The sequence below is a fragment of the Canis lupus genome, chromosome 6, assembly GCF_003254725.2.
Source record: "Canis lupus dingo isolate Sandy chromosome 6, ASM325472v2, whole genome shotgun sequence".
In the NCBI taxonomy this organism is placed as follows: domain Eukaryota; kingdom Metazoa; phylum Chordata; class Mammalia; order Carnivora; family Canidae; genus Canis; species Canis lupus.
This window is the reverse complement of record NC_064248.1, coordinates 64,646,557-64,718,645: the sequence shown is the minus strand read 5'-3', so window position 1 is coordinate 64,718,645 and position 72,089 is coordinate 64,646,557. Positions and strand designations below refer to the sequence as shown.

Here is a 72,089-nt window from a genome sequence, read left to right as displayed (position 1 = left end):
GGAAAATAATATTTAGTAGGTTGGATTTTTTGTTGTTGTTTTACTAATTATGAGCTCAGTGGCAGTTTATTCTGCAGTAAATCTGCTGGTGTGAGATTAAACCTGTTATTGAACAGAGTTTTGAATCTACTGCAAGGCACTCATCACTGCTGGAGAGTGAACATTGCTGTTATCTCATTTAAAAGTTGGCCAGCAAAGCAGCCCATTTGTTTAAAATGCAATTAAGCTGGTGTCTTGAAGAGAAATTAGCAAGGAGTACTTCATTTTGGAGGCATAAGAGGTCTGTTCGTAGACACATTAATCCTGCGATTTGGGACATCATTGCAATTTGGGACTCTTCCGAAAGGCTGTTCGGAACACACAGGCACAAAAAGGGAGAGCCGGGTGGGGAGCGGGGTCAGTGCTGCTCTTGATCAAAAGGAATCACGTACGAGTGTTCGCATCCTAACCCCCCAGCACAGCCTTGCATTTTATGTGCGCCAATTGAAGAAATTAAAAAAAAAAAAAAAAAAAGCCAGTCTAATGAATGTTGCTGCTGAACTGAATAAAAAAGGTCAGTCATTTTTCACATAAATGTATGTATGATGCAACCTGTTTTTAGAAGAAATATATAGTAATTTCACTGCTGGATAATTGTTTTAAAAATGCTTAGTATTGAGTCTGTTTTAATTTCACGTTGCAATGATTACCAGAAAACAATGGAAGCGGATTTGTCATGAAATTTCCCAGAGAATCAGTTACATGAAGCAGAAAACTTTTTTTTTTTTGAAGCAGTACACTTTCAGAGTTCTTTTGTGATGTGTGCTGCTAATTCTAGAAAAAAAAAATAATATTTTTCATGCTATTCCCCAATACAGTATGATACAAAAACAAAGACTTCAGTTTGCAAAAAGCAAAAGAACTTTACAGTGTTGTACTTATTTCTTCAGGTAGTAACAATAATAAACTATAGCATGAGATTAAAAAATAAAGCAGAGGTTTGAGGTAATTACTTAAATGCGTCAAGCAAAAAAACAATCTAAATTATGGTAATCGTTCACAGTAATAACAGATTTTTGTGGGTGTCTGTAATATCAGGTGTTTATTATCCTCATTTCTGTAGGACTTTTCCTAAAGTGACTGGCATGTAGGGTATTTGTGTGCTATAAAAATTAAACGGGTGCCTGTGCTCCCAGCCACCCATCTTTATTTTGGTCTATATTCCCAAAGGTAGTGGAATAAGCAGCTCATTTTAATGTTTCAATCAATCCTGTGCGCTGGAGTAGCATATGCAGTGAAATTTCAGCTCTGCGAGCTCTCTCGGTTGACTCAGAGAGAGAGAGAGGGGGAGAGAGAGAGAGAGAGAGAGTTGCAGATTAACTGTGTAAGAGCCAGAGTTGTTTCTAAAATCAGTTTTGCCACAAATCATTCTAGAATATACCGAGCTCTTGCCCATCATCTTCAGCACAATAGACTAACTCAATTTCACCACTTCTCAGGAGTCACCCCGGTCTAGAAACATCAGGTGTTAGGTTGTACAGAAACCCGCAGAGACCAGGACTTGTGGTTTCAAGGGCGCTGGGTGGAAGTGCCCCAGGCAAATTTAATAACATCCTATTCAAGATGCCGACATCCTAACCACTTCAACAATATTTTATTCAAATTATCAGCTAACCTGTCTAAGCTCCTTGAAGGCAGGAGTGGGCTGCATTCGTCTCTGTCAACCTACTAACCACGGTGCCTGCATCATTTTGAACATAATAAATAACTGATTTTCTCCCCCTCGCTTTAAAAATGTGGGCTGCTCAAAAAGCAAACAAATCAAAACAAAAACCGCAAAGAAGTGGGCTGCTCTTTTTTTTTGCTTCCAATTCTAATTAATGACACCGGTCATCTCTGATCTTCTCCAAATTTTTTGCTGTTGTATCTCTTCCTTTGTTGTGATTATTTTTGTTGTTGGTTTCTTTTGACCCTGCCCAAAATGCCAACCTCTAGGAACTGTCAGCAGCACTTGTTTTCTCTGCTGCTCACTAGCAATAGGGAATCACCTCTCTTTTCTCAGCTTGTTACAGTAGAAACTGGAGTTTTGCTTCTCTATGAGTTTTTCTTAATTTAAGCTACATTTAAGTCTAAATAAACTTTCTGCAAAAAAAAAAAAAACTTTCTGCAATATTTAACATTTTTTTTATTTCTTAATTTTTATTTCTTCGATTATGTGTGTTTGGACTTTTCCTTTTTTAAAAAAAATTTTAAAACAACTACTAAGTTAACAACCAGTAGAATTTCATGGCTTGTAAATATCCTTTTCTTAGTTTTTGTATATTTTCTACTAGGACCTTGATGTGTTTCCTAATTGTTCATGATGTTCATGTCTTAAGAATTTAAGATCAAGGATACACACTGTGTGTCATAGTTCTTGAAAATATTTTGTTCAGCTTGCTTTTTCCCATTTAATTCAGTTTGGATTTAGAAGTTCAAAGTCTCAAATTGTGATATAGTTATATCTATATATCTTTCCCTTTGCTATTTCCTTGCACATTAAGAAATCAGAAAAATATTCACAAATATTATCTTCTAGTTCTTCATGGTTGGGATTTTTATATTAACTCTTTGTTCCACTTGGAATATATTTTCATAAATGGCTGGAGAATCTGAATGGATTTTTATCCAAATAACCAACCAATTGCCCCAACTCTGTTTATTGTATAATCTTTTCCTCTCCCCACAGATTTGTTATGCTTCCTTTATCATTCATGGTCTGTTACTGGGCTACTTGCCAGTCACCTAGGAACCATATTTTTTTAAAAAGACAGTATAGTGATGATGAGATACAGAAAAAATAAGGAGGCATATGCCTTAGCCTTAGAATATCTAGAGTTTGCTCTGAGACTTTGACCTGCCTCAAATATTCCATATAGTTTTTTGCATGGTTTTTAAAAATCAGCATCTCCTTGGCTGCATACTTAATATAACAAAGCCCTGCCACTCTGTGCAGTAATGCTTCATTAAGAGAGTAAGTTAGAGAACAATCAGGAAATGGAAAGTATGTTGAAAAAAAAATCTATAAGTTACAAGGCAGGCTTTTAAGCCCATACTTACACTTTGGGAATGTTTGTTATCAAAATATAATTGGCTTGCATTCCACAAAGCGGGAAAATATATCTGCAATACATTATCTGACAAAGACTTGTATTTAAAAATCAATGAGATAAAAATAGACAACTTAATAGAAAAATGGGAAAAGATTTGAATGTACACTTCAATAAAGAAGATATACAAGTGGCTAATGAGTATATGACAAGGCGCTCGATCTCACTAGTCATTAGAGAAATGCATATTAAGACATCAACGAGATACACTATCTCCGTCAGAAGGGCTAAAAATAAAATGAATACCAAGTATATTTTTGGTGAGGATATTAAGAAACTGCAACTCTTGTATCCAGCTGGGGAATGCAAATTAGTATAACCACTTAGATAACTGTATGGTAATATCTACTAAAGCTGAACAAAAGCATATCCTATGACCCAGAAATTATACTACTAGGTATACACCCACAATAAATGCATTTTTATGATCACCAAAAGACATGTACTAGAATATTCATAGCTCTTCATAATAGCCTTACACTGGAAACAGCCCAAATGTCCATCAGCGGTGGAATGATAAAAATATATTCAGAGAACGAGATACTATATAGCAATGTTTCTGAAAATTAGTGTGTATCAGAATCTCTGGAGGGTTTGTTAAAATACAGAAGGCTGTGCCCCACCCAGTTTTTGATTCAGCAGGTCAAGGCTCAAGAATTTGCTCGGAAATTTGCATTTCTAACAAGTTCTATGATGCTGATATGCTGACGATCTGGGGACACATTTTGAGAATCACTGTGACCAGTAATGAGAGTGAACAATCTACAGCTACCACAACAATATGCATGAGTCTCAAGAATCTGATATCAAGCACAAAGAGTCAAGGAAAAACAGACAAAACCAGTGGTGTCTGGTGTCATAAGTCAGGAGAGTGGTTACATTTGGAGGGGGTCAATCATAGTAATAAGAAGATCAGATGGGTCATTCAGAGGGACTGACTCTCATATTTTTCTTGTTCTAAATGTTTAATAAATAGATAAATGTTTAATAAATAGATAAATAGATCTTTTATATATAATATAATATATTATATATAAATATATATATATATATAATTCAATAGAGGTCGATAAAAACTAACTTTGAAATCTAAAAATCCAAACACAACACACCTGTGTTCCAGTTAAATCAAACAATCATGATGTTGATGAATTCTAGCCCAAAGTATGTGTTTGTGTAATTAAATGTCAGATATTTAAATCTCAACCAAGGATTTCCGACTATGAATGAAAGTGTAGCAGCCCTGCACTAATGCCTGCCTGCTTCTGTTCCAGGTCTGCTTAGGTGGAAACCTTTCCAAGTGTCCCTTACACGACAGCCCACTGATGAGGTGCAGGATCCACTCTGTGGCTCTCAAGTAGCTTACCCCCTGGCTTCCTGAGCCACTGCCAGTTGCCTTAGCAGCTTTCAAAAGGAAAGGAGGAATAGAGAGAAGGACAGAAGGAAGCAAGGAAATGGAGGAAAAAGAAGGAAATATTCCAGAAGTGGAGAGAAAGAAAAATGCCTTCCGGCTGAGGCAGGAAGACAGAAAGACCCTTCCTCAGGAAGAAGTGAACACAGAGCTCCATCTTAACAAGAGAAGGGACATGGTTTATTGCTCTAGATGCCTTTTTCTTCATGGGTATGCCTTCATCTCACCCCAAACTAGACTCTGAAGACGGTAAAAAGGCCTCTAGGAGTTTATTACCCTTTCTACCTGGCTGCTACTATTGTTTTCCTCCCAGGGTCATTCCTCTTCAAAGCCAGGTTAACAAGACAAAAGTACATCTTTTACAAGGTTAAAGTTGCTTTCACTGGGGGGGGAAAAAAAAAAGAAAAGAAAAGAAAAGAAAACCTTCCATAAAGACTCTAAATTCTCTCCATCCACTTTCCCCAGTGCTCAGTATTTTTCACCCACCTGAAGGTTAACTGCCTCTGGCTCCTGAGACCTCCTCCAGTCATTTCCCCTCAGCCCCAGTCACTGCAGGGCCCCTTGCATTTGTTTTTTCAAAGGTGGCCTTAGCAGAGGTGGCTGGTACAAGAGGCTAATTCCCTGGATGTTGATATGTTAATGTCTTGTTCCAAAACATTGGGAAAAAATTAAAAGTATAAGGAGAAAATGGCGGGGAGAGGTAAAGCAAGGACTATGGGTGCCTCCCTTTTCTGTTCATGTTTTTGACATTTACGTGTAAGCTAGTGGAGGCATTTATCAGCCTTTTATGTAGGAACATTGGCTGTTGCACAGCCCAAATGTGCTCTTCTCTAAACTACTGAAAGGGAGGGAGTAGAAGGAAAGTATAGATGAAATACTCATTGCAATTGTGTAGTTTGCCTGCCAATGCTTGGAAATCCAGAGACCAGCCTTATGAATGACAGGTGTAAACTATGAGAGAGAATGAATGTTTTTTGAGTGCAGAGCTATAAATTATTCAGTAAACAGACCTGTAGTCTTATACTGGATGCTATGGAGGTCTAGAGGGTTTGGAGGGGGGTTGACAAAGTCCAAAAAAAATAAGTGAAAGGCAAAATCTCTTCCCTCAGTGAGTTTACTGCCTAACAGTGAGCAATTAAGAAAATTAAAAAAAATAAAAAAAAATAAAAAATAAACAAGAGTCCCAAGATTAAGAGAAACAAAAGAGAAATACAGGAAAAATAAAAGTGTATCTATATTGAGAAAGACACCCATCTCAAAAACCTTGAGACCCCAAAGCTGCTGACTGGCTCAAGTCAACTTTGTTTGAAAATGACATTCTCCTATCTGTGAAATAATCTATGAAAACCCATTCTATTAACCGTCATTGTATTTTTCAGAGCCATTTCTTCCATACTCTTTCTCTAATTCTTCAAATATGTTGTTAACATTTTCAGAACTAAAACATATTGTCTGTCACTTTTTTATTATTAGAATCTCACCTCCCTCCACAAAGGAAACAAGTATATTGACTACAGAAGCGTGCAGAAAAATAAAAAGAAAATTGCTAAGCAAGAAAAATGGGGCAAAGGAAAATTAAGAGAAGGTCCATGCTTTACCTCTCCTTGCCATTTTCTCCTTATACTTTTAATTTTATCCCAATGTTTTGGAACAAGACATTAACATATCAACATCCAGGGAATTAGTCTCTTAATATAGAGTCAAGGAAAAAGTTAGTCACTGGAATAATACCATCAAGGGTTATAAGCTTAGCACTTTTTGTACTGAAAATTTGGTCTGTGCTTCCTAGGAGCCTGTTCAAAGAGAGAAGCACAATCTGCCCTTCACACGTCAGCTGTGTGTTCTTTTCAAAACAGAAGTTTAATCATGTCAAACTTTCTCAACATGCTTAAAATCTTCAATGATTTCCCATCTCCACTTGCACTTCTTTCCTGACCTCACAAAGGGGTCAAGTCCCTTATTCTATGCCCTAATGATATGATGGAACTCTTCTTCAGAGCACACAGTGCAGCTTCATTTCAACATTTTTTAATAGGCTAATATATTTTATGCATCTCTTGCTGATTAAAACTGTAAGTTCTGTGAGGCTAGGGACCATGTCTCCTTGTGTTCATTGGTGTGAGCCATATATCTGTCACAGTGTTTAGCATGTAGTAAAAATTCAGTTAGACTTTGTTTAAAAAAAACCCACCAACAACAAATGAGTGAGGGAGAGGCAAGCTTTTTTTCATACTGAAACCTGATTAAAATGTCCTTTTATAGAGCCTCATAAAAGAAAGTGTATGATATGGGAAACACTGCCCTCAACAACCTCATTAAAATTAAATGTAGGGTGAGAATATTTACCCATAAACATTCTTCGATGCCAAACTGCGTGATACCAAATCATAGTTTCGTATAGCAGTTCAATAACAATGCAAAATGATCCGAGGATGAATTTAGAACAGATTAAAGAAAGACTTCATATTCTTCAGCTCATTCATCACGGATACTTTTTACAACCAACCATAAATACAGAGCATCAAAGAGAACAAATACTTGGGAGTGTAGATATTCTTAAACTAACTGGCAGCAGAGCCATCCCTGAGAGAATCAGTAGAGCTGAGGTAAGCTTGACATTTGCTTATGAAAACTCAGGAGCCCAACCAAGACACAGTCTGAATAAGAGTTGGAGCTATAGTTACATAGATTGATAGATAGATAATAGATAATAGATAGATAGATAGATAGATAGATAGATAGATAGATAGATAAATAGATAGATGATAGACAGAGTTACATATATTGCTATCGTTAGTGGTAGATATTGGACATGCAATCATTCCATGACTGAAATCCTCCTCGCTCCCTCTCCAACTATCTTTTCTTTACCAACCTCTACTTAGGGAAACCTATAGTTCCTTGGGCTGAGTGAACTTAAGAGACTCTTGGTTTCTCTGGAAAGGTCTTTGTGCACATTCTTTTCTAAAAATATATCAGTTAAAATGCTTCAAGATTTATCTCCTGAAAATTAAAAGACATAAGCTTTCGTAAGAACTTCTATGGTGATCCAGATCTAAAGCTGCTGGCAATCACCAAAACTAAGTATAAAAATAAATGTATGGGATTAGATGTTAATCAGAAGAGTCGATGTTGGAGTGGATGTAATGGGTTGGCCAAGGAAGTTTTCTCTCAACTGGAAATGAAAACTTAGAGGGTCATCCATGGACCAAGAATGCCGAGCAAACAAACATCTTCAGGAAATGCACTAGAGGTAAAACAGTCTCTATTCTTTCAACTCGCTGGAAGGAGAGAAGGAAGCACAGTGACACCACAGAGCGGAATGAGTTTACTCTCAGACTAATGATAGATAGTGAGTCATGGAGATAATTATTTCTATTTGTTGGTCTGTTTTTCTGATTTATATTGTTTCTCCTTCCAAGAATGTTAGCAGATGGAGCAGGAAGGAGTGAGGAAGTGAGAGATGGGGCCAGAACTATCCTGTAAATTTGATTACTCTCTAAGAAAGACTACATAGAAGCATGTACACAGTAAGAATTTCCTGATTATGGCAATGGGGGAACATTTATTTAGGCTTTGACATGGCTTTTCTGCCAGCATAGTGTTTAAAAAAAGTAGTAAGCCCACGTCCTGGGCCTGGATCGTGGCCAAATCGTCACCTAGCGTGGGCTGCACTGCACATCAGACTTCAGGCAAGTCACTGTGAACAGTCTAGATGTCAGTGGAGGCGGCTGGGGAACGTCCGTCCGCCCCAATGTCATCCATACCTTTCACACAGCTTATTAGTTGGCTTAGTAGAAAACTGAAATGAATAGTATCTTATACCATTCCAGTCATTATTCTACTCATCTTTGAAACCAGACCAGGTCCTATGGTCTCGCTAGTTCAGGGACATCTAAATTCAGAGGCACTCACAGGACTTCCCAGATTTTTAGCTTCTGAGAATCTAAATCTGACACTTGGAAGACTATTAATTCTCTGGAAAGGAAGACTACAGTTCGCTAGTTTCCAAGAGTGTCTGTGATTAGAAATTCTCTGGAACGCAGCAGCAGGGAGCTAGCAGGGCAACAGGTGCAAGGGTGACAGTATCGAACACTAAGGCCCAGCGTTCTGGTGGCCGAGCGGAGGTGTTCCCATGGCTGAGTTTGGCACTGAGCCCGTGGGTGCCACAAGTGGTGTCCTTTCCATTCAAACCACACACAGGAGCACAGGGAGGGAGCCACGTACCCCATGGACAGCTTGGAAGGGTAATTTCTCCATTCTCAGACAACACCATAATTCTGGGAATTTTGTACAATCCGGGGAGGGAGGGGGGCGGAATAGGAAATCCCAGAATGAGTGATTTTAGAATTCTGGATGATACTGGTAACTCAGATTTTTCTTGTTGTCCAGTGTTGCAGAAATCTGTTACACAAGGAGGGCCTTGGGGACCCAAGGCATTTTCTTGAGCCTGGAAAAACCGCAGCCCAAATGTTTTCTTAGTAGGGTAATTAGAACTAGAATTAGTCCAGTTTATTGTACTCTCAGAAGAGTTAGAGGATGCATCCAGGACAAATGACTGCATGTTAGAGGAAAGAGAGAAAAAAAGAGAAGTCCACATGAAATTTAGCAGTAATGAATACAGTAGTTTAATTTTACTAAGGTATTTGTATTTTATTAATTATTTACTAAGCTGAGGGTTAGAATACACAGATCTTCCTCAATTTACGATGTGATCATGTCCCAATAAATCCATCATAAATTGAAAATATGTATATTTTAAAGATTTTCATTTATTTATTCATGAGAGACACACAGAGAGAGAGGCAGAAACATAGGCTGAGGGAGAAGCAGGCTGCCTGTGAGGACCCTGATTCGGGACTCGATCCCAGCACCCCAGGATCATGACCTGAGCCAAAGGCAGATGCTCAACCACTAAGCCACCCAGGCATCCCTGGTTGAAAATATTTTACATGAAAAATGTATTTAACACATCTCACCCGCCAAACATCACAGCTTAGCCTACCTCCCTTATGTGTGCTCAGAACACTTACATTAGCCTACAGTTGGGCAAAAGCATCGCACACAGGCCTACTTTATAATAAATAAAGTCTCAAATATCTCATGTAATTTGGTGAATGCTGTACTGAAAGTGAAAAACAGAAGAGTTGTATGGGTACAGAATGGTGTCAGCTCATCAGATTCTTTAGGCACATGGCTGACAGGGGGCTGCTGCTCGCTGCCGCCGCCCAGCATCACAAGACATCGCTAGCTTGGGAAAAGATCAAAATTCAAAATCTTGAGATATGATTTCTACTGAGTGCATATCATCACTTTGGCGCCATAGTCAAAAAATCGCAAGTCAAACTGTCGTTAAGTCAGGGACCATCTGTATATTATGAGATTTTAATAAAGTTGAACTCCCTGCCTTAAAACTCTTGAATCATTTCCCATTGCCTTGGGATAAAGAAAATAGCTTCCTAAGTGTTCTCCTTACCATGTCCCTTCTCTACTGCCCTCCACCCCTATCATCTTGCTCAACACAAAAACCAGAGTGAACTATTTAAAGGGAATTCAATCATGGTACTCCTTTACTCAGAACTTGCTTAAAGCTTCTTAAAGAATAAGTCTTACAGTGGCCTAGGAGATTCTACAAAATTGGACCCCACATACACACTATCTCTCTGATCTTGTCTCCTACTAGTCTCCTTTAAATTACTTGGGTTGTTCTGGCCATCTTGTTATTCTTTGAGCATTGCATTTATTTATGGTCTCACCTCTGGGCCTTTGCACTTGCTTTTCCCTTTGCCAGCTTTTCCTATAGATAGCCTCTTGATTTGCTGTCACGTATTTACTTTGAGTCCACCATCTTACAAGTAAGACCACCCCTTAGCACACTATCCAAATGGTCCCTGGACTTCAACCCTTTGTTGTCTTCTGCTTCACCATTCTTCACAATACTAACCACATCTGACATACTAGAAATGTACTTATTATTTGCGTCCCTCACAAGGGTATTTATTGTTCCTTGTTGTACGGAGAATACGTGGAACATTTCATTCCAGGTTCCTAGCAGGCCTTCAGGTGGTATTTGCTAAAAGAATCAATACAATTCACAACAGAAGCTACTATGTCACACAGGCAGAGATTGCTGTCTAAACCTCTGTCCTCACCTCACTGTTCTCAATTTCACCTATCCTGGCTTCCTTCAGGTTCTTGGAATAGACCGTTTCCTTTTTGACCTCAAGATTTCTGTCCATACTTTTCTCTATGCTTGGATGCTCTTCCTCAGTTCCTTTCCCTGACTGGTCCCTCCTTATTACCCCTTAGGACTGAGTCTAAATGTGACTTTGTCAGAGACCCTTTTCCTAATCAGCCCCATGTTATTCAATAAAACATCTTATTTGTGTCCTTCATGGAATTTAATACTCTTGCAATTTCCATCAGTGGATCATCTTGAGAATTTTTGTCTCAATGCTTACCTTTCCCACTTAACCAAAAATTCCCTAGAGGTTTACTTTGTTCATCAATGGATCTTCAAAAACTAGAAAATAGCTGGCACATAGTGGGCATTTGAAAAATATATATATTAAATGGATAACTAGAGGGAGTGTATTTTGACAGAAAATAACTTAAAATGAACTAATTCCTGTTTATATCCTAATCACTCATACTTGGGTAAAGTGGAGTTGGCTTTTCCTTCTACCTGTTAGCTGTGAGAATGGCCAGGCATCATCATGCGACGAATCACTGGGAACCAGATTCCTAAGTGAGAATATGCACATGCACATTTCACAGGAAAAGACAACAGAGTCAGATTCTTATTTTAGGGAAGTGTGGGGATTATTTCAATGTCTAGAGATTCTTTGCCATACCTACTAAACCTGAGAATTACTGAAGTTAAAATGGAAGAAACTATTCATGTGGATGGAATATCTATAAACAGTGCTGACCCTGAGGTCTCCTCACTGGGTGGCATTACTTTTGTGAATACGCCACGGTCCTTGACCTCACAGGCATGAAAACAGGATCCTGTAAGTAAACTCAAAAATAGACTCTTAGAGACAAACATATCACAACTAGATTAACTTGACACTAACAAGTGAATGAGAAAGCCAGATTATTAATTTACAAACAGGGAATATTACTTTCTAGTGACTAAGGTGCTTCTATTTCCTATTCAGGGTCACTGTCTAAGCCATATAGTGTCAGGTAAGATGAATTATCAAACCAAAGGACTGTTCAGTACTTGTAGAATCAGAACAAAGTGTGGTCAATGGTCTCAAGGATGGTTCATCCAGACCTTATGAGGTGTGGTGACCAGAGGCTCATGACCTCCCGCTCTCTGTTCTTGTATTGCCTGAATTGTGCAGGCAACCTACTACATGGCTGCTCCCATTAGATGATGTATGCTGACTGCAGATGTGACAATTTCACTAATTAAGTGATATTCTAGTATGTTCCCATGGAATTAGAAAACATTTTGCTAAGTGTTGTTTTCGAGTCATTTAATTCTCACAGGACAACCTTATTTCCCTTTTTTCTAAGCACTTGGGGAGGCCTCATTGCTCAATCCTGAAGGCTTGGGACTACATGGAAATAAATTACTCTTACCCCCTCCTAAGGCAGTGAAAATGTGTGTAACTCACTAGATATTACAGAGGTATTTCTAAAAGTTTCTGTTTTATATTAATGTCCTTCTGACTCTAATGGGAAAAAATGCTCAGAAGCCTCTGTATTCATTCTGAATAATGGCTGGAAGAGAATCCAGGTTACAGTCAGGAAGGCTGAGATATGGATTAGAGCTAAGAGTGTGTGGTGAACCTCTGAACACACATTCAGTTCCTTACATAAAAAAAGATTCAGTGTATTGCTCTCTTGAAATGGAAAAAGATGAGGGGATGAAGCATGAGTGTGTGTGACTGTGTGTGTGTGTGTGCATGTGCACATACGTGTGTGTGTGTGTGTGTGTGTATTGTGTGATCGCTTCCCTTCTGCTATGGGGGTCTCAAGGTGCTGCCCCCTTCTCCATTGCCATGCTGCCATTCTGGATGAAAATAAACCCCTGGTTCAACAGTATAGACCTTCCTAGCTGAGCCTGACTAGTAATAAATGTTAAGGCCTCTTTCAGTAGGTGGAGAAAAGGGAGTCCCTGCTCTGACAGATTTGGCCAAGGAAACAGCCTTCCTATATCCCCTGGTTTAGCTCTAGGCTATTCCTCTTTCACAGGAATGCTATCACAAATGGGCCGAGAAACACCACACAGAGGCTCGGTCTCTGCTCTTGCAAAGGGACAGTGGCAGAGCAGGGCATTTTAAAGCCTTTATGTGGTGCCTCCTGAGTCAGACTGAATAGCTCTCAGCTGAAATTGCCAATGGATAAAAGCTCTCTTTAGAAATGGCCCTTTGATGAAAAGTTTTGGAATTCTTAGGATTATAACCCTTCAGCCAAATCCCATTATGTTCTATTTCTTCCTTTGAACTACAGGGAACTACAGAGGTAAAGCCCTTCTAGAGAGAAGGGAGGGGAAGTTTGCTGTGAAGGAGACAGAAATGACTTAGTGTTTCTATCTTATATCTTTGCAAAAAAAAAAAAAAAGTTTCATTTTTTTTTCTTTTTTTTTCTTTTTTTTTTTTTTTTTTAAACAGAAGTGTCTGAAATGAAAGCAACCCTCAGGGGGAAAGTTCAGACGCCGCTGTGATTGAGAACTTGGCTATGATGGTAGCCTCTCCACGAAGCAGGTGTGGAAGACCCTATTGTCGTGCCATAAAAGCTTGGGCCAAGCTCTGAGTTACAAGACGAGGCAGTCAGCAATTAGATGGTGCTGGAGATGTCTCTTGTTGCTCCTCTCAAAGTAACCTTTGTTAATTTTTTTTTCAGTTGTGACTCCAGGCCCTTTCCTGTCCATTTTTTCCTTATTTACCATTTTATTAAGCATTTCCTTGTATTCCATCTTCAGAGAGTTTAATAGTCATTAATCGGGTAATTGTCACATTACTGCAAGGAAATTCACTACCAATGTCAACAGATGCCAGAAGAAGGAAATAGAGGCATGGAGAGGTTAAGTGAATTGCCCAAATTCACTTAAGTCGGTAACCAGAGCAGAGGGTGAACACTCTTAGCATGATTCCTTGTCTGTGGTGAATGGGTGGCCACTTTAATTTAAATTTTTACTTTGAGTGATTTTTTGGGGGAGGGCGGGGTCACATTTGTTATCCAGTTTTCCTCCATTTTCCAGATGAGTAAGAGTCTTATAGAGGTTTGTATAATGATCTCTGGAGCAGGTGCATTTCCAGTCATCACATTCAGAACAAGGCACTTTTTAGAAATTACTGCTAGAGAGTACTAGTATTACAGAAAAAATTGCAGACAGCTTCCGTAGTCATCTTTTATACCTCTCTGCATTGTCAAAAGATGCATACATATGCCAAACTCACTATCACAAGAAAAGTGCACACAGAAAATGCTTGTGCACACACATTTGAAAATCACACACACAACAATTCCTTCACCCTAGGCCACTTATGTCTTGACTTCAATTACACTGAGTTAATAGATTATGGGAAGATTCTGATATTAAGCTGAAGCACAAAGCTAGATATCTTAGTCCCCAAGCACAGCACTTTGTAATATTTTCAATAAATAACTGCAAAGAAAATTCATCTTCCAGATTTTTTTCTCAGCCCCCCTTTCTTCCCTTGGGAATCATGACATGAGTTCATATAAAGTAAGTGGTGGCTAATAAATAAATAACAGTTCTATAATACTTATAAATATTACCAATCAATGAAATCTTTTAAAGAAAAAAAAAAAAGTTAAGCTCTCCCATGATGCTTTGCCACTTTTAATTTAGGCAGAAAGAACGGACAAGGAATTATAATAGTTGCAAGATCTTTAGTAAACCAAAGTGGTACCATCTTGAGATCCTTTAAAGTTTCCAACTCTCCTGACTTACTGGTTCTTGGAATAACTCCTGTAAAAGATTAAATAAAGCATGCTTAAAATGAAATTTGGAATTAAACCTACTCAAGTAGGAGAAAAAATTAAAATAGAAAATAAATTTATTGTATTTTATCTAAAAATAAGTGTGAGCCAGGAACATGAGCCTGGGATAATGTGGTGGATAGGAACTAAATTAATCTAAGCTAGCCTCTGGAGATGGACTTTAAGAACTAAAGATAAAGTAGTGGCTTACCAGTAGGTGGAAGAGAGAAGTAGAGTGGACCAAGAAGAGGAAGCAGCATGTCTGAAGATCAAAAGAAAGAAAGAGTAACACAAAATGGAAGACATTCATTGTAGCTGGTCTACTAAGTGTAAGTAGAAGAGTGGAGAGACAGATACAAAAGGCAAGAAAGGGAAAAGGGAGGCAGGAGCCAGACTCATAACCACAAAGTGCTCTAGTCATGGTAAGTTCTTTGACTGGGATGTGTCTTGTTTTAACTCAGCAAACTGATTATACACATTTACTTTTCGATTTCTAAAAAAATTCAACTATTTCAATATACACATAGTAATTCAGGTGAATTCATTATATGTAATTTCATTTGTTCCACAAATATTTGTTGGCTTTGTGCTATGTGCTTGACACTGATTTAGACCCAAGAGATAAAGCAGTAAATGAGACCCAAAGATCTTTGTCTCATGTGTTTGCATGTATGATTGCGTTCATGTGTGCATTTGTTTGATGTTTGCCCAGACCATGGCTCTAAAATGTTACGCTGCACTATATTTACTGAGAACCCAACATTCAAATGAAATCACAAGGATATATTATTTACCCATCTCAATTGTACTATTATCCAAAAAACACACAAAAAAACAAAAAACAAAAACCCTAAACCACGGCAACTGGAATAATGATGCTCTTTAGGCAAGTGATTTGGGGAGAAATGAACAAGATAGACAAAGGAGACAAAGCAAGCGGAGTGATGAATGAGATGATATTAAAATTTCTGGCAGAGAACATAGGTCATGCTAAACACAGAAAGGAGAGATTCATTTTGGTACATAAAAATGTGGCATCTCCATTCATAGGAACTACTCCCTGCTTTTGCTCTATTACAAAGCTATTAACTTCTATTAAAATAAAAATTAAGTTCTCACACTGAAAGAAGCTTATGGAATTAATTATGATGATATGTGAAGGGAGAAGAGGGGGTGTTTCCATGGGGCTGCAAATGTATGAGAGAAGATGAATAGAATGGAAGAAACATCTCCATTTGGGGTTTGTAAAAGACTTTTCAGGAGGAATTATTCAGATATTTTAAAGATGGGGTAAGTTTGGTTTTTACATATAAAATAAGTTTCCTCCGGTAATTTCATGTAAATTATAAAAATAACCTTCCCACAATTCTTTAGGTGTTTCCAACAGGATACCCTCCCTACGGGGATTTGTGAGCTGGGTGTGGAAATTTTTCTGATGGAATGGTCCCAGAGGATCATGCTTCACAACGAAATGAAAATGAACCCTCTAAGTGGCTTTCAATCAAACAAGAAAAAATGAAGCAAAAATGTGTGACACAAAGTATTACAGATAGCACTCAGAGATTTCCAAAACGAACTCTAAACTCAAATCATCAAGGGCAACATATGAATACTGATTATAAGAATTTGTTTCCTTGATCCAGAGTCACACATTCACTGGCTGCTCCTTTACTTTTCTCCTTGTTTATTTGTTTGCCAGAAAGACAGATCAACTAATCATAAACAATGGAGGGAATGGCAGTTTAAAAGCAATAAAGTAAAAAAAAAAAATTCATGAAAAGAGGAATTGAAATCAAAAGATGAATGTTTATAATATAGTGCAGGGCAGGGGGTAATCCAGGCAGACTCAGTCAGACACAGGGCAATGAGAGTGACTTTATTAAAGTCTTCAAAAAGTCTTTGGGGCCTTAGACATAAAGAAGTCACCAGAGGCCTAAATGTGTTATATGTCATGACTCTAGAATGGAGTCTCGCACCGATAGGCTGTGGCTTATTAACACAGACATTGGCCCAATTGTCATGCTGTTTTGCTGAAGAGTATACAAAACTCTCATGTGACACACAAGGTATGAAAATGGTACTATAGTGATGTTCAAATCATGCCACATACACGTAATCTCTACTCCCAGTAACATTAATTTTGCAAGTACTTTTTAAAGATGAATTTAATTTTCATGACTTAATAAGAAACGTAAAACCTTAATAACACATAAGGATGTTCAAGCTTCTCATTGTATAGACTTCAAGTATGGGCAAAAATTACTCAAGGTTTTAGGATGGTCTCCAAACCTTAGAACAAACACCCCATGAGATCTTTAATGTCATTACAAAGCAAAAAAGTCTAAGTTTATAAGTTCTCATCTGAAACACCCTAACGCAGTGAAGTACGTGCTGGTTGATTTATCCCTTCTGGAAGAATAAAGGTTGCGTTGGACCCGGTGAGATTTTAACCTGTGATCCTAGAGAATCTTCCAGAGCTTCAAACCTCAAGTTTGATGTGTAACCTACTGGTTTAAAGGGACCTACATATTAGTACTGGAGAGTCTAACATAGTGGGTGGGTACATCAGACATGAGAAAGAGCAATTTAGTCAGCAAGACACCTATATTCCCTGCTCTAATCATAAAAAAAGATGATCTTTCCAAGAGTTACCACAAGGAGAATTTTGATACGCACTGAGTGAGAGCAATCATGTTGCTGGAATTTCCCTTTATGGAACTTCAGCCTCCATTTAGAAAAGAATCTCAATAATTTCTGAGAATGTAATGCCTTCTTTTATTAGTAAAATGTTTAAGATGTACATTATGCCCAAATTCTTGTGATGTTATTGTTGAATATACATCATTCTTGAGTGCAACGTACAATGAACTTATTTATCTTGATTTAATTAATATTCCTTGGAATCATACTTCATTATTACATGGATTCAGGCAGATAAATTACATTCCCTGAAATACAAAGCAGCATACTAAATGACACTTGATGAACTGCTACAGCATTGGGTCTTATTAAGGGGAACTCTTACAAATCACGTCCCACCTGTCACCACTCCACATACCTGTTTCACCAGGAGGCTAAAATCCAGCCAGAATAGACTTTCCTACTTGCTTCCTTTTCTGACTGCTGTTTCTGAGGCTTGCCTCTCTGAATATATTTTTCACATTTTTTGCTTATATGTTATTTTCTTCTGTGAAAGGTGGCAAGAGAGGGGAGGATGGGGTGGAAGGTATTTTCAGAAGGTGAAAAAATAAGATCAATTTTTTGGACTATGATATAAATCTCAGTAAAACCAAGTTTTTATAATCAGAAACAATATAATTTTGGGGGGCTATTTATTCATTAAATGATTTTTTTCAGCCACTATTACCAATTTTTGCCCAAATGATTAAATTCGCTTTGGAGTTAATCCAATTTGGATTTGCCAAAGCAAACAGACAGCTTAAAAAATAAATCTAACATAAAATCTAAATATTTTCTCTTCAGAATCACCTTGTCTTTATTTTTTTTTCTTCCATTCATATCTCTGTTCTCCTTTTATCATCTTCCTCTCCATTCTAAGAAAATTGGTCTACTTTTAAAATTATGGTGTTTATATTGCTATTAATTCCAGAAATAAAAAGAATTTGCTAATATTTAATATGTATAATGTCCTGTCATTTCCCCAACTATCCTCACAAAATGGAATTGAGTGAGTCTCAAAATAGAACATTTGACACATCTATACAATCCACCGAAAAAACATTTTGATAGAAGTCGCCACTTTGCATGTTGGCTGATTTCACCGCCTGGTGACATGACATACCACTTAAAATGCATATTGGGAAAATAAAATTTTTTTTCTATGCCCGCAATTGCATATTATTTGCTGTACTGAGGATTGACAGATTAAATACAGGATGCTCAGTTAAATTTGAATTTTAGATAAAGAAGAAACATTTCTAGTATATATGTGCGTATCAAATATTGCATGGAACATACTTACACTAAAATTAGCGTTTGTAATTTGAAATTCATATTTAACTGAGTGTCCTGTGCTTTTATTTGCTAAATCTAGTAAACCTTACTGCATGCGAAGATGAAATAAAAGGTGTGAATGACCTGCAATGTGAGCAATATTTTTGATAGTGCAGGTTTTTGTGGATTTGTCATCCATAATTTTAATAACTTGTTTTTTGAGACTTTGATTTAAAAAATTGTTTTGAACTATTGATACTTATCTCGATGACTACCCAGGTTATTGGTATCTCTTCTGTAAATCTTAAGGATTGTCATTTTGATCCTGTATCCACTTAAAACTCAAATTTTGGTAAAACTCAAATTTACATTTTAATAGTACTGGGCCAGACATAGCTATTATCATAGAAAATGTGTTACGACTGCAAAAAGTGTGAATTTCTTAAAACTTCTCCTTGGCTTCAAAGAGCCAAGGAGAACAACATGGGAATTTTATTGGAAAGGAAGTGTCCTCAATCACAAAACTTAGAATAGGCTGAAATTGGGAGTTAGCAGCCTATCCCTGTACCCTGTGGTTTGCACCTTTACTCTTCCCAGGAAAGTTGGCCTCAGTCTTTTCCTTGTAGACACTTCTTGGCTCTTCATCCCGCATGGTAAAACAGAAGCACCCAGAATTCTAACTTTACATGTACATATATACCCATACACAGAGCCTTCATCTCATTTCCAACTCCAGGAATAAAAAATATCACTATCTCAACATGGAACAGATGAACACCTCTGTGTTAGTAAGCTAAGATCAGGGTGGTGTTACCCAGTATATGGCCAACTGATGGTGGCTTACTCTTGGCTGGGGAGTTGCATCTGTAAAAAGAAAAAAAAAAAAAAAACTAGCCTTTAATGTGTAGGATAGAAAGATACCCTGATAGGTATCAATCACAAGTACTAAGTAACAGGAGGTTTTTTTTGTTTTTTAAAAATTTTATTTGTTTATTTATTTGAGAGAAAGAGCCCGAAATTGAGTGGAGGAACATGGGGAGAGGGATAAGCAAACTCCGCACTGAGCTCAACTCGGGGCTCAATCCCATGACCCTGGGATCACATCCTGAGCTGAAACTAAGAGTCAGAGGCTTAACTGAATGAGCCACCCAGGCACTTCAAGGAAGAGTTCTTAAGGAGATTCAAAATAAATTATACAGCATAGGATGAGGTCAGGCTTGGGTCAGTTGATGGAGCTTATTGAGCATCTGGGAATAAGGGTGCAGCAAGTACAGGTGAAGACAAAAAAAGGAAACTTGGTCTTACACAAGATATGTCAAACTAAAACTTCACTTTAAATGATTCATTTGTATAACTTTGAGAAAAAAAGTACCAAACATGTAAGCAATACTTAAAATGGGAAAAACACCACACTAATTCCTTTGAAGTTGTTTTAAAAATGGAAGTGGGGGTGTTAGCATATGGATTTTTTATTTTTAGATTGGAGTATTTGTTCACAGCAGTATTGGCTGGAAAAGTTTTGTTTGTTCAATACACGAATTTAATGACAGTTTTCTTTAATATTTTTCAGAAGAAACCTAGCTATTAACCCCTTAGATTATTGAGAAGTAAAATGCAGTAGCTTTATTTGATTAAACTTTGGTGGAGATTTTTGGCACTTTTACATCCAGCACTCATGTGAAGTTACTATTTAAAGTCTTAAAGAGTCTGTTCTCTCCGACGCCTTCTCATTCTTATAGGAGCTTTCATTAATAATAGCCAAAGGCAACTATAGCAGTTAAAGGAAAGATAAATTGAACTGGAATTTTTAAGGTGATACTAACTACTCTTGAAATAAATTTTAGGTTTGCGGAGGCAAATCAAATATATTTAATGATAATCACGTGCCAGACACTGTTCTGGCACTTGATGCTTAGGACACTTTAATACAGGGATACCACATTTTATCGCCCCTCTCTTTATTGAACTTCTCAGGTATTGCATTGTTTTTACAAATTGAAGGTTTGTAACAACCTACATGGAATAGAGCAAGTCTATCGGTACCACTTTTCCAACAGCATTTGCTCACTTTGTGTCATCTGTGTCACATTTTAGTAATTCTCACAATACCTCAAACTTTTTCATTATTATTATATTTGAATTGCTGCAATCTCACGATAAAACTTTAAGGGATAAGGAATTGCTTCTTGTGAATAAGCAGAGAAAGTGGTTTCTTGAGATGGAATCTACTCCTGGTGAAGGTGCCTGTGAAGATTGTTGAAATGACAACAAAGGATTTGGAATATTGCATAAACTTAGTCAATAAAGCAACAGCAGGGTTTGAGAGGATTGACTCCGATTTTGAAAGAAGTTCTATTGTGGGTAAAATGCTATCAAGCAGCATCACATGCTACAGAGAATTGTTCCTAAAAGGAAGAGTCAATCCATGTGGCAAACCTCATTGCCTGTCTTATTTTAAGAAATTGCCACAGTCAGGGATTAAGGAGTGCACTTGTGATGAGCACCGCTGTGGTATGTGACTGTTGAATCACTATATCATACACCTGAAACTAAAAGAACATTGTATGTCAACTAACTGGAGTTAAAAACTTAATTAAAAAAAAAGAAGGAAATTGCCACAAGCGCCACAAACCTTCAATGGCCATCATCAATCAGTGGCCACCAACACCAAGACCCTCCCCCAGCAGAGATTATGACTTGCTGAAACCTCAGATGATAGCATTTCTAAGCAATAAGGTATTGATTAGTGTGTATATATTGTTTTTTAAGACATAATGCTATTGCAGGCTTATGAGACTACAGTACAGTATAATCATAACTTTTACATGCACTTGGGAAACCAATTCATCCGACTTGCTTTATTGCAATGTTTGCTTTATGTGGTGGTCTGGAACCAAACTTGCAATATCTCCGAGGTATGCCTTTGTTACCTTAAATATTAACTCACTTAAACCTCAAATCAATGCTTTGAGGTAGACGCTGTTATCATTCTAATTATAAGGGTAAAGAAACTGAGGCACAGAGAATTTAGGAGATTTTCCATGGACTCAAGTGTTGGAACTGGGTTTGATTCCAGGCAGTGTAGCTCTGTGCTCCTTTCCACTGTTGCATGCCCTCACTCAACTGAGACATTAGCATATTGATTAAATCATAAACACAATATTTTGAAAAAGCGGTAGCTAAGTATTAATATAGTTGTTCATGCTTCAAAATAGGCATTAGGCTCGTTTGTTTTAAATATTGGGTGCATTCATATTTATGACCTATTTCCCCCTTTATGTTCTTTTACTTTTAAATAAATATTTATTATATTAAAGTGTAGCATGGAAAAAAAAATTCCCTAAACAGAATAATTCTGAATGAACGTGTTCGAAATTCATTCTTAAGAAATCATACAAAGGAAGGGTATAAATAATTTCTGAAGTTTTCACAATCATTTACTTAAAATAAAGATTAGAGAAATATGATATTACAGCAGGTTAATAGCACTCTTATAAAAGCTGTTTTCTCAATTTGATTTCTCCTTAATTAAGGGCTGGTGATATTTATGCTAATAAAAGTATCTGGTATATGACTGGGAGATTCTTTTTAACATGAAAAATTATACAGCCTGACAGTGTTCCAAGAAATAATCGCTTTAATAATGATAGAAAAAAAAGCCTGGTTATTAAAAACAGTATAAAATAAAACTGTTCTTTATTTTGGCAGCAGCCTCAAAATCATCCATTATATTTCAAATTCACTCTAAGTTATAAAACTATCTTGGAATAAGTTTGTCTGTGTGATTACATAATTTCTATAAACTTTAAACCCCCTTTCCACCTCCTCCAAGCTTTAATAAAACAGGCAAATATACATCTCAATGGCAGATTAAGGCTTTTTGGTAGCTAAGCCTAATTAAAATGGCAACATTCCAATGGTTTCTTTACCAGGGAGCAAGGACATCTGTAAGGGATAAAAAGATACCAAGCATTTTGATGCATTTGTTTCCAGTGTTTAAATGTGGCAACAGAAAACACGGATTGATATTGGCTAAACTACAAGCAACGTTTGAGTTAGAAGTTTAAAAAGAGCACAGGAAATCAAAGCAGTTAAAGGAATTTTTATTTTAGGTTGTTGTTTTGCCTCTTATTTCTGCCTATTTGCATAGAATTCCCCCCAAATGCGTCCCAGCGTATTATATTCCCCTCATGGAAATTTCTTATACAGAGAGAGAAGTTCTACAGGAAAGAAATTGGTTCAACTCTAATTAACCCAGCATTTCTCAAACTCACTGACCATGAAATACTTTTCTTTTTTTCTCCTTCCCAGCATCAACTTCATTCCCATCTGAGCATCGTTTGGGAAGAGCTGCCCTCGCTTACCATTCCCTGGCATTTTAGAATGTCATTATTAGTCTCAAATGTCTTAAGTGCTTTTTGTGCCCTGAAATTATCCCACGGTGGCCGTAGATATTCTATGTATTAAGGTGCCAATCCAAGTTCCGAAGGAGAGAGATGCAGTGAGAGAGGAAATAGAACTTTCTGGGCCACTGGGAGGAAATGCTGTGGCACAAAAGCTGCTCATTTGTGTTACACTGACTTGTGCAAATTCCCTGCTCCTACATCCCCAGTAGTTGACTGAAAACATTTGGAGGCTGCAGATTCCCCTAGAATGGGGGAATCGGCCAATGAATATTTGCTGAATCAAATTAAAGAACTCAGATTTCCTCCAGTCCATTTATCATTCTGTAGCTCCTAAACTCTTGGAACTATACTAGCTAAATACTGGCCCTGACTTTTTTTTTTTTCTTAAACTTTGTGTTTATGATGGGTTTAGCAACAGGTGAACTAACCGTGAACTCTAGTATACCAATGAGTTAGGTGGTTATACATAAATCAAGCACTTTTTAGTTCATAATCTGATTCGTATACATAGTGAAATTAAGGAAGCAGTACTTTTCTGCTGTTTTTATTCATTTTTATATTTTTTTAATAAAGAATGAGGCGGGCATTTACAAGTGACATATCACCTGGGTGCGTAGGTTTTCTTCTAATTTCATCATTTTTAAAAACCAAGGATTTTGAAACCATACGAGAAAGCCATGGAGACACTGTTCGGGGTCATTTTCCTTGGGAGCAAATATTTCAAATGAACAAACTTCACTTAGGAATACTGTGAGCAGATGTTTGTTTTTTCTCAGATTACTTTTTTGCTTGCTGTATGGCACAAGATGCACAGATAGAAGGTTCGAAGTGCAGGATTGGGAAAAGACTTTCTTTTACACATAGTATGGCCTGCGCCTCAAGCTAGTTAAATTCTGTTCTGACATGCAGATAATGAATATGTCCTTTAAGGTAGTCATATTCTTTTTCTTGTAGAAACTTTTATTCTAAATGCCATTCACTGAAAATAAAAGTGGAACTCAGCATCTATTCAGTACTGCTGAAGAAAAATATTTATTTAGTAAAATAATCTAAAATTTGTCACCTGATTTACCAGCACCAGATATTTTTGACATATCTCAACTGTTAAAATAGTCTGACATTTTCTGCATAACTCCAACCTTGAAGCTGCTTAGCAGGACAAAATTTGAAGCTTCAATTAAATACTGTAAGTGAAAAATACTCAACCAAGTGTTTTGAGCATCTGTGAGGTTAGTAGTGACAACACTTATAATCAGAGTTGTTAAATAATTTTAAGTTTGAAATTTCAAAATTTCACAAATTATCCACTTATAGATTAAAATTTTAATTACATTTTTTCTTGTATTTAGGCACATATTTCTCATTATTTTGATTTTCTTATAAAAACAATCTTACTTATATGGTAAATAAAATCACAATGCATTAGAATATTTTTACACTGGCATTTATATACCAAAGTATAATGATTAGCCTTTGGTTAAGGAAATAAAAACCACTCTAGGTCTGTCAAGCAGAAAGGATTTAGTAAGGGGATTAGTATTATAAAGATGCAGGAGAGCCTGTCTGCCTCCTATCTTCCTCCTCTAAAAGGTATCAGGCAGGGGCACCTGAGTGGCTCAGTCAGTTAAGCATCTGTCTTCGACTCAGGTCATGATCCCAGGGTCCAGGGATCAAGCCCCACATCAAGCTCCCTGCTCAGCAGGAAACTTGCTTCTCCCTCTACTCCCCCCTCCCCTGCTTGTGCGCTCTCTCTCTCTCTCTCAAATAAATAAATAAAACCTTTAAAAAAAAATGAGAGGTACCAGGCAAAGGCAGTGATATTACCTGCTGAAGGATGGTATCATGGAACAGGAAGTTAGGGTCATCTGATGGTAACCAGTAATGACAGTCTCCAGGAAGTTCCCACAAGGATAGCATGTTGGGGCAGGATGGTACAGGATGGCAGGAATGTCCCAGAGGCGGTCAGTAGTGACAGTCTACAACAAAAGGTTGATGTGTTGGGGAAAGGCACTAAGTCACGCCAGGCTACGATTAGGGAACTGTGCAACTAGGCATACGTATTGAGCATAATTGGAGCAGATTTCTCACTGAAGGAGAAGGAAGGTACAAATATAGAAATGAGGAAAACTGAAATAAACCTGTGGTATTAATCTGAAATTGGAGATATGGTATAAATTCACAGCTTTTAAGATATACAGATAGGGGCAGCCCGGGTGGCTCAGTGGTTTAGCGCTACCTTCAGCCCAGGGCGTGATCCTGGGGACCAGGGATTGAGTCCCACATCAGGCTCCCTGCATGGAGCCTGCTTCTCCCCCTGCCTGTGTCTCTGCCTCTGCCTCTATCTCTCTCTGTGTCTCTCATGAATAAATAAAATCTTTAAAAAAAGATACATAGATAGATGACAGACGGTGGAACAATAGATAGATGATGGCTACATGATAGATGTGTAAAAACAACAAAAGGGTGTGTATGAGCATGTGAACGTGTGTGGTGTGGGTGTGCATGCATATGTGTGTGTGTATGTGTGTGTGTATTTTCAAGCTCTGTCCAATGAGAGGTTCTGGATACAGCAACACCCAAGTGGCAATGACCACATTAGTTTAAACGAATATAAATAAGCACTAAATACTCAAAGAACAAACAAGTTTTGAAGGCAAATTGGACAAAGAAACAAATTTGAAAGGACTCTCACTGGCCAAAGATAAGTAGAAGCATCAAATAATGATTGGAATGGACTTTAGCCCACTGAATAAAACGGGAATTCTTGAATCCAGAAAATACTGTCCCTTACAGTAATACGAACCACTAAATGTGGACAAATGAATAAATTAGTAAATCACCATTTTGCAATCATCATAAAACTAATTTAGATAAGAAATATCAATGAATGCTACAACTCTATTGGGTGAAAGCGGAATGAGAAAAGGATTATTAATCTAATCCCAAATATTTCTACAGAAAACATTTATTATTAGCAAAGCAAAAATGGAGAAAAAGATTACAGCAGAGACTCTTGATATTCGAACTTCCAATCTAGTGATTGAAATTTAAACCACCAGTAATGAGACAAATCAACACTGTGTGCTACCAGATAGGATGTAATGAGAGGGACACTGCATCACTTCTGTGTTATTCCTGCCCCCAATCCATAACCTGGGTCTAATCATGAAGAAACATCAGACAAATCTATGTGAGGAACATTCCACAAATTTGCTGCCCTATTATCTTCAAAAACATCAAGTTCATAAAAATGAAAGACTGAAACTTTGCTCCAGATTGAAAGATACTAAAAAGACAACCAGATGTGAGGATAATCCTCTTGCCATAAAAGAAATTAGTGGGGTTATTGGTGAAGCTTGAATGAGACCTCTAGGTGAAGGGTATAGAGGAGTTTGCTATAATATTTTCATAACTTTTTGGAAGTTTGAAACTGGTTCAAAATGGGAATTTAAAACCAAAAGCACTAGAATGACTGGCGAGTATAAGTCAAGTGAAGATGATAATTTTTGATTCGCAACTAAGCATGGAAAGAGGGGGTTGGAAAGCTGATTGCAAAACTCCACATGTGAAAATCCACGCATCTGTCAAATACTGTCAGAGGAGCCAGAATATGGCTTCTGGCTGTGCTCTTCCTTCCAAATCTCTTGTGAGGAATCCTCTTTAGAAGAAGTCACCTGGAATACTGCTGGCAAGGGCTTTTGGGAACTGCAGTTTCCAGACTTTCAAGCGCTGTACAGAGAGTGGATAATGCCAACAATCTGGCATGTAAAGCATCACAGATCGATTCAGTTAGCCTAAGGTTGACTGCTTTTGTTATTTATTAATAAACATGGGTTTGCAGTGTGAAGGTAAACTCACTTTTTAAGTGAATTTGCACATTTGTTTATCGTTCAATGTGTTTCTGTGGTTTGGTTTTGCATGGTTTTTTTTGCGCACCTAGCGAACAGCAGTCTCAATGATAGATGCTAGGGATTTAATGGTCATCATGCCAAAGAAGGTTTGGGGTCTCTTCCAGTCTGTAGCTTTTATGGGGTCTGGAGACATAGTAAGCAAGTTAGTAAAAAAAAAAAAAAATGAAAAAACAAAAAACAAACAAACAAAAAACAAAAACCACCACCACCACCACCACCAACAACAACAACAAAAACAAATGAAACCAGACAAGCCCTATGAATGAAATATACAGGGTGCTGTGACAATACCTGGGAATGAGGGTGAGAAGGAGACATTCTCATGAGAACTTGGAGGAATGACATTCTGGGCAGATAGAGCCGCCAATACAAGAGCCCAGAAGTAGGAGGGATGAAGAGGCGGCTGGAAAGAAATGTGTGGTGCTAAGGAGTTTGGCTACTTCTCCAAGTGCAAAGATAAGGTAATTAAGTAGAAGTTTTATGATGGGATCTTTATTTTAAAATTGAAATGCTGGCAACTTCATAGACAAAGGAGCACCAGGGGTTGGGAGAAAGGTGCAAGCAGGGAGGAGAGACTAGAGGGTTATTTTACAAGATGAAATGAGCAGTGACGGTAGGCTCCAGAGATACAGGAGGGTGAAGAGAGGGGAGATATGTTTTGGAGAAAGCATTGGCAGGACACTGTTCTTTCTTTGTATTACGTACACAGTATTTTTCATGTTGGTTGGTCTGGTAGGTCAGAAAAACATTCTGTACACTTCACCGCGGATAAAGCCCCCAAGTAGGACGATTCGATTGTAGGGCTAATGTAATGAACAATTGTTTTTATCTGCACAGAATCCTGTGACCATCATTTGGTAAGAGGACTGACTCAATTTTATTTTACTTTTGTTGACATTTCTTTTCCTTCCCTGTGACACACAGGCCTGGGGCAACCATCCACCAAGTTATTTCTACCTCCCTCATCTCATCTCACCCCCACCAGTGGATGAGCCTATGACCCAATCTAGCCCATTCAATCTTTTCTCTCCCACGATTGTGATTTAGTAGTGAAATATTACAGGGGTGGTGGGGAAGTGGAGCTAAGATGGCCTTATAGAAGTGTTCAAACAGGGACACCTGGGTGGCTCAGTGGTTGAGCATCTACCTTTGGCTCAGGTTGCGATCCCAGGGTCCTGGGATCGAGTCCCGCATCTGGCTCCTCATAGGGAGCCAGCTTCTCTCTGCCTATGTCTCTGCTCCTCTCTGTGTCTCTCATGAATAAATAAATAAAATCTTTAAACTCACTCTCAGTGGGTTCCCAACACCCTCTGAGACGTTGGAACTCCTGATCTTTCTCTGGCCAGACATATCAGGTTTTTTTGAGTGTATGAGTTTTTCAGTGCAGTGTCCTTCCAATAAACTCCTTCTAAATTTACTCATCCAGACATAATTTCTGTGGCTTAGACCCTAAGAATTCTAACCCATAAAGTAACTTTCGGGGGGTTTAGCTACTTTCAATTTGGAGAGCAGCATAGCAATTATCTATTTAAAAAGGCAAAATAGAAGGGCACCTGGGTGATTCACTTGGTTAAACCTCTGACTCTTGATTTTGGCTCAGATCATGATCACAAGGTCATGAGATCAAGCCCCACATCAGACTCTACACTCAGTGAGGAGGCTGCCTGATTCTCTCTCCCTCTCCTTCTGCCCCTCCCCCTGCTCACGCACTCTCAATAAATAAATAAATAAATAAATAAATAAAATCTTTAAGAAATTAATTTTTAATAGAGAAAGTTTATTTATTTATTTATTTATTTATTTATTTATTTATTTATTCATTCATTCATTCATTCATTTATTCATGGAGACACACACACACACAGAGGCAGAGACACAGGCAGAGGGAGAAGCAGGCTCCATGCAGGGAGCCCCACGCCGGACTCGATCCCAGGTCTCCAGGATCAGGCCCTGGGCCAAAGGCGGCACTAAACCGCTAAGCCACGGGGCTGCCCTCTTTAAGAAATTAAAAAATAAAAAAGCAAAATAGAAAACATTAAATAAGGGACACCTGGGTGGCTCAGTGGTCAAGCATCTGCCTTCCATTCAGGGTGTGATCCTGGGGCCCTGGGATCCAGTCCTGCATCAGGCTCCCCCCAGGGAATCTGCTTCTCCCTCTGTCTGTGTCTCTCTCTCTCTCTGTGTCTCTCGTGAATAAATAAATAAAATCTTTAAAAAAACAAAGAAAAGAAAAATGTAAAATAAAGAAATTTAACTGTAATTTTTCATTACTAAAAATCATGTAAAAAACCAAACTTAGAGCTTTCACCTAACTTCATTTCTAAGAAAAAAAAATCGGTCTAATTTGTGTTATCAAAACGTATATATAATAATACAAATTTTACTCAAATTTTTACTTCTCAAAAGTAATACCTTTTGAGAAGCAGTGATCTGTTGCCCCACCTCTCTCCACCTGCGGCTCTATTCCTTAGAGGTAACCTCTTTTATTTATTTCTGGTTTTAGACTTCTGGTTGTTTTGTTATTTTTACATAATCTGTTAATTCTACTGTCCCTGATTTTTTAAACTATAAATATTAGCTGTCACATCCCTATTATGTCATAAAAAATATTGCATTAGCACTTTCAGTTTTCACTATATTTTAAAACCATATACTTATAAAAAATAAAAATAAATTTAAAAATAAAACTGTACTTATATTATTTTTACTTATTTAAATCAACCAAAGAGAGAAATATCTTGATTACTCACAATATAAAAGAGAATTTCATTGTCCCCAAATTTCCTTTCAACTTAGGGAAGGAAAATTTAGAGACAATGAATTTGTCAACTATTTATGTACTTTTACATTTTTGAGGGTGGTGAATTTTACATTTAATTCAGTAAACTTAAGATTATTGAATTTTGCCCCTAAATTGAATTTAAAAGTTGAAAATCACTGTAAAGGATTTTCATTCTGATGACCCTTCCTTTGCTCCATCCCGCCCTCCCGCTCTTTCTTTCTTTCCCAAGTTCTTAAATAACATTTTTCCTTTGTGCTAAACATTGTTCTAGGTGTTGCGGTACAGGAGTAAATATTGTTCTTGACATCAGTAGTGACATGCATTATGCTTACTATCTAGTATTTTAAAATTCCTGAAGTTTCTGATCCTTTTACCTACCCACACCAACATGCTCTTCTTTTTCTTTCCTATTTTTTTTTTTTTGTTTGTTTGTTTTGTCTTGTTTTTCTCTCCTATTGTTTATCATGTCCTTGGGTGCACATACACTCCCAGTTTACTAACTACTCCTCCCCATTGCCTCAATTTGTTTCTCGGTGGACACAGTTCCCCTGAAGCCCTCCACCTTCTTGCACAAATCCAGGACTGTTAGCTATTTATCACCCTGGGATATCTCTAATAAATCTGCTGATTTAAATATGCTTCTTATTGGACCCATGACCTGGTTCTTTATTTAATCTCTTATTACACTGTAGCACATCTTTCATTAACTTTCTCAGAACGCATGCGCGGAACATAAGACACAAGTATCTAAAAAGTCTCTCTTTGGTGCATATGTGATTTGAGGATTTGTTTCAATAGAGAATTTCTAGTTTTAAAATTATTTTTTCTCATAATCTTAAAGGTATTTCTCCAATATTTTCTAGTACCTGATGTTACTGATAAAGTCTGATACCAGTTTACTTTTTGCCTTCTTTTAAATAAATACATTTTTAATTTCCTTTCCTTTCTTCCTCCTTCTTTCTGGAAGTGTTCAGAGGTTTCTTTATCTTTGGCATCCTGAAATTTTATAGTGATACATTTAATTTTTAAATTATTTATGTTATTAAAAAATAAAATAAATTATTTATGTTATTAATAATTTATTGTTATAATTTTTCCCATGACCAACATTCTCTGGGCACATGTGATCCTTCTCTTTGGGGACTTTTATTCAATATTTGAATGGTAATTAAATTTCTCCTTTTTTTTTTTTTTTCAAATTCTAGAACTCTTCATACTTGGATACCAGGCTTATGGGCAGAACAGTTCTCTCTCTATATTTCCCACTGTCTTGCCTTTTTATTTTAAATTTTAATTGACTTTCCTGACTTTGTATTTTTGCAATTTTAGGGACTTAGCAAGTTAGTCACAACTTTAATTTCTAAAGGTTGTTTTCATCTTATGTGTCCATTTTCATACCTCACCTTATTTTTAGTTTATCAATGTAATGCCTTGACTTTCTCAGAATATGCCAGAGATTTATTTTCTACATTTCCTTTCCGAGGGAAAATTTTAGCACAAGAAAATGCTACTTCCATTGGGGTACATTTTCTTATTTTTATCTTGGTCTTTCTTTAATGCTGTAGGTTTTCTTCATGACTGGTAGTTCTGGTTAAGTAAATGCATATTTAAAAACGAAGCAGCTGTGAGATGGTTTGGAAATGCTGTGTGCATCGATGGGGTTTGTCCACTGGCACAATGCACGATGCACTACGAGGGCTGTGGGCAGAGATGTGACCCTCAGCCTGCAGTGTTCAGAGGGCTTTACTTTCTGATTGATCAGCTCTGGCTAAGTATCATCTTCCCCACAGAAATTGTGTGATTGTGTGTGTGTGTGTGTGTGTGTGTGTGCATGTGTATGTACACATGTGTGTGTGTGTGCGTGAGAGAAAGAGAGACAGATAGATCTGTAGGAGAAAAGTAAAAGACTCATTTGTTGTATAGATTGATCCTTAATTAAGCCTCCAACCAGCCCCAACTCCCACCCCTGCTTTTTCCTTTCCCAGAGGCCACCTGGTGTCTGAAGCTTCTGGGGTCCTGGGCGTGTGCTGAGCAGCAGGTCTGACTCCACTGGCCCCTCCTGAGGTGCTCCAGGCTCCTGCCTCCCCACTCCACTCCATCAGCCCCCCCACGATCCTGAAATACTGAAGATTCCCCTCAGTGACTGCCTTTGTGCTCTTTTTGTTGTGGTGGGACAGTATCTTTACAGTTGCTTCACTGGCACCCTAAGAGAGACATGGGTACATGAAAAGAGGCTGTACTCACCTGCATTCGCCTTCCTCAAGTGGAAGTTAGCTGCCAGTACTTTTTAATTATGCTGCAGAAGTATAATTCTGTTCAGTTCTGTAGGTGAAAGGGCATTTATTAACGTTAATTATAGTTTATATTTTAAAGTTTCTATGTAGGTAATTTTGAAAATTCCTTAGTGACTTAATATTTCAAAATCTTATAAAATCCACGACTTTTAGGCAGGGATTTAACTACTAAAAGTAACACCTAGTGGTTTTTATCTTGCTTTTTAGAATGTGGTGTTCCGTCTGGCTCTTAAGCCAATTTGCACATACAGACAAGCAATCAGAGTTAAGGGCACTTAAGAACAGCAGAAGATCACTGTTGGGAGCATATACAGAAAAGAAATTCCCCTACAAACCTCTTCTCCTCTTTCATTGGCCCCAGCAAACGTCTTGTCCCGTCCAGGTCTACCAAACTAAGAGAGCTGCCCTGGCTCCAGGATGCATAGACAAGTGAAGGCCTACCTCTGTAATCAGGGATGAATTTCCATGGCATGGCAAATGCCCCATGGTGGGGAGGGGGGTTGCCGGGGGAAGGGAAGTGCCTTAATAATTGTAAAAGTCTGCAAGGAAGGAAAGAAGGAAACATGACTACTTAACAGGCAACCAAAATATCTTGCAACCTACTTACTCAACCAATCAGTTAATGCCGATACACTCAAGTGGCTGTACCGTGGAGGGATTGAATAAACTTTAGGGAATAAACCACAATCATGAAGATACTCCTATGATGGTAAGCACAGAGAGGGAGGCATGGGGCAGATCCCGGAGGGTCTCACAAGACATCATGAGGAATGTGGATGCTAGTTTTATAAATCAGAAATGGTTAAAGTGTTTTAGATAGAGGAGTGACTGAATACATCTTGTCTTTTAAGAATATCACTCAGGGACAGATGTTTGGTGGCTGGACTTGGGGGGCACAGAGCTCAGAGGCCTGAAGTTAAGCTACTCTTTCTTTCTACTGCTCGCCTTCAGCATCCTGTACTTATTCATCCCTTGGCATCTATTGTTCTGATGACTGTTTTTGAATGTTAATTACCAAAATATAACCCTACGTGAGATAAACTATATGAGCCTTACTATTACACAACCACAACCATCCTTTTTACAACTTGTTTTTTCATCGCAGATGTACCAAAAATCACATGCCTGCCATTTAATTTAGTTTAGGGAATACTTTGAAAATTATACCTTTTTTCCCTTGCTACTATTTCCTTGGACATAGGCTGCTATTTAATTGATGTTTATATCTACAATATGGTTAGCTCATGCAGTGTGTGATATACATACATATCATATATCATTTTCTATGGAATTTTTTAAATTACTAATTAATTTACACTTCTTCAGGAATTTTGTTGTTGTTGTTATTTGTGCAAAATTTCTAGGCAATGTGTTAGTTACTTTAGTTCTGAACTAACAGAATATTCATAAGTCTAAACTGAACAAAGTACGTCTACCTCAAATGATGAACCGCTTCTCTTAAGCTTCCACTGTCAACTTGACTCATTTTACCTAATCTTGATTATTTTTTTAAAGTACAGCTGCTTAGACTTCGTAGTATTGCTACAAACTGGCATTTTGATTTCCAAAAGAATTATTTAAAATTTAGATTTGGCATCTGTCAAAACAAAACAAAACAAAACAAAACAAAACAAAACAAAACACTGTCATCCTACTGGATAATATAACATAGCATCTACTGACCACTGAAATTTAACCAATCACACAGAATGACAAGGGAAACACATTCAGACAGATTTTATGTCAAGACTATTGAGGAAAAAACAAAAATAAAAGTAGTATAAATTAATGCCTTCCTGGTATCATAGATTTTCTTCTGATTAGCCCTTGCAAAATTTATGGTGCCAGATAACCAACAAACAGAGGCATACAATCTTTTTTGTAAAGTACTGTCAGAAACTTTTACAGTGGTCCCAGTAATATGATCCTGGGCCTGTCTGACAGTCTAGGACACAGAGAGCTGTCAACCCAGGAGCAGGCCGAGGATGATTGTTAAGGGGATTTGGTACTCCTTCTATTTGCCTAATAGAGAGCCTTGTGCTCAGCATTTCCTGAAGCAAAAGAAGACAGATGAAATCTCTGGGCACTTCATTGCTACTGCCTCTCAAAGATTTCCTGTCAAAATGGGCCTATAAGGGGAGAAAGGTTTTCAATAACATTTTTTTTTTTTTTTTTTTTTTTTACCTGGCAGGATTTTCAGCCTTGCTCTGAAAAGAGTTTGAAGGCTCTGTCTTTGTTAAAGAAAAAAAAAAAAAAAAAGAAGAAGAAAAAAATGCTGCCAAACTACCACATCTAGTTGTGTTTAAAAATAAAAAAGCAATAGAGCAATATGACTCATATTACCATAACATTTATAGAAAAACCAGTTTTGATTGACATTTTATCAATATTTTAGGGTGTTTTTTTGTCCCTCACGTGGTCGAAGTGCTCTTGATGTTCTTACTTCTCAACTGAAATAAGAAAGTGTGTTTGTTGTCAACCATTTTTAGGTCTCTTTTAGTAGCTTGTGTAACGAATGAGGAGCTAAGGTCTCATTTTTGCCAAAGGGATGTTTGCCAATCTGCCTTCCTCCTTATTAATGCTTTGCTCCTTTACCTCTGCCACCTTGTCAGTCAGCCAAGCAGCCCCCAGACACGTAACAGCCTCTGTCCTCAAGAGCCTGATATTCTGTGGGGAGAGACCATATCAAGGGTGAGAGTTTTCCAGGACTCTAGGAAAATACATTCACACTCCTGTGTTTTCTAGTAGCACCAAACAAGTCAGGCGCCACATCCATTAGTTACTGTTCTTTGCTCTCAGAAAAGCTGTTTCTCTCACTATTTAGCAAGGTTCCTGAGCAATCACAACTTGCTACATGTCTTCCCCCACATTGCATCCTTCTGAATGGAACAAAAGCAGAGAATTTGAATAAAATAAACAAAAAAGGTAACAAAATAAGGATAGTAAATAGTAGACCCACAGTTTTCTCAAATGGTCCTTCCCAGCTTGTGTCTTTGGAGCTGACTTGCCCAGACATCTTTGTTCTTCTGTTAAGTGGCATGTTGTTAGCAAAGTGAGAACAGGGAGCTAACAGAAGATGATGAAACCAAAACAAACAAAACAATAAAACTTCAACTGTCCGGAGGCATTTAATATAAGGGCACACAGGGCAGGAGCCCCAAGAATAATAGAGAACAGAACAATTGATTTTTATAACAAAGACCCTCAAGTCATTAAGAAAATGTTAAATCATGTTGCCCATACTTTGTCCGGTGAGATATGAAAACATGCCATCAATTTAATAGCATCTTTTTTTTTTTAATTTAATAGCATCTTAATCAAATTTACATACTATCATTGGGTATCCAGACGTGCCTTTGTGTACTGAAAAATTTGTTTGTAGAAGACATTCCATCCCAGCAAATAAACTGGATATGTAAGATGTTCCTATATGTTGAGATAAAGCATATTCCATTTAAGTAGATTTATTTCATAATATTATATTTTTTTTCTGTAGTGAAGTCTTAGAAATTTATGGATCAAAACCCTATAACAGTAACACATAATTTAACACAAAAGGTAACAACAACAAAAAGTTTCCCTTACACAGCAGCTACAGTCATAGTAGAGAACTAATTGGCAGCCTGTAGGCAATGTAAAGCCTTTTTTAATGGGGAGTTCCCAGGTGGAGGGAGCTAACTTCTTAGAACAGCAGCAGCTTTCAACAAAGGATTTCTTTTTTTTTTTTTTTTTCCTATGAAGGAGGTGAAGATATGAAACGAGGAAAATCAGAAAGTACATGGTCATGAGATAAGGAAAAAGAATATCACGGAATGATTTTGACAGTGCAGGGACATGAGCAAAATTATGCGATGACTCATTTTTATATGTGTGTGTGTGTGAGAGAGAGAGAGAGTAAACATGTATGTTTTATTGTTTAGAAAAGGCTAGGGTCATGATGAAATAATTTGCAGAAACTGGAGACCAATTCCTTTTATAACAAACCACTACGGTAATGTCCGTATATAACAAAATTGTGCCAAGTGCCAGCGGTGAAAGGCCTTTTAATAGATAATAAAGGCCTTTATTATCTATTAAAACCAAATACCATTAAGACAAAAGTTAGCCAAAACAATACCAGACAGTCTCTGGATGTTGTAATAGGGTTTGAGACCTGAGCAAAAGAGAGAAGCATGACAAAGAGTGAATGGTCAACAAGATTTAGTAAGCCAAGTTTCCAGACAATAGGAAACTCTAAGGAGTGACACTAAGTTCTCTTCAAAGGTGGGACAGTGTGGAAATCAGAGGCAAACTCAGGAGTTTGTTTGTTAGAAACTGAGATGTAAGGGCATTGGGGGATAATCACAGGAGAGACTTGGAATGGACTGAGATCACGAAAATCTTTTTGGTTGTTGACTTTCCTTTTTTATTAGAAAGGTAGTCTAATGATACACATTTTCTTCATTTCTGATTACTTTTTGAGCTCCCCTTGACATTCTTCATGAAGCAATGTCAAACTAGTCAGACTGAAGAGGCTAACATCTTTACGTGAAGCAACACAAAAGTTAGTGGGGTATGCGTGTTAAATCAAAAGATCAATTCTTCGATCCACTTGGATCCCTTAATTCTGAGTATAAAAATAATTGTTGGTGAGTTTGTGATATATATAACCTTTGTCCATTTGTCTATTGGAACTATAAGCATAGGAACAAATCTCTGACAGTGAATCAATAAAGATTTTGTAAATGGGACTGGATAAATAGAGAGCTAAAAAATCTCCCGTTTCAATTCGATGGAGATTTTTCCTTCCACAGCTAATGGCTCAAATGTTGAGAACAAAAGCAGGAGGCAGATTTGGCTTTGCCTCCCGCATTTTGGTGCCCCATTCTGTTACCCACTGCTATTCTGGAATTAATGAAATATCAGAACCAAGCTAGTGGAATTGCTGCTAATTTGGCGTGTAATGAAACAAAAGAATCTAAAATGCATATGCTCCTAATTTCATACAAAGGGAAGACAATAAAAAAAAAAAGAACAAATTACACTTTGTATCTTGGGATATGAAACAATTACAGGAGGAGGAAGGTGGAGACTGTAAGACTCAATGGACCCTTTAATGAATAGTAGCAAAATATTCACCCAAACAAATGGACATTTTTCATAACTTAAGGATAGAAATAGTCTGCTTCCATTCAAAGTTTTGTGAAAGGATCTTTATAGATATTTTCCCCCACTGACTTAATGTCAACTTTTGGAATTAATCGGCTTTCATTAGGGGACAAGTGCATGCATCACAACAGCTTTTATATTTTTCCAATCGTCACTTCATCTGGGACTGAGCTCATCCTAGGGAGTTTCCACATTCATCTGACATCAATTATCCCAAGCTCCTGCTGATATCCAATTCATGTCATAATAATTAACTTGTATCTATTACAACCAAGTTTCATAATTAACATTTTATTTGTCAAAAATCTTTCTCATGGACATGTTTTAAGATATAGCAAATTTACTACCTTCCAAACCCTCTTCTATTTTATAACCGATAGTAAGATTCAATTCCAGTTTAAAATTCAAATGACCATGCACTTTACTTCTTTGTCCAGATCGAAGTAATCTTGGCATATTTAATGATGAAGGAGATAATAATGGAAAGTAGATTTCCTCAAAATACCCTAGGTTGCCTTAATCATAAAAAGTCAGATAATTTTTGAAAAACTCCATTCCTGGCTCGTATCTTCTAACAGAAATTGGAAATCCTGCATCATAATATCTTTATTACCACCCTCAATTTTGAAGAATTTTAGAGATAGTCAAATCATGGCCAATATGCAATTTATAACAAGGCCACGCAAACCAAATAAAAATAGGACCCTAGCATTTTCAAAATACATAACTTATTTGGTACAGTGACCGGCATGGGGAAAAACTGGTTGGATACAAAATTTGAGGAATCAGAATTTCTATCAGACTCTATTACCTTTGGAATCAGGAATATGAAATATGTTTAAACAAGGCTGATATCATTCACATAATTCTCTCATCAATCTCCTAAATTACATAAAATATCAAAACAAGTTATTGAAAAGGATAAGGATTCTCTTGATCCAAATCAGGTGTATGATTGACAGTAAATTTGATAATTGCCTCTTAGTTGACAACTTGAAACAGTTATCCATTACATAGTGATAACTATTCAATCTAAGGATAGCTAAACTCTGCGATTTGGCCTTTTTGAAAAAAGGTTGCAATTTGAGGGAACAGTGTCCTCTGGAACCTAAACATATCATTAAAAAAAAAATCCATTGGTAAAAATGACTATTTAAGAAGCTAAGATGGCTATTCTTTATGAAGATTTCTTCTCTTATCTGTTTTAAGATATATTATTAGGCAACTGTACTTTCATCAGGCAAAGAATTTATTTAATTTCCCAAATTCTAAAGCCTGTCATTTGTATCTTTCACATACCAAGAAGCTGTTTGATCAAAGATTAACTTCTTATACTTTTTCAATCAATACTTCCCAAACAAGCACATAGGAAATTATAAAAGCAATTAAAATGTATTAGAAAGTGAAAAAATTCAACTCCATGTGGCTTCCTAGGAACTAAACAAGAACATGGTAATTCTAACTATTTATATTTATGTAGCATTTTACCATTTAGATAGTATTTTTAGATGTATTATCTCCTAAAGGATATATTATCACATAGAAATAGGAAAAATGGAGTAAATTTAAGGAAAATGATTGGTCTTTCATAGTAGTCAGTTGGGAACGCAAATACAGACCTCACTCTAAACCTAAGTCATTATTGCATTACAAAGGATGGAGACTTAAAAAAAAAAAAAAAAAAAAAAACAAAGGATGGAGACTATACAAACATATTTATTAACTACAAACGGTATAGAAACAGACACCTTGATAGGCTCAGGAATCTGTTAACTTCTGGTTCTCCATTACTGGGAATAAATCATTCTGATTAGTCCTTTGTGTACCTGAATGAAATCTCATAATCTCCCTTATGCTTGTGTGTTCCCCTCTCCTTTCTGCATTGCTATTTCTACTGATTCTTCACTCCCATCTATAAGGGATCCTCAGAAGTCCAGTCCAGAAGGGAAAAAACAAAAACCCTTTAGTATCATCTCTTTCTCCAAGTGAGGAATACCAGGGAAGCTCCTAGAACAAAACCAATCACTTACACACTATCAAACTATGAAACCCACCGTGAAGATCTGAGACCGCTATGTATGAGTCTGCTCCAGCAGAAAATCATGCCTCGAAAATGCAACTCGAGACTCCAGGCACCTAATGACACCAATTGGTATTCACGCAGGAATACAGACTGTTACATATGCTCTCTGCAAATTTTGCTTCAGGGAAAAATGGAGGACCGTTTAAGTGACTCCTTCTGTGCATGGAACTGTCTACTTACAGAAATGCCATACTAATTTTAGGGAGACTCTCTGCAAAGCTCACTTGAATGGTGAGTGAATACAAATGTCCCAAATTATTAAGTATCTATTTCATCAAACCCAGCAACCAGAAGGTGATTGATTTTGTGTTCAGCTTACCCATGCACCCTTATTTATTATATACTATTTTGGAAGGTCTTAATCCTCTCTTCTATATGTGAAATATTTTTCTTCTTCTTGAACAGATAATGAAATACCCTATTTGGGGACGCATTAGATTTGTCATGAGTAGTAGAATCTCTGCTTTTAAAAAATATATCTGGTTCATCATACTTAAATCTATGTAATGTATTCGGTATATTCACATTTGGTTAATATCTTAAAGTACCACCCCCCAAAAGCATAATGCAGCAAAACTTGGACACAGAGAGAAGCGCAGGAGCAATAAGACAGCTTCTGAAGTCCTAACCACACCCCTAACCACTGAACCACCATCTTCCCCCACTGAAAGTAGGATGCCAAATGGAGGGTCAATGGCATTTGTGGAATCTCTAAGAGCAAAGCAAAAGAACGACAGATAATAAATTTAGGCCTGTCTTTGATAATATACTTGCAGAACTGGCTTTTAAATTATTCTTTTTTTTTTTCTTACAAAGTTTATATTTTAAGTTTGGGAAAGTTGACTTTTATCTTCCATAAAAATGAATGGAGGGGAAAAAAAAAAAAGACAGAAAGCATCTGCCAGGTGGGTTTTCCAAGTCCTGATTATTAAACAGTAATTTTCATCAGATTTTAAATGCTCCCATCAATAGCAAGATTGTAGACGGATGATACAGCTAAATCACCGCTGATAGACAATTAGTTGAGTCTGCTGTCTCAAGCCAAGATTGGCAGAGTCTACTACTCTCGTAATCAAATTCCTCAGCATTCAATACAGCAGGCCTGAGTTTTCCAGTTAATGCTATGAAAGCAGCATTGAATAAATACAAATGGCTTCATCTTCTTCTGCAGTCATATTCTCCTACCCTGGTCTACGTAATTAGGAAAATACTACATCTCATGTCCTGAAGACTGAATACAGCAGATTGCTAATCATTATATTTATATGGTTTATATAAAAAATATTTAAATTCATGAGTACTGTAAGATCTCTTTCTAAAAATATTAACACATGTACAATACCTGAATATATGTTATCATGTCTGTAGCTTATTGATGTATCTACAGTGTTTTCTTAAGAGAACTGTTGCATAACAAGAATTCAGGCATAGCAAATGTTGAAGAAAAAAGTATATATTTTTGTTTATATGTATGTACATAACAATATATATATACATATGTATGTAGATAATAGGAACAAGTTTGGAGTCTGCGTATTCCAAGGAAAAGACACATTCACATATAGATGAAAATATAATCCTACATTCAAATAAAAATGTGACATATTAAAATATATCCTGAAAGTATTTCTAGTAAAGCCTATTTTATAAAATGTATGGTGAACTGTATTTTATCTGTATTTTACACCAATGTAATATTGATTTCCTACAAAAACACATAAATAAAAGATTTATGAGGAGTGTAGCAAATCTCATTTGGCCAACAAACCGTAACTCTTTTGTGTCTGCTTTATGAACAGGAGCAAAAATGGTAATGCTTCACATATTTCAATAATTTATCAAAAATGTACAAATGTTCATCATTTAAAAATAATTAAGAGAATAAGAATAATAATGCTGATTAATAACAAGATACTAAAGATTTATTTAACTCCCTAACACCCTTACCACCACCGACAAAAAATTTATAGTGTATGTCTGTGTACCATACATAAAGGGATGTGCGGTTTGCACTTTCAAAAATGAGTTTACAAAAAAATAAATAAATGAGGAAGTTAATAGGCAAAGAATATGGCTTTTGAAATAAAATAGGTCTCTGAGACATCTCAAGCAATAGTGATTACTTCACAAACACAAAACATAGCAGCTTGAGTCTGATTGAAGTGGTTCCCCACTGTGTGGGCCAAGGAGGCAAGACTCTAGAAGTGTGGGCAGAGTACAGGGGAAGCTGGGCTGCAGAAACGCAGAGGAACCGTGCTCCTCTTATCTCTATAACCTCCACCTTCCCTGTTTCACCTTCCAAAGTTGTAACCCTGAAACTTGGGACAACAATCGGGAGATTTTTGTTGAAGCTTTCTTCCCTCCCCTAATCTATTCTTTCACATAATTAACTGCCTGACTTATTTGTCCTCTGATTTTATCAGAGGAGCTGGCGAATTTCACTAATTCCCGCAGTTACTACATATCAATGTGAAAGGAGTATTTAATTCCCAAGATGAAAAGCAAACATTCAGAGTATGCACAAGTAAGACCAAAATGCTGGAAAGTTAATAACACTTGTCACTCTAGTAGCACCTTCCAGCCAATGATCCCAAAGCCCTTAAAAAGTAAAAGCTTATCACTCTCATTTTGCTGAAACTGAAATCCAGAAAGGTTAAGTGATTTGTTTATTTATTTATTTGTGATTTATTTATTCTGCCCTAGTAAGTCAGTAATGGAGCTGGGAATAGGAGACAAAATTTCTGACTCCTTATTCTCTTTCAGACCACTCACCTTGCCTAAATGTTCACAATGGAGGCTGGTGACATTTACCTTTAGAAGTCAGGCGTCATCATTTTTGAACTGACATGCCTATCCTAGGCTTAGAAAAAGTCAGAGAAGTCAAGGGCCATGGCTTTGGAGCTCAGGGTTCAGAGCAAAATTATTTTGAGCAACTAGAACTTTAAAAAAACTCTGGAGTTCATGAAGACATTTGTTCGATGAGTCCCCAGTGTGATGTCACAAATCCTGCTAACATTTATTGTGTACCATTTAACAGGCACTGTGCTAGGTGCCCTGAGCTCATTAAATTAATTGAACCACGTCACAGCCTTATCTACAGGTACTACCGTTAATTCAAATTTCCAGAGAAGGAGACTGAGGAATAGAAAAGAAATTCACCCAAATCACAAGTTGAGAGAGTGAGAGGCCACAAGCCCATGATGAATGGCTTCTGGCTTCGGAGCCTATGATCGCTACCACTAAGCAATACTGCCTCTCTTTGTGCATCTCTGTATGACATCAAAAATTAATAGCAGGAAACACGTTTAGGAAAAGTACACAAAATGAACTGCTAACTCAAACGTGGACCTGCCCATCAAGCCGCTTAACATCATTCTTTCTTTCCAAGTGTTAGCACAGTATAACCTCATCTCAACACCAACTAAAAACACACACACACACATCCAAACTCCAGAATTCCCAGTACTGATTCGAGAAAATACAGAAAAGAAGGGTTTAAATGGGGCAAGCGAGGAGTGGTATAAAAAATATTTTGATGAGGCTGTTCCAAGTAAATGAATTATTTTGACTAAAAAGATTACTTCACTGCTGAAGATTCAATTTAAAAACAATTTATTTAGAGGCACCTGGGTGGCTCAGTGGTTGAGCAGCTGCCTTTGGCTCAGGTTGTGATCCCAGGGTCCTGGGATCAAGTCCCGCATCGGGCTCCCTCAGGGAGCCTGCTTCTCCCTCTGCCTAAGTCTCTGCTTCTCTCTCTGTGTTTCTCATGAATAAATAAATAAAATCTTAAAAGATAAATAAATAACAACAATTTATTTAGATATTATCCAAGTGCCAGATATATGTAAGGAGGATCTACAAATTATAAGTTTAAAATAATAGATTTATTCAAAGGTAAATTAGGAAATAAAATTTTAAATAATAGGGGATCGGGATCCCTGGGTGGCGCAGCGGTTTGGCGCCTGCCTTTGGCCCAGGGCGCGATCCTGGAGACCCGGGATCGAATCCCACGTCGGGCTCCCGGTGCATGGAGCCTGCTTCTCCCTCTGCCTGTGTCTCTGCCTCTCTCTCTCTCTGTGTGTGACTATCATAAATAAATAAAAATTTTAAAAAATTTAAATAATATAGTATGTGGTATAAAAAGAATACTGACCTATTCAGCTCAGATGTGGTTTCAAATTCTGGCCCAACCATAAACAGCCATGACCTTGGGTAAGTTATTTAATCTTGCTGACCTCAAATTTTCTTAGTTCTGAAAGAGGGATATTCCTCCTCTCAGTATTGTTGGAGGATTAAATGGTCCATGGGCTCTGAGAGAAAGACTCATATATGTTTTGTTCACCGCTTCCTAACATCCAGGCCAATATACTCCAAGCTTTACTCTAATGCTAAATAAACATCTATTGAATGAACCATAATACTTAGAATTTCAACACAGAACCTGGCATGTTAGGTACCCAATACACGTTACCAACTTTTTAAACTTTGTTATTAATGTTATTAGCGTTAATAATGCAAACGCAAAAATGAGGAATAGTCTCAAGATTGATATTACTTGGGAGCTAATTTGGCTGCCATGTTTTCATGGGTTTGAGGGAAAGACATGGGACTCCTGGATCAGAGACAAAGTGCAGCTTATTAATTACAGCAATAGCCATAGTCAGGGTATCACCATTTTTGCACCAGTTGCCTGAACCCCCATTTCTTCAGGGCAACACGAGGAGGGCCAGCCTACGGGTGATACTACAAGGAGAATGATCGGTTAGCAAGACTGCCCTTTGCTCCAGCAGGAGACACTATCTGTCTCTTACGGCTGTTCAACAAGCATCCAGTGCCTCACTGGTAAGATATGCAGAACCAGAGAAGCCTCTTGGAGAATCGTCATCTAATAATATAAAAACATAACACCATCACACCGGTCCACTCTGCTTTTCCAAAGCTCGTGTTTTATTTTAATGAAGGACCTATGAAGGACTTCTTTTTTTTGGCAGAGACAACTGCACTTTTATGAAGCACCTATGTTTTTGCTAACCAAAATAAATCCAAAGAGAATTTTCACTTTTATTTTAAAAAGGTAAAACACAAAAATAGCGTTCAGCATTGTTTTATAGTGAGCTTCTATACGGGCAGCATGTACCCTGAGCAGCAAGAGTGGCACTGTTAAGCTCCTTCCCCGGGAACGACTCTTAGCAGCTCAGCATCAAGCCTTCCCTAGCTTTGAACTGAGTCTGTGAGCTTCTGTGCTTTCTCTCTCGATTTATTCTGTGCATCCATTAGCAAGAATGTGTCCTAAGGCTTCAGAAAACCCTAAGTGAGGTTGCTTTTTTTTAAAATGTTTTTAATGCTCAAAAATGTTTCCATACAAATTAATGCAATTGCTTCTTTGCTTTACACCCTGTCAACTGCAAAAAGTTTTCATAGGAGCACTCTACTTTCAGATAGTGGCGGAAACCTGTATATTGATAGGTGATTAGGCTGATTGTCAATTATAAAACTAGAAAATCACACACTGCGTTATTCTCTGCAGAGAGGCTACTGTTATATTTAACTTGTCGCATGTCTTGGTTTCTAGATTAATTTACAGTTTTTTACAAATGTTACCATTTGTGAGAGCATAAACATTGGCACCGGATTCAGAAATGTGGTTCCTTTTAATACTACCCTGTTTTAAACAAGGACACCAGAGTTCATGAAAGAGCTCGTATCTATCAAAAACCTAGAAATCATGCACTGGGGGTAATTATGGCAGGGTTCAGTGCAGCCAGAGAGAGCAGCCTTGTATTTCTATATTGGAAATAGATACACAGTTGTGGAGCATCTCAGGCAGGAGCTCTAACAGTGAGGTACTTGCAGTCTTCTCTGCCAACAGCTTTCTCAGATGATTCTCCTATTTTTCTGCACTTGCCCCTGCTGACTCAAGAAAGGACTGGTTTACAGGTATTGCATTCGCTTCTTCAATACTCATTCTTTCACTCCTTAATCACTTAATGTCAGACAGCAGTACCAATGGCTCAAAAGAAACCCTTATGCATCAACAATGAACTTCTGTCACGTTCGGTGGCTCTTTCTAAGTCTCTCCCTACTTGTGCTTTTGCGTAGCTATCAGCCTGTCCATTTGGACAGTCTACGCCTTTCAAATTCTACTCCGGGTTCTGTTCGCGAATCTCTGAGAGATAACACTTCAACCTTCTCTTTCCTCGTTCTGTTTCCTATTCCATCTTTTAAATGTCAAGTTTTCTCTTGGCTCCTTTGTCCTCGTCCCTCTCCATGTTCTCTCTCTTAATGAACCCATGGTTTTCCAGCACTAGCTCTCTACAGAGGGCATTGAAAAGTATTATCTCCATTTCTTAATTTTCTCTAGATTTAGTCTCCTATTTTCAGAGATCCGTCAGGGACTTCCACCTGAATGCTCCACTAGTATACCACACTGCACATATTTGTGACTTAACTTCTCAATGTATCCAACCAAATCAGTTCCTGATTGGAATCAGTTCCACGAAAACCCAGTTTCGTGTAAGAGCACTGTGGTTGTGAGCGCAAGGCCATTGTTTTTCCCTCAGCATCATGTCTCAATTGGAAGATGTCTTTTCCATCAAGTCATCATCATCTTGGCTTAGAGCCTCTAACCCACCCTTTGATCAAAAAATCAATCAATCAATCAATCAATAAATGATTCCTGGCAGGTTTTCCTATTTTGAGGTTCCACTTCTCCCTACATCCTGTGGGGATGGGTGGGGGTAACTCTGAGGGACTGCTGGTAACTCTGTGATGCTCTCCTGATGAATCTAAACCTCTTAGTGTGGCATCAAGTCTCTTCACAACCTGGACCTTGCCTGCTTTCATTCAACAAATGCTTAATGAACTAGGATAATGTAGAAAGTGGTGCCTATTTGGAATGGACACAGAGGGAGAGAGTATGAAGTGACCTCGATCAATAAATAATTTGTTGTATTACTACAAACCATGAAATACTAAATTCATGGGAAATGACACTACAGAGAGTGCTATTTCGCCCCGTATCTCCTGCTACTCTCTTTCATATATCTATATCTGATGTTATCAGTAAGTTGGATTGCTTGAGATCTATCAAATTTTGTTCCTTTTCCCTCTCAAAATACACTAATGTGTTGTATTTTTAATAACCTTTCTTTCTCTTTCTTCTCGCTATCTTTTGAAATCCTTCCTACTCCATGCAGCCCAGCTTAAATGTCATTGATCCTAGAATCCATCTTTGATCATCTTAGCCACTCTCAGAACAATTAGAGCTCTCTGTACAATATTTATGATACTCACACTTACCACATCATACAGTAGTCGAATGGACACAGGTAACTGCCCCTGCTGTACCGGGAAAGAGCTGAAGGGTGAGTATCATGATGTAATATTTCTTTATAATCCCCTCATGCCTAAAATATTAGCTAGTTCATAGCAGACTTTCAATATTTGTTGAATGAGTGAATACATTAATAAAACACCCCTAATATCCAGGGTGTTTCCTTTGGCATAGACTAGAAAACTCATACAAGCTGCCACTTTATAAAAAAGCAGTCAGTGGCTGGTGTGACAGGAGACTAAGCCTCTGCTGGCAAAGAAGTGAACAAGGTATTATGGTAGGCAGCAGTTCCATCTGGAAACTCTTCCTGCAGAACCCCACATCTCCCACAGAGCAGTTAGGAAGGAGGTCAATTTCCCAATGGGTTGAAGGAAAAAAAAAAATCTACAAACAAATTTCACCAGAGCAGAGGTGCCCAGAGCATAACATTATCACCTCCTTGGGAACACAGTATTTCTAGGAAGGATATCATCAAAAATCAATCACCCAACAGTTCTTGCTATTGCCATATGATTCTAGGAAATGCTATTTGCAAACAGTAAAACAGACAGAGCTTTGCTAAGTCTCCAGATACTCCTCTCCTAAAGCTGGGGCCTCCCAATTTTCTAAGCTCATTAAACTACTCTCTAATGTTATGCCTATAACACACTGCTACGTATGTGGTTTAAAACAATCATAAGATTTAGCATATTATATCTTCGAAGCTCTTTGCACACATCAAGTAATTATCCACATAACACCCCTGTGATGTAGGTGTTATTATTCCCATTTTATAGATAAGGATATTGAGACACTAGAGATCTAATAATTTGCCTCCGGCAGTATAGCAGACCAGCTGCAGAAACCAAATTAAAATAAAATTTTCTGACTCTTTGTCCTGATTTCAGACTGTAACACTGGACTAGATGGCAGACTTTTCTCCATACGTGCACCTTGTAACGTGTACGTGGCTACGTATTGAATTACATACGGGTCTTACAAAATAAGCATCACTATTATTTAACACTACTATAGATACTTCCATACAACCCTGTTTTCTGCATATGAGGCTAAGAGATAGCAACATTCTCCCAGTATGTTTGGGAAATATGCAATCACTGTATAATTCTGCTTAATACTCTGTTCCTCTTAAAGGTATAAATAACATTCCACACTGTTAGCAATTTTAGTATTCTCACAATGAGATGATTAGAAACAAAATGGCTGGTTTGAAAAATATTTCTGAGTACTTTGTCTTGGGCTGTAATAAATACCTCACTGAACGAAATGAGGAGGACATGATAATCCCATACCTCATGCAAAATCAATTACATTTTAGTTCAAGATTCTCAGTGGCTGAAATAGGATATTATTTTATGTCCTGAACAATATGTTGTTCCAGTTACTAGGGAAACCAGTAGCAAAAACTAAGTTTACAATGATGCATTCTCAAGAAATTGACTACAATGTCAGTCCCTGGGGCATCATTACAAAGTGCTGTTTGCATTTAAATTTCTTATAACCCTTAAGCAACTGATTTGTTTGTTTACAAGCATGAGTAGGCATTTTTAGGTCTGGCAAACCAAAAAAAAAAAAAAAAAAATGTAAAACACTCAACCAATACATCGATATTTAACCATTTGGAGAGCTACCCATGAAGCATGCGATAAGCAAGCTTGCTGAATTATGATGCGTGGATTTGGGCTCCCTGGGTTCCCAGCGAGACCCCCCCTTAAAGCCTCCTAACATAAGAGGCTCCTCGCTAATGAAAGCTGCACGTTCTGTTTCACACATGGCAACAAATAGGCGAAGTCATGTTGACTTACACTGTTCCATGTCACCAATAACAAGATTCTACAGGAATCAATACATCTATTTTGCACACAAGGTTTCTAGAGGCTCCGGCTATTCAAGGCGGACTCCAAGTTCCTCAGGGAAGGCAAGGGAAAGGCCAGATTTTTCTTGACAGACACTTGCCTCCTTTGTCAGAAAGAAACAACAAATATTCTGATGAGTTACTGATGCTTTTATAGTTGAAAACTCTCCTGACAAACTACTCTACTGACCAGAGATGACAAGGCCTTGACATGCAGCCTCTTCCATCACAATACATAGAACTGCCACAGAAGCTGATCAAACTGGATCCTGCCAGAGAGAAAGGGGGTGATGGGCATAGATCAGCACCAGGGACCCTGACTCTGGGCTGGTTTCCCTCTGTGAAATCAAAGTCCATCCATCCTCTCTCCAGAATTCACTTCCAGCAGTATCCTTTGTCTTGGGGTTTTGCACTTAGAACTTTGTGATTATTTTTGTAGAAAAAAAGGTTTCTTGGGCTCCAAATGTATGCCATATTTAGTGAAATAAAACCACACGAACAGTATAAAATGAACCTTTGCCAAACAAATCACTTTTATGACTAAGCAATAGTATGAACTCACCCCTAGGAACACAAAAAAATTATAGAGGAGACAAGATTTCTATTTGAAACTGCAGACAAGCCATTGCAAATCCATCCCTCCCTAACAAAACAAATTTAATTAAGTAACATTCTAACTTTAGGAAGTATGGTCCCTGATTTAGATCAGGGTTTTTTCCTGTTTTATTTGGTGATGCTGGGGAGCAGGGCGGGGGGGGGGGGGGCTGGTTCTTTCCAGAAAATTATTTTAGCACAGTAATTGTAAGCCGACTCGCCTTTTGCATTACTCATATTTTTTTCCCTTCTCTCCTACCCCTCATCAGCGTGCATGGTAAATATATTGCTCCTGAATAGTAAGAAATTATGAAAAGTAGAAACAGAGATCAAGCTTTCCTAGGTGTCTGGGAGACCAGAACACTGGAGGCTCATTTTTTGTAAGGTTTCTTTTATTTCCCATCAATATGCCATAAGCCTGACCTGAAGGATCCCCTTTAGTTGAAGCAAGAAAGTAATTAAGTCTCCAGGCTCATCACAACCTGTGCAATCTCATGTGCAAAGATTGTGCTTTGAGTCAAACAGCTTTTAGTTTTATGACAAAGACTCCTGTAACGGAGGGTTAACAATTAAAGGCAGTCAGTGTGTTTCTCTCACGGGGCTTGACGCTCACTCAAGTGCTACAATCACCAACCTCATTTGAAAGGGAAACTGGTTTAAACCCAGACTTTTTGTTCTTTTTTTTTTCTCTCTTATATTTTTACTTGCCTCCCCCCCTTTTTTAAAGTTGGCCTTTCTTTGCTTTACCTGTTTAGTCATCTTACTTTCCATGTGCCCCTTTTTTTTTTCCTTCCTTTTTTTCTTTTTTTTTTTTTTCCTTCTTCTTACACTTGGTTTCCACCCTTAGGAAATGTTAGGGATGCTTCCTCCTTGGCTGGAGTCACATAGTAAAAATCAAACCCTTGGTCTGTGTGTGGACTGTTTACTTCCTAGGCTTCGAAATCTTGAAAACAAAATGTATTGTTGGTGGGAATAAAGAGATCTGGAGTCTCTGTAGGGCACCAGTTCAGCCGAGCTCCTGGCCAGAGTGACAATACACACCTCTGTGTACCCACCCTGAGCCTTTTCAGTGCATTTTGTCACCGGCTTGTCTCCATGTGGAGGCTGCTTTCTCCTCATTAAGTAGCACAGAAGGAAAGGCTTACCTTACCCTCCCCTACTAATAAGGGCTGCCTTTTTCCTCTGTCTCCATGTTAGACATCTGCTTCCTTTCTGTGATAACCTGCATCATAATAGTTCCGTGTGTGGTTTTAAAATTACATATTAACATGCATGTCACTTATTTTGGGACAAATGACGTGCGCAGTATGTTGCTAATATAAAGATTGATTTAATGAACTAGCTCAAAGAATGTGGAAGCATTTCCTGGGCGGGGTGGTGGGGGGGTGAGCACAAGCAAGCAGAATCTTTCTAAGGAACACAGATCAGTGACTTGCCATCAAGTCCCTGCGAAGGCCTGGAGAAGAATATCACATGATTTACAGAAGCACATCTTGAGAAGCGGGAGTTGGGGACACTTATTTTGTCTCGCTTTTTTTAAGGGAGACATTTAGAATCTGAAAGAGTATCTAAATCTTCTCAGTGATTGAGATCATTAAAGCTTCCTCTTAGTGAACTTTAAAAAAAATGTTAAAAAAAAATGTTACTGTCATAATTTTTACTGTTGCAGAAGAACAGAACTAAAACAGCTGAGAGGGGAAAAAATGAAGGAGACAAATACAGGTCAGGATGAGATTAAAAACGAGTCCTTCTTTTGCTGCCACTCTGCTGTTGAGCACAGCATCCTGAATGAAATGAAATGTGTCCTGCGCCTGGTGCACAGTGCACAGCCAGCCTCACAGCGACGTTACCAGATAGTCTTGAACATCTATTGGAAATGAGCAGCAGCATTTTTGTTTTTCACAAATTTCTGCTACATTTTCCTGGCAGTGATCTTAGAAGAGGGCAGACCTGTAAACCAAACACCGGGAGAAGCTCCAGCCCCAGCCTGCTGTGACATCCTACCCTTTCCGTGGCAGCGGGATTCACTGATTTGCATACATAATTGCAAGAGTTAAAGACGCAGGTACAACAATCACAGCACAAACTACTCGGGATGCAGACCCACCGGGCCTCTAATCTCGGGTTCTTCCCTTGAGTAATGGGAAGGGTCCTTGCTTATCCGTTTTTATCAAATTTCTTTCACCTTAACTCTGCTTCAAAGTCATAAAAAAAAAAAATCTTCTCTCTTAACCTTGGCGTGAGGTCAGGAGAAAAGACTTTGGAGGGTGCATTTATAGGTTTTTATCCTCAGTCTCTGGGGACTGTACATTCTCCAGCCAGCTGTACCTTTTGAAGTTTCACAGAGGTTCTATACTCTTTCTAGTTATAATTTATCCTTTTTTTTTTTAGAATCCATGCTGATTAGTTAGCAACTTTTTTTTAACTATTTCATCTAGTACAAGTGGCTTAAGCTATTATTTTTTTCTTATCATCTCTTCTATTCACAATAACAAGATCATCTTTCCTACAAATCTACCTACATAGGTAGATCAATCCTCGATATTGATTTATATGTGTTTCTGATCAATTTGAATATCCTCGATATTGATTTATTTGTGTTTCTGGTCAATTTGAATATAGCGGTAGAGAGGCAGTAAGAATTTGTATAGGTAGGTAGGTCAGTTAATTCTTATTTAAAATAAATGTGTCAGAAAGGAAGCAAGGCATTGTCACCTTTAGATGTCATGGTGTTATAGCCATTGAATTCTGTATTTGAAGCAAGATGGTATCATCTGACTCAAGAAACATATACTATCATAAAAGTGATTTGACCATATTTCAAATGTGACTATTTTGTAGAGACCTAATATTTCTATTATCTATTTTTATGTGAACGTCTTTTGTTTCATCATGCTTGAAGTGTGAGGAAGAAAGGAAGTGATAGTGTCCCTCTCATAATTAATGCTGAACACCAAGCACATAATTATACTCCACTGCTCCTCATTCGAGGCGAATCAGTTTTTTCAGCTCCAGCTCAGTGTGAGTCTGGGTGGAAAGTCTGAAGTCAAAAGGTTGCCTCTCAGTACAGTCCTCCTGTCCTCACCATCCTACCCAACCTCATTCTGACACCACACAAGACTAAAACTGGCCCTCGGCGATGATGGCAAGTTATGACCAGGAACAAAGCTTCTATACGACTTTGCAAAATAACCAAATGGGAGAAAAATCGAACATTAACTTTCAATGGCTAAGAGAAGGAAACATTAATAGCTTAACAATCCATTTCTATTTAGTACTAAAAGAAGACTATAACCAAATGGAGCTATGGGTAATTCGATGTTTATTTTCTTTGCTTAATTTAAATAGCATAAAGCAACAAGAAAAAAAAGTCACGTGAGGCCTCAAAATAACAGAAAAGAAGGTTCCCATAAGCAATTATGGTTTCAAATTTGATTTTGGGTAATTGTCCAAAACGAACAAGGAAGTTCCACAGGAACCGTGCCAACCAGAAACATAAAGGAAAAAACAGTTTCAAAGAACCTTCTGGTTTATGAAAAAAAACAAAAAACAAAAAAAACTGGTCCTCCAACAGATTCATGAAAATTCAACTAAGGGAAATAGAGAAAGGAGGAACATTTTAATCTTGTCGGCTAACCCCACTGTAGGGCATCCTCGGATTATCCCTCATGACACAAATTCTGGGCACAACTTAAGTCTACCATCCTAGCCAAGAACTAGCAAATGTCGCCAAGTGGTAAGAGAGAAGCAGCTAGAACTCCTATTGCCGGCATAATTAGGCAGCAGGCACGCTCACTGGAGTCCACTCCAGCCTGCAACTGTCCACATCGCCTAGTCTTATCAGCACACTTGGAAATGGAGCAAGTTATATTGTGGGGATACTTTTCAAGTAATGAGATTTTTCTCAAGGCGGTAGGTATTTATTTGGAGTCTTACAAATGACTCCCACTCCTCCTGCTAAAAACTAAAACAACTAAACAAAAAAACCCAGACCAACCAAAATGTTTCCTTCCTTTCACTTCCTAAAGTGTATCCAGATCTACATTAGAGAACTTGAGTCATTTTATTTTAGAGAGTTGGGAATGCCCTACCGACTCTAGTAAATGCAGACCCTTCACAACTGTATGAGCTTGGGATAGAGACAAATGATTCGGAGCAGCAGCCACGAACACAGGCTAGCTACCTTGCCGAGCTGTATGATCCTGGATAGGTAATTTAACCTTTTTGTATTTTAGTTAACTCATCTAAATAATGGAATATCAGTATTACCTCAGGAGCTTTCTTTGTGAATTAAATAAACATGCGAAAGTTTTGAGATATAACAAGTATAAATTACTTACATTACTAGTTTTTAGCGGAGTGCCTAATAGTAATTCCTCGATAATAAATATTGCTCAATCAAGAGTGAATGGCTTTTATTTCTCTGGTTTATCTTGACTTACTTGTTTCACTCATTTTTCATGTTCAGCCAGCTTTATAAAGACACAAAGTAAAATGCATAATATGTAACTAGATAAATAATGATTTAAAATATATAACAAAAAGGCTTAGGAGGGAAATTTAAGAGTCCTAAATGCAGATTCATCATAACTTTTAATTACAATATTCAGTTTAAATGTCACCAAAAGTTACTTTGTTAATGATTTAGCATGTTTTGAAATGGGTATCATGATATAAAATTAAATTAATGATAAACCTTAAAACATAAATGGAAGCGATAAATGTCTCATTTCTCTTCTGGCCTTGAGTGTAATCGGTTAGAGCTTTTCTCTTTCGACCACTCTGAGATGATTTGGCAATGCTGAAATGCCATTTTATTAGGTAAGTAAATAAGAGACTAAAAATGCTAATAGGCTGCAGAGTCTCCTATACTAGGATTTAAGGTGACAACATCCTTTCCAAAAGATAGCCTGGAACTAACAAAAAAATTAAAGAAGAGTCGTAGACTATGGTAATAGAAAAGATTAGAAAATCTAATTTTAATCTTCTTGTGTTAAAGAAGAAAACACCTAGATATGGAGAGGTTAATAGTTAGCCTTAATACTTAGCAAATTAGGAACAAAGCCAGATGAGAACCTAGATCTTCTCAGATTTCAGACCATCAGATTCAGAAAAAGAAAAAAAAAGTTTTAAATGTAATTTCTCTCAATTTAAAAAATACTGAAATTTGAATCAATTGAAGAGTGGACAAAAACTAAAATGTGTCACAAAATGTTAGTGCAATAATATGCCTTACTATGACCTTTATTCCAGTAATTATTTTTATTTGCTAGTCTTCCATTTTCACTAAAGTTCATGTGTTCATTAATATTTCAATGTAATCTGATGATTTGCATCACTGCAAAAGAAACAGTTTCAGTGCGTTGTGTCAGTTTACAATTCTCTGTTTAATTTTTTAGTTGACGTTCACCAGATTTTCATTTGAATTTTTGTGTTAAAACACAAAACTATGGATTTCCAGAATACTTGTATGTTAACCTTGTTTTTTGAAAACCCGTCTATAAAATATGCCAAATAAGAAATATTACATCCAGAGTACTTACTGATATTGGCTCTTAAGATTAACAGAATCTTGAAATTATAATAAACGGGATTTAAATCATGTTTATGAAGAAAATAAAGTTATTCAGAGGTTGGGAAGGAATAATGAAACCACAACTTTCTGAAACATTTCTAGAAGGTAAATTATATTACTTAAGAGATTCTATTGCTAAAAACTTGTAAGATATGTAGATACCAAATAATGCTCTCTTTGTAAGAGCGGAGATGTTGCTTTTTTTTCTAATAGTTTGTTTTCCTTGGTGGTGTTACAGTATTTTAGTATTTAACACATTCTGCACAGCAACTGAATTCATTTCATGTGGACTTCGGAAATCTGGAAGCTGAGGCCTAAAATTCAATGTCCTATTTGACTTAAATAAGAATAAACAAAACAAATGAAACAAATGTCGTCTCTGTTCATTTAGGACCCCTACAGATGGTGACGTGTATTAACCATATAGAATAGAATAGTGTAATTATTTTAACAACAGAAACTTGGCTTCCGTTTGATTCCTCTGTCCAGCTTCTTATAAGATGGCATCCATCTTATTTCTCTATCACATCAAAATGGGAACAGACAGTGGTTAATTATAGACATTGAAATAAGGGTAAGAACTGGATACTGTCTTAGTGTTTGGCATATGTACCCATGATGCAATCATACAGTACCTCCCCCCTGGGAACACAGAATTCACTTGAGTACACAGCAATGAGCCAGAGTACCTTACTTCCTATGTCTGAACATTTGACCAAACTTAAGAAACAACACCCCAGCAACCTTGTCATTTCAATTTTTCACACTTTTGTCTGTATGTGTTTTATGTCTCAACAAAGACTTATCTCCCCAACCCACTGCCACAGGATAATTCTCTGTAACAAAGCTCAGTCTCAATCTCCAACCAAATGAAAAAAAGGGCAAATCCCCAAAGAGAAAAGTAACGGTCACAGCCATTTCTACGGGTCCCAATCTCACAGACCAAGGAGGAACCGATGACAGTTCATCGCTACCATAAACCGGGAGAATATGCCCCAAAGGGATTGGAGCTTCTGTAAGGGGATTTTGTACGAAGAATATCTCTCTGAGCCCTCCAACAGAGAGAAGCATTTTTTACAAGTAAGGAAGCTGTGTTGGCACAACGGACAACATTTTCAAGCTGGGCGGAGATGCAAATAGCCACTAGTGTGAGAAGGTTGGTGTCTGTCATATACACGACTTCCTAACCATTCTTCTTCCCTCTGTCTTTGTACAGCAATGCTTCGAGGGAGAAAGAATACAGCATTGTGGAAATGCTCTCGCTATATGTCACCACATATAGCATCCAAAACATCGAGGGCCCTCAAAGAGGGGCTTGTTTTCCTTGCCTGGTAAGGGGTAGGGTGCAGTTAGGAGGCCAAGTGAGGAAAACTGGGGACAGAACAGCTATAGTTGGCCAAAATGCGGAGCCGTACTTAAAACTGCACCTGGAACCTCATGGCCAATCTCTCCCACGATTCTGTTAATAAAATAAAACTTTATTTTATGTAGTGTCTTTACGCCAAAAAGCATCCCCAAATACTTGACAGACTTAAATAATGCATTTAATACAACTGCTGTGTGGTGTTCCGGTGCCCCAGATCACTAGGAGTCTTGAATTAATACACTATAATGATCTCTCCCCCGAGAGAGCTGGAAGTGTCTGGTTGCCAGGCAGATTACTGGAAAGGGATTTGGGGTAGCATAATTAAGGGGAGGTGCTTGATAGCTGGCATTCCGGAGAGATTCTGATTTTCTTTGCTCTGCTTTAAAAATATGTAAGAGTATTCCGTGGGCCAACTGCAAACTAGAGAAAAAAAATCTAAATGGGAACAAACATCCCAGCATTTTCTGTGAAGAGGTGGAGAGACACTGAATGATGATGATGATGATGATGATGATGATGATGATAGGGATGAAATGTTGACTGCGAGTCAGCCTCTTGTAACATCTTTCAGTAAAAAGGCAAACGCTTAGCTCTTCTTCAGCTGAACATCTTCGGTTTAAATGAATACAACTCTGAGCCCAGTATGGAACATTCCAGGCAGTTTCTATTACACCTAGCATGTGACCTTCTAAACTCCCAAGTCCCCCGTGTATGGCGCAGTCCAGCTAATACAGGGGCTTTTGTCTCTTTCCATATGCTTCGCTGTCTCTCTAAGACAAAAGCCAACTTTTGAAGTGCAAAATAAATGTGTTAAAGGGCTTTTAAACTCAACTCACAATGATATAATCATTTAAAGGAGTTGATGTAATCATTACAAGCAATTTGTCCTTGCCAAAGATTGAAAAATGAGTCCTAAAAGGGGAGCGCTAACGCTGAAGCCTGCATCCTGCTCCGCATAGAAGGGCAGAAAATGCCTCTTACATATTTTTGCATAAGTTGTCCCCCTGCCTAATTGGGCGTGAGAGCAGGACAGAATTTATGGCTCAGTGTTCTCCTCAGCCACAGGTGTAGAGTGAGATTGGGATTGTTAACAAGCTAATTTTGGTCTGGAACCCAGCTTAAGCATTTCATTTCTAGCGGTTGGAGAGATGTCACACATTCTCGGGCAGCAGAATGTGCTCTTCCCCTTGCCACAGAGATTAGCCACAGCCTGTGATGCTGGTGCTTTGCCGGCAGGAATAGGACAGAAGCTCCACTGCTGTGTTATTATCTGGGATCTATTATGTTTTTACATTTTTCAAAAATCTTTAAGCTAGATCTTTGACATTCAACTGCCTATAAAGACATGCGCCACCTGATGAGAAGCTTTGATGTGCATTTTGAGGATTAAATAATCTAGATAGAAGGCAATGTGTTTCCAGCCAAGAAGAAAACTATGGAGAAAATTTTGCCTCCTGCAGCTAAGCTCTGTTGGCAGTCAATACCTTTTAGCTTACCCTCTATATTTGATTTCATACATATTTACAGACTATTTTTCCTCTTACTGCTAATTCTTTTGAGACCAAATTAAGAACAAAGATAGCAGGAACAGGCTTCATCAAATAAAAATGTAAATATGCTGCATCTCATTTGTGCTTGAAGAAACTTTATTTAAATATTTTTTGTGAAGTGGAATAGTCTGGCTCTATCATTATTATCAGCAACTGGGAAAGTAATTGCCTAACGAGTCAGTGTAAACCATGGAGGGGAAAGTAAGGTTATACATTCTGGTAATGTGGCCTACTTTCGAATGAGATCTTTCTGTAACTGCCAAAAAGAAAGTGATAGTAGTGCTGATGTACAGAGTCGATGACAATTGTCATGACTAACTTTATGAAATATCAAGTAGAATTATTTTGACTTTGACTACTGGTATTTTACAAAGTAATGCTGACATAATATTTTTTAAACGAATGAAATAGAGAATAACTTCTGGATTTTTGCCATTTATTTAAATTTACTATACTTTGGTTTTTGGAGAATAGGGGAAAGCTCCGGAGAGTCATGAGCTAATCAGACTCTGCTTAATTTTATTTCGCCTACCTTGGTCAAAAGTATGATATCACATCGTCAGCGATACCCAAGAAGTAAAGCAAAGAATCATGCTAGCTGCATAAAGCATGCTATTAGTTAAATAATGCAGAAAAGAAAAAATATTTTTAAAAGACTTTCAAAGAAAATAATTCTAAATCTCAATCAGAAATTCGTTTGCGGTTCTCGAGGTGTCAAAAAACAGCACTTCTATTTTTCCATGTTGCTCTCATTACTCTTTCTTTAAAATGAAACATTTAATAAATTCCAACAAGAGGCCCTTTTTCCTGGCTGTGGGCTGAAATTTCATATTTAAACTAAATATGAAACTAAATTTCATATTTAAACTAAATTTCGAACAGCATTTGGAGTAGGTCGCTATAACGTGTGAACTGCCAGTGTTATATAAACATCTGAGCTCTCCCTCATCTTTCTTTAGGAAAGCCCTCCCTGTCCCCCAACACACGCATCTTACTTATTTATTTACTTTGCCAAAATTATTCTTAATAAAGGGCACAGGTTGGAGGGTAGACAGCACAAAACACAAGCTCTCCTCTGTCGCTGGGTATTTTCCCCTATCTTTTGTTCAGACATTAGCCCAAAATACCAATTATTCAACTCGCTTAAATGTTTTATCCTTAATGACTTTTACATGAAGGGGAGAGCTAGTCAACCTTCAAGAATTAAGGAGAGAAACTAAAATCCCTATATTCAAAAAGTGAATGATGCCATGGCGTCTATGGCTATTAGAGGCCGCATAGTTCACACACAATGAACTCCTGCTAGAAAGCAAGGAGGAAAGACTGTTTCACTGGGGGGGAAAAAGAGTTAAGATTGACCTCTAAGAGAAAATGTTTCTTACTAAATTCTTTCTTTTTGTGTGTGCTGGAATGACTGTCCTCTATAGCTCAGCAGATGAAATGTGCCATGTTAATAGGAGAACTTTAAACATCTCAAGTATGAGAATAATGAAACTAGCATTTCTCATCTACAACGTTATAATCAAAAGAGTTTGAAAATACTTTCCATAATAACTATGAAAGTGATTTATACAAATAAATGTCTCAAAATCTCAAAGGTTCCACCACAGTAATTAAAGGTGTAACTTTTGCATTTATTTTGCAATTCATGTCTCTGGAGGCTAATTTAGGGTACTTTTTACACAACAATATTAATTTATTTCTTTGTGCTACATCTTACGTGATTTAAAGTTAACATCTGCGGTGTCCTTGCTTTCAAATGTAGATTTTGCCTTTCTAACTCCAGCTTGCTAGAGCTGTCTATGAAATGCTTTCACACCTCATACACACTATTTTCACACACACCCATTCATGCCCACACTCTCAGAATCACGACACACAAACAGACGCTCTCCTTTCAGCGTAATATAGGCGTCTTTAGGTTTTCAGGGTGGCCCTGAAGATTTGAAAGAAATAACACACTCAGAAACCTTAAAATCTTGAGATCATTGTCTTGAATTCAAGTAGATTCAATGTTATTTACCTGTTTGAAATTAGTAAATAGGATTACTCAGATAGCTGGCTTTTTTGAATATCTCATTAAATCGTATTATATCTATGTTAACTGGATAGAAACTCAACATTCAAGAGATTACAAAAGGAAGAAAAAAAGTGGCCACAATCAACACCAGACCCTTCTGTGTACTAGAGAACTCATTTTAGCCAACACTATCTTACCGATTGCTTCCAGAGAGTTGCTGAGAAGTGCCCCATTCTTCATGGACTTTTGTTGTCTTCTGGAAGCCTCCCTCCTGGCCCCCAGATTCCAAGTAACCTAGTTAGCATATCCCTTTGCATGTAAAAAGGGATGTACACTGTAACCTGAGGCCAGGCCCACCTTAATTAACATTTCAAATCAGAGACTCTAAGCAGATATTTTACAGAGGTACAAAAAGGAAAAGAAACTGGCAGAGTGGGATGAAGGCAAGCCTATGGAGGCCTAATTTACTGAGCATTATTAAACAAAGATTTCCTAAAGAGACAGCAAAGAGAGAAATGGATTTCTACATAGAGTAATGAGCATTAGGAAACTCAGCTCATGTCTTTTAAAATGGGACTAGCTGTGGCTGATTTTATTCTCATAAATAGGTTAGACCACAATAAGAAACTAGACAGTCACTTAATGGGGGATACTTCTATGTTTTGAATAGATACTCACCCCTCCTCCACAAAAACCCAATTTTAACCCTTTGAGTTCTTAAAGTATTTGTCTATAAATGCTTTTTACTAGGTACAGATAGGATATTTGAAATTATTGAGTGACTTGTATCAGTGTAGCCATGCTAACTGGACTAATCAGCTCCCAGAGTTTTGTTGTTTGTTTGTTTGTTTTAACTTTAAGCATTTCAAATCTACCATTTTATTTGGATGGTGCCCTAGGATCCATTAAGCTGTGGTAGTCTTTGGATGATCATAGCCAAACTAAATGAGATGGAAATACTAAGTATAATTAATTAATATAGCTTGTTACTGTGCTTCCAAAACCAATCAAATGTGCATTATTGTTACTTTTTCTTTGGTATAACATATGTTTCAGAGGCAGGTGGGCTATAAATTATACATAAGTAAGTAAATAAAATACTTGTCTCGGTAGAATTGGACCTACTGAATGTTTCAATCCCAGTTTGGTGTGCCTACAGTCAAAAACTCAGTCACCACCCAGGAGAATAGCCATAGAAATAGTTTTTAATTATTTAGTTCCTATAAAAAATTTAGTTGTCCAAAATTTTCTCCCATTCCATAATCCTATTGTTAGGATTCTAATAATCTATTGATTTTTAACCATAACTAAAATTACAAGCTTGCAAGGTCTTTAACTGTCATGGACTCCAGAGAGGAGCATGCTACCTTTTTTGTTCACAAAAGAACAGTGATAACACGGATGACTCTTTAAGATCTTTGTCATTCTGCTAGTATCTAATGATTCAAGAGAGTGCTTGTACCAGTTGGGTTAACTAAATGAGCATCCGTCCAACTTCTAGAGTAATAGGAGCTGATAGATTCTGTCAAAAGCAGAAATATATATTTTTTCACACTTGTACCTGGCAGCATTAATTTAGGATATTTAGCTCCAATAGAGCAGCTGAAGCAAGATATTAGAATTAGAAATTCTCTTCCCCACAGTGCCGGGACAAAAGAAAGGTGAGACTCCAGACATGGCACACTCACTCCTGGGAAGTGTTCTTTTTGTCCTTCCTGTGTCTGTGGCAGACATCATCAATCTATCATAACCTTTTCTATATGAGTAAGATGCAGCCTCAAAATCCTTTGTTTTGCAGTGTTTTCCATATTCTAGTCACAAAATACTCCCATAAGTTTGTCATATCCATTCCTGTCAGTAAGAAGTAAATGTTGTTTACTCAGTATTTTTCTTTCAATTGACAAAGTTTTTGCTTAATTGCGTTCTGTAAGAAAAATGTATATTATCCTATGTTATCTATAAAACCATGGGTTTAATGTGCTAGTGAAGTTTTTTTTTACTATATATCAAAATAAGTGATTATCAAAATATAAAATATTGATTTGTACATCATCTAAGAATCAAAACTGTCATGGAAACTATCGCTTTATACAGAGGTCAATTAATGGGCAGTCAGATGTGAAAAAACTCATTTGCCTTCTTTACTCTAGAAAACATATGCACCAGAGGAAATAAGTATTGCATATAAAATGATTCCATTATAATTAATTTAATAAATATTTAAACAAATTTTGTTTACCTTCTCTAGATATGAAGGTGAAATGGGAAGGAGTGGTGGCCAGATCCTGGAAAGAGAGATCAAGTGAGTTATGGCCTTTAGTGGAAGGATGTAATGGACCTAAGGCAACCAGACAGGGGGAACCAAGCCCCCAACAACATCCTCACCTTCTTTTTTTTTTATATTTGTTTATTACTTTAGAGAGAGAGAGAATATGTGTGTGTGCGTGTGCACATGGGTGGGGTGGGGTGGGGCGCAGAGGGAAAGAGAGTCTCTTCAAGTGAAGAGAGCATACTCTTCACTGAGCCCAGAGCTCAACTCTGAGTTCCATCTCACAATCTTGAGATCATGACCTGAGCAGAAATCAAGAGTTGAAGGCTTAACCAACTGAGGCACCCAGGCCCTCTCTCACCTTCTTTTCAATCTATGCCAAGGTCTTCCTTTAACAAAAACCAACTGAAAATCATGGTGAGAGAATCCGTTGATACAGTCCATAAAGATCAATGTTAGGACACAGAACAGGATTTTCAAGGTGTTGAAGGGATCTGGGGGGTAAATCATAGATATCTAGCACTGATAAGCATTATTCTAAGGAGATGCAATGAGGAAAATAACATAAAGCTATGGTTTTGTGGGAAGACAGAGGAATAAACAAGCACTCTGGAGTTTGTATGCATATGATACATGAACCTGGAAAACTAACGATCCCAGAAACTCAAGAAGTCTACCCTGGGGAGACAAAATCATCCTTAAGAAGTAGGTGTTACACAGCTCAAGGGGAAAGACAAGCATGAGATATTTTCTAGAGAAATGAAAGTTATATTGTAGTACAAGCCCTGGACAGTATTTAGCATTACTGGGCAGGGAATAGATTGTGAAAGAAAAGGGAGAGGTGGAGGTTATAAGGAAAGATGGAGAGAAAATCAGACTATGAAGAGATTTAGATCTCATACTAAGGTATATTTAATCTTGAGTGTAATGGGAGACCACCGAAAGAAGGCAATGAAATTATTATATTTGTGTTTTAGAAATATTATCCTGATTAAAGAGACACATGACTGGAGTCAAGACCAGTTAACAGTTTAGTATTTTAGAAAACAAGTGCAAGAATCGAAATAGTTTCGGGGATATGATTACAAGAATATATAAAAGACACTATCAACAGGTTTAGATGATAGTGGAAAATGAGAGAGCAAGAATGTCTCTTCCTTTTTGTTAGCCCAAACCTTACCAAATCTAGGCTCACAGATCTTCAAGTCAGATAAAAAATATTCCTTTAAAGTGTTAATTACAGTTTCTACATGCGGAATCTTTTTTTCCAATTTACCTTTCATTAGAAAATCGGGGATGTAGTCTACTGTGGGTGGCCAGGAGAACTGGTTTAAAAGTAAATTTTAAAAAGTTTTAAAATTTGTATAAAAATATTTATTTTTTATTTTTTTGTATAAAAATAATTAAAATAATGGGGGAAGACATGGGGGGAAAGTACCTGGAAAATATTAAAATATCCTTATAAAATATTATATGTCAGTTGGTTAGGTTTATACAAGGGACACAATTATAATGAGCTCTTTCTCATAGTTTCATTAGTAATACTTTCTTGGCATGGCGCCAAAAATAGAGCCATCCCAATTCATACTTAAACTAAATCACTGAATAACAAAGCAGATTAATGGATTATTTTCAGATTTGGTTGTTAAAAAAAAAATAAGAGAAAACATAAGGTACATCATTTCTAGAACTCTCTTCCCTATTTTCTCCTGAATAAAGAAACCTTGTTAGGTGTGTCCGTTGGAGGGAGGAGGCTGCTATTCTTTGAGAAGTAAACAATACTCCTTGTAGAAAGGAGGACGTAGAAAGGACACAAGGATTGATTTAAAATGCAGCAGAGAGTAAAGAAATTAAAATGACATCCATAGTAGCTCTGTGTATTAGTATAACACATTCAGGCAAATGTTATCTTCTTCATTTTACAAATGAGGAAGCTGAAACTCTGGGAGATTTAACAACCTGCTCAAGATTAGTTAGTAATTAAATGGCAGAACTGAGACTTGAATCCAGGAAATCAGAACTCTGTAGGGCTCATTGAGAAATATCACATGGCTTTCCACATTCAAGGGTATCTTAAAATGTTGTTACTAAATTTGCTTATTAATATAATTGTTTATTAATTAGCAGGTAATGATTTTCAACTCATGTCTTAAAATTCTTCTTTAGGATTTCTAAACTTCAAAATTCTTTGCTGCATTATTTCCAGCTATGATCTCTATATTGTTCTTAAGGCGGGTTAAAAATCTGGTGTTTGAAAAATTTTGAGGTGGTACTTAAAGCCTGAGAGTTTCAAAGCTATTGGCTTACATGCCGAAGCATAAAACCAGCAATTTCACTTTGAACATTTTGGAGGCCAACAGATGTAACTGTGTAGAAATTACATTACCTATTAAAAAATATTTCATTTCTTCCTTAGTAAAAGGAGAACCCTAATATACCACTCTTAAAAATTTTACGAAACCGATAGGAGATATCTATGTCTGTATCTATCTATCTATCATCTATCTATCTATCTATCTATCTATCTATCTATCTATCTAAAGGGATTTGTTAAAAGGAATTGGCTCAGGGACACCTGGGTGGCTCAGTGGTTGAGGGTCTGCCTTCGGCTCAGGTCATGATCCTGGGGTCCTGGGATCAAGTCCCGCATTGGGCTCCCCACAGGGAGCCTGCTTCTCCCTCTGTCCACATCGCTGCCTCTCTCTCTGTTTCTCTCATGAATAAATAAATAAAAATATTGAAAAAAAAATAAAGGGAGTTGGCTCATGTAATCATGGAAGCTGAAAAATCCCATGATCTGTCATCGTCAAGCTGGAAACCCATAAGAGCTGGTGGTGTCATTCAGTCTAACTACAGAGGCCTAAGAACCTGGAGTGTCATGGTTAGAAGACTGATGTCTCAGCTCAAGTAATTAGAAAAGAAGGGCCAAATTCTTCCTTCCTCCATTTTTTTGTTCTCTTTAGGACTTCCCACCAATTGTATGATACCCACATTGAGGAGGGCACACTGCTTTACCAAGTCCAAACTGCTTCTGAGTTTGGCAAAAATAAAGTATTCAGTACAGGAGAACTGGAGGGGGATGGAAGAAGTGCTGCAGAAGGTCATGATTTGGTGCCACTTTAATGTCCTTGGAGAGATAGGATTAAAGAATCAAACCCATGTTTTCCAGTTTCATGATGAATATGATATCACCACAGGACTAACACATGTAGCCTAATCCTTTAGTACATTTATAATAGTCGTATTTTCAGGTTTTGACTTTCTAATTCAGCATTCAACATATCCCAGATTAAAATTATTACTCCCTGTCTGAGCCAGCAATCTAATTGACTAACAATTGGATCAATAGTACAAATGAGAGCAATTGATGAGCTCAAAACATAGTGATTATTAGAATAAGGCCAGAAAACAAAAAAGGCACTGAACCCCCAAATCCTAGAATCACAGTTGCACAGTTAAGAAATTTTTTATAAGACCAATGTACCAGGCAGAGAATTAAATGTGTCCAGTAATATGTAATTTGTTTAATGAAAGGAAATCTTTCAATCTCCCATCTCACATCCCAGTATCCATGGATATCCAACTTCTTAAAAATTATTTTTAGAAAGCCTCTCATTTTAAACTAACATCTTGTTTGGCAGATATGCTAATTTAAATAGTTAAATACTATTGCCAGTTTCCAGAAAGAGATGGTCAACACTCTACAACTAAAGATCTAAACTTTGGCCAATCAAAGTCAGCTTTTTACCTCAAACTTGGGGAAAAAAATTATGGGAAGTACTGTGCCAGGACTCAAATGAACTAAATTTGAGTCAGGATTAGAATACCTCAGTGTGACACAAAAATACAAAATGAATAATAAGTGCTTATAAAAAGATAATGTTTTAACGACAGCTTATAAGACAGCCTTAAGTGCATGATTATGAACCCCAATCCATTCAACCACCATTTCTGTTGAGAAAGCCTCATTTCATTAGAATATATAGAGATTCTACACAATACAGTGTGATTAGGATGAAAAGAAAAAATTTGTAACAGTACTACCAACCAGGGGAAAAGTTGTGTGTGTGTGTGTGTGTGTGTGTGTGTGTGCATTCAGGCTAATTAATATGGGCTCTAAAGCAAGGCCTGGACTCAGGGTACTTAAATCTGAGTTTATGCCTAAAATATACAATCGGGAATTACTAAACAATCTCTCTCTCTCTTTTTTTGTGTCTCTTTCTCTGAAATGAGCCCTTGCTCATTAAGAAATCTAAACTAGCCTGAGGACAAAAGGGAAGTAAATGAACAGTCCAACAAGGACTAGGATTCAACAGTGATATGAGAAGCTGGGACAATTTGGAACACAAAAAGAGATGCAGGTGTGGCCCCATCTCTCATAGACACTCTTAACACATGGCCTTACCCTAAATTTCTGAGCAAAATAAATACAAGAATCTACTTTTCCATCTTGTGAATATTACTGAAATCAAAATTACAAATAGGAAAAACAATCTGCATCATTACTAGACACATCTATGGCAGGTTAAATTCATTTGGTCAATATAGAAGCCAATCTATAGACTTAAGGAATTTCTGCGGGATATAGTACATATGGGAAAATGTTTTTGTGACATAATAAGAAAAACATATACTTGGTCTCTGCCTCTGGTTCCTAAAAAGAGCTTTTAAAACCCCTGGGATTTCCTAAGAGACAGAGAGGAACACCTTTTGTCACTCATAATAAGCACCTTTCAATCATAACTGATTTTATGCTAATGAGGTAACTCTCATGGGCCCCTAGGTAGCTTCAGAATGGCGCTGGTTGCCAGAGGAACCAACATAATTAGAGATATGGAACTTTCAGCTGCATTCCTCAATCCCTGGAGAGCTCAGAAGCACTGGAGATGGAGTTGATCACCAATTGCCAATGATTCAACCAATAATGCCTCTGTTATGGAACCTCCATCCAAATGCTAAACTAAAGAATTTGGAGAACTTCTGGGTTGGTAAGCACATCCACATGACAAGAGACTGGCAAACCCAACTCTACAAGGACAGGAGCTCCTCCTCTCAGGACACTTCTAGACCTAGCTCCATGTAACTCTCCTAGCTGTTCACTTGTATCCTTTATAATAGTGTTTATAATAAACTGATAATAAGTAAGGCATTTCCTTGGGTTCTGTGAGCCACTAACAGCAAATTATCCCCCTGAGGAAGCGGATGTAGCCAAGTGATACAGAAACGTGTGTAACCTTGGAACCCATAACTTGTGATTGGCATCTGAAGTGGAGGAGCAATCTTATAAAAAATTGAGCCCATAACTGGTGTGGTTTGGGATGACTCAGGGTAGTTAATACCTGAATTGAATGAAATCATAGAACACCCAGTTGGTATCCATAGAAAATTGTTTAGAGCCAGAGGTGTTGTGAGTAAAGTTTTCCTTTAGTTTCAAAGGCTGATAATAAGTCACAGATTTCATTCAAGGAAGATTTTAGCATATGGATAATAAGGAAGACCTGAGAAATCCTTCATTATATTGTTCTTGTAAATGGAGAACTGGAGGTAATATCAAGGTAAGGGCCTGTCCAGAAGCACACCAGCTAAATTCCCTTTTGTAGCTTTCAAACCTTGGTTGAGATATGACCCTTACCAGTGTAGATCACTCCCACAAGTCAATGGGCACAACGATAAGAAGAGTGCTTTGCAAGCCTGCAAAGCAAAGAAATAAAACCAGGGTGGCAGCTTTTCTGCAGTAATCCATGATGTGTGAGACAAATTCTACCCCAAAACTAAAGGTAATAATACAGACATTTATATAAAGTGGTCACTCTGTATCAGACCTCTACTCAGCGGCCTATTTAATCCTAACAAACCATGAAATAGGTACTATCAGTATTCCTGTTTTATGGATGAACAAACTGAGGCACAGAGAGCCTCAGTACTTTATCTAAAAGCCACAAAGCGAGTTAAGCAGCAGTGCTGTCATTTAACTTGAGCAGCCTGGCTCTATAATTCCAATGAAGGAATTTAAAGGAATGAAAAGTAAGAGGGGCTTAAGTAAAAAGAGAGAGAGAGAGAGAGAGAGAGAGAAATGGATTTTAACTTACATAAAATTCAGAAATAAGCAATTCACGGATAGCATGGTGACTTCTTTCTACAAATCCTTAGGTCTCATTGTTCCACTTTGTCTAAACACCAATCCCAAGATTAATTACTTCATGGAGCAACATGGAGCTTCATCCATCAGATCAGGGCTTCAAGCAGCAGGATGGAAAAGGAGACATTTTCAGACCTCAGACTTCAATGCTTCAACATATACTCCTACACACATCTAAATGTCAAAAAAATTTTCTTTTTTTTTTTTTTTTATTAATCACAACTTTTATAACAGAGAAGTCTCAACCTAGCAGACAAGAAAAGCCATCAGAAAGTACTCTATTGTGATGAGAAACAAGATTGATTTCTTGAAGATTGTCATGCTACAAAATAAAAGCTATGAGTAGAATTCAGGGAACATTTACAGGACAAGACAGAAATGATCAGATAAGGAAAACATGGAAGAAAAGATGGAAGTGCATAAAGGTCAGATTCAGGAAGTCCAAACTTAAGGCAATAAAACATTTTAGAAAGAAGAAACAGAATAGATATAAGAAAAAAAAGGAAGAAATTATTCTCAACTCTACAGAGATTGTTTATTTTAAAAACCAAGAGTACATACCATGCTCTGGCCAAACTTAAAATCACACTTAAAATGGCCCTAGTGAAATTGGAAACTTCAAAGATACAGAAGAATTCTGCAGACATCGAGGGGGCAAAAAGCACATTCTAAGAAAAGAAATGCAAAGCATGACTCTACATTTTTGCAACCCTAAAGTATACAAGAAAAGGGGGCAACTCTAGCTTTATGAGGGGAAATGTTTTGACCCAAGAATTCTATTTCCAGCCAATTTGTCATTCATTTATGAAGACAAGAGCAAGCAACTCTTTAATGTGCAAGGGCTTAATCCTATGCCACCCAGTTTGTGTTCTTTCCAGGGTAAGCTATTAAACTGCCAGAAGATCTATTCCAAAATGATGAAACATGAATCAAATTATAATGAGAACACCATGGTTGAAAATAACTGACAGTTTGAGCCGTTAAGTGTGTTAACTATTTGGGGATAAATTTCAATATTATTTTTAATATGACTAAGATTTGGTAAGAGATTTTCTTTGAAATGTAAAAAAAAAGTCATGAACTTTATAATTTCAAATGAGATAAGTACTGGTAAGGTGTGAGCGGAGGGGGTGGGAAGTGTTGGAAACATCTCAAAACCTTCACATTTACAAAAGAAAATAGAAAAATGTTAAACTGACTCCAATGATAAATTTAATGTATATTTGAGTGTGTGCTTGTAAATTGTAAAGTAAACATTAGTAGAATTAAAAATAAAAATTATGGTAGGAAAAAGCATTCATTCAGTAGTTTGGGACCTGCATATGGCTGCCTTGCTCCATCCCCTTTATTGATTCTAATCTATCTACTTTCCTTAGAATCCAGTATAATTCCAATAGATGAGATTCATATGGGCTTTATTCTTTTTGGGTTTGTAAGAACCTGGAAACCCAAATCAGAGAGCCCACAAAGAAAGTTATAAAGCACTGCATATTTGGAATACCTTGGCCCAGAGAAGAGTATAGTTCTCTCAGGATAAGTTTAAAATTGATGTCACTTTAGTGTACACGGTACCTGCTCAAGAGGCCAAAAAGCAGCTGAATGGGTGGATTGCATCTTCTGGCATCTGAGGCCTGTCTGATGCTACATGGCTCGCCTACATAAAGATCACATCTTTTTCTTACTTTTGGGGATGCCACCAATTAGAATCCTGTAACAATCAGACCAATTACCAATCAGGCTAGAAGAAAAATAATATTACAACTTTAGTTGTTCAGAAACTGGAGATAATATCGGTCAGAACCCTTAAGCCGTGGGGTGCCTGAGTGGGGCTGTTGGTTAAGCACTCAACTCTTGATTTCAGCTTAGGTCATGATCTTAGGGTCATGGGATCAAAGCCTCCCCCCCCCCCTTTCTGGCTCCATGCTTAGCAGGGAGTCGGCTTATGTTCATCTCTCCCTCTACCCCTCCCTGTGTGTGTGCACACACGTATGCTCTCTCTCTCTAAAATAAATAAATAAACCTTAAAAAAAGAGAACTGTTAAGCCCTGAATCAATTGATCTGAATCAATATCCCAATTGATTCAGAACTGTTGAAAAGAGATAGGCATGAAGCGGCAAAGAAAACCAGTAAAAACACCTTGGAAGATGCAAATGTAGCATGAAGGTGTGCACATGCACACAAACACATGCATGGATGCACATATGTGGAATGGTTGGGCACAAACTCATGATTTCCAACCTGAATAGTTTGTTCAAGAAGAGTAAGGATATGGTTGAAATGTGACTTGGTGACTTGAAATAGTAAATAGAATAAATGTTCATTTTAAAATTCAGACCAAAAAAAAAAAAAAAGAATTAACAAAAAGAGAAATAAAAAAAGGGAAGTGGAGTGAAATATGAGACTGACAGGATAGATCCAGGAAACTTAGCATGAGATTAATCAAAATTCCAAGCTGTAAATTAAAAAGGAAAAGATGGATGATGGGCAGTAATTAAATAAATCATTAAAGAAGTTCTCTTAAGTGAAAAAAGAACTGAAGTTGTTGATTGAAAAGGCTCACTGTGTTCTAAGAAAGCATGATTAGAAAAAACACACATATAGATAGATACAGGTAATTTTTTTATTCTAAAAATACTAAGAACATGTTACATAATTCTTGAAAGAAAGGACAAGTTTCTGACAAAGGCAAAAGAATCAGACTGGCATCAGACTTCTCATCTGCAACACTGCAAGTTATAAGAAAATCTATCAATAGGTATCTTATAGATTTCCAAGAGGCAGAAATCCAACCCAAAGGTCCTATAAACAGATTATTATTCACTTATTATGGTAAAAATATTTTTGTGCATATGCAATATTTTTAAAAAATATTATCCAAGGACCTCAATCTAAGGAAATAATTGAGAACAGGTTGAATTAAATAAACAATAAATCAGAATAGGTACCTAAAGATGGAAAAAAAGATCATTCATATTCACATGATACAGGCACATAAAGAGACAAGTCAGTGGACAGAAAAAGAAAAGAGATTCTAGTACATATGGAAGTTTAACAGGGCATTTCTACTCAGTAGGAAAAGATAAAATTATTTAATAAGTTGTGCTATTTAAAAGAAAAAGTTACATGGCCAGTCATTGGAAGATAATAAAATTAAGCACAATGATTTTCCTCATAAAATTAAATTATAGCTATGTTAACACCTTAAAAATATTAAATAGTCTTCTGCAAAATAACCTAGGAGATTACATATGAAATTCAGGGATAGGAGTGGTCAGCTTCCTAAAACTGGAAATGTAGAAGCTCTAGAACAAGTCATATTTGACTACATAAAAATTCTAAAAATCTTTGAATGTTAAGTTATATCATAAATAAAATCAATAGACCAAAACATAAATTATATATAATATTATAAATATAAATAATAATCTTTATATATATATCATACAAAGGCAGAGGTTTATACCTATAATGTATACAAAACTCTTACAAATTCACTAGACAGCAATAAAAATTCTTTTAGAAAAATAAACCCATCATGTGAAGAGGCAATTCATAGATAAGCAAATCAAAATGGCCAATAAACATACAAAGCTGCCCAAACACATTAATCCAAAAAAAAAAAAAAAAGAAGATGCTAATGAGTTATCATCACTTCACACCTATCAGGGAGGAAAACACTGAAACAACTGAGAATACTAATACTGGTGGGCATGTGAAAAACGTCTCTCACACACTAGCAGTGAGTGTGTAGTCACATAGCCTTTATTTATTTATTTATTTATTTATTTATTTATTTGACACATAGCCTTTAAAACAAGCAAGAAAACTCTATTAAAATTAAAGTGCACATACGCTTTGATACAGTAATCTCACTTCTGGGAATCTGTCATATTGAAAGAAAATTTTAAAAATCACATAAGGATTTATATACCTAGTTGTACATGAGTGTGGCATGGGAAAAAAAAAAACACAAATGAAACTGTAAAGCAGTGAATAAATGATCACTACGGGGATGATTTGATACGTTATATATTAAAAACACAAAGTGGGGCTAAAAAAAAATTATGAAACTTAAGACATAAAGTGGTCATCAATAATGAGACAAAGTGACCAAGAGGTATCACGTTCCTGTTGGTGTGATACGGAGAAGGGGCTGGTATCACCAGTGTAGTATCCCTGCCAGAAATGTGTAGCCCAAATCTAATCATGAGGAAACGACTAAGCAATGTCTGCATTCTACTGCCATAGACCCAAACTCCTCAAAAAAGTCAATGTCATAAAAGATAAAATTGATTAGAGAAATATTT

At 37.2% G+C, this 72,089-nt stretch overlaps 2 long non-coding RNA genes across 2 annotated transcripts; one reads left to right on the top strand and one right to left on the bottom strand.

Moving 5' to 3' along the window:
• Positions 1 to 17,300: 17,300 nt before the first annotated feature.
• LOC125755211 (uncharacterized) lies at positions 17,301 to 59,622 on the bottom strand. The gene is made up of 4 exons (XR_007411081.1): positions 59,571 to 59,622; positions 31,800 to 31,877; positions 24,687 to 24,838; positions 17,301 to 19,320 (listed from the first exon to the last, which is right to left on the bottom strand). It is a non-coding gene; the product is annotated as an uncharacterized LOC125755211 (long non-coding RNA).
• Positions 59,623 to 66,461: 6,839 nt separating this feature from the next.
• On the top strand, positions 66,462 to 68,745 carry LOC112640996 (uncharacterized). The gene is made up of 2 exons (XR_003124401.3): positions 66,462 to 66,630; positions 67,793 to 68,745. It is a non-coding gene; the product is annotated as an uncharacterized LOC112640996 (long non-coding RNA).
• Positions 68,746 to 72,089: the final 3,344 nt, after the last annotated feature.